This window comes from Crassostrea angulata, chromosome 3 (assembly GCF_025612915.1).
Source record: "Crassostrea angulata isolate pt1a10 chromosome 3, ASM2561291v2, whole genome shotgun sequence".
NCBI lineage: Eukaryota > Metazoa > Mollusca > Bivalvia > Ostreida > Ostreidae > Magallana > Magallana angulata.
Genome location: NC_069113.1, coordinates 52,125,189 through 52,184,232, shown reverse-complemented (window position 1 = coordinate 52,184,232; position 59,044 = coordinate 52,125,189). Strand labels below are relative to the sequence as shown.

Sequence of the window (59,044 nt, the reverse complement as noted above, 5' to 3'; positions counted from 1 at the left end):
ACAACTTTGAATCTACACTACCTGAGGATGCTTCCACACATGTTTCAGCTTTCCTGGCTGATTAGTTTCTGAGAAGAAGAATTTTAAAGATTTACTCTATATATTCCTTTGTAAAACTTCGACCCCCCCACTGTGGCCCCACCCTACCCCTGGGGGTCATGATTTTCACAACTTTGAATCTACACTACCTGAGGATGCTTCCACAAAAGTTTCAGCTTTCTTGGCTGTTTAGTTTCTGAGAAGAAGATTTTTAAAGATTTACTCTATATATTCCTATGTAAAACTTTGACCCCCCATTGTGGCCCCAACCTAACCCCAGGGGTCATGATTTTCACAACTTTGAATCTACACTACCTGAGGATGCTTCCACACAAGTTTCAGCTTTCCTGGCTGATTAGTTTCTGAGAAGAAGATTTTTAAAGATTTACTCTATATATTCCTATTTAAACCTTGATCCCCCATTGTGGCCCCACCCTACCCCCGGGGGTCATGATTTTCACAACTTTGAATCTACACTACCTGAGGATGCTTCCTCAAAAGTTTCAGCTTTCCTGGCTGTTTAGTTTCTGAGAAGAAGATTTTTAAAGATTTACTCTATATATTCCTATGTAAAACTTTGACCCCCCATTGTGGCCCCACCCTACCCCCGGGGGTCATGATTTTCACAACTTTGAATCTACACTACCTGAGGATGCTTCCACACAAGTTTCAGCTTTCCTGGCTGTTTAGTTTCTGAGAAGAAGATTTTTAAAGATTTACTCTTTATATTACTATGTTAAACTTCGACCCCCCATTGTGGCCCCACCCTACCCCCGGGGGTCATGAATTTCACAACTTTGAATCTACACTACCTGAGGATGCTTCCACACAAGTTTCAGCTTTCCTGGCTTTCTGGTTCTTGAGAAGAAGATTTTTGAAAATTTCTCGAAATTTTTCATTAATTTCTAATTATCTCCCCTTGAAAACGGGTGTGACCCTTAATGTTCACAACTTTGAATCCCCTTTGCCTAAGAATGATTTGTGCCAAGTTTGGTTGAAATTGGCCTAGTAGTTCTTGAGAAGATGTTGAAAATGTGAAAAGTTTACGGACAGACGGACGGACGGACAGACGGACGGACAGACGGACGGACAGACGGACAGACGGACGACAGACAAAATGTGATCAGAATAGCTCACTTGAGCTTTCAGCTCAGGTGAGCTAAAAATCTGAATGTTGAGTAGAACAAAAATAAACATTACATATTTTAGGAACCTCAAATTGAAATGCCTTTATACATGACTTTTTGTAATACAATACTAAGAATAATGTACAGACTGTATAAAAAAGTTTTTCATTTAATTAATCATTTGTAAACTGAGTTTTATTTAATTACCCCATTTTATGAATCAGTAAATTACGATACTGTTACATGTCTATGAGCATCTGCCAACGCCTGTCCATAAAGCATGGGTCAAACCTTGTCGCTTTTGTTTTATATGTACTAAATAAAAACAAGTACCGCTACATGCACGAGTATCAGTACATTTACTAATTCTAAATTGTAATAAAAAGTAGGAACTTCCTTATATCTGCTTTTGACAAAAAACATCCTTCGCTTTGTTTTTTTAAAAGACCAAATTTATAATTGCTCATGATTCATCATGTTTATAAGTTACCAAATTTTTTCCTTAATACCAGTAAAAATACTTCACGTATTAATAATCGGTATGTATAATTTTCCAGGTTAGGCCTTAAGGATTATTCCATAAGACTAAAAAGATTTACAACTTAGTTGTAAGTTCATTTGTTAATCACAGCCCTCATATTTACCTGGGTAATGTAATTATGAATACTGAAATGTTTTCAATACAAATGATCTAATTATTGATGATACCCGATGCAAGAACTCACAATAACTGGGAAATATAGCTTACCCTGAAATAAATACACATCCATATTATCCATATTTTAAATTTCAATAAAGTAATTCTTTGTAGTTTGAGCTTCTAACTGCCTCACAGAAATAACTTGGCACAAAACTTAACAAAACAAGATAATAGTTTGGATATCAATCTAAAGGTGTGCATCAGACACAAGGCTGCTGGCCACACTGGAGTTTCTGTTCCATCTCTGATGTCTGCTGCTTCAACTTTTGAAACCTAGCTAGCAAATCATCAGAGCTGCTTGGCTTTGTGTTGCCATCCTTGTCCTTTTCACTCACATTCTGAGTAGTTGTCTTTGCTGGGGTTGTGCCCCCTTCTACACTGAAACCCTCCTTAAAAGGTACAAATGACTCATCCAGTTCATCTGATAAATCAAAACCTTCAGTGGAATTGTCTTTGGGTTTTGGACACGGTGGTGATCGCTGAAAAGCTGAATGTTGATGGTAGGTAAAGAAATTTTCCTCCATAGCGTGCAGAATAGGAGACTTCTGACAGTCCGGGGATTTCCCCATCAAATCATCTAGAACTTCCATTGAGAGTTCCAGGTCCTCCCAGTCTCGACTGAGCTGTCTGTCCACAGTGATTCTATCAAAAGCACCAGACATATTGTTGTGGTGAACAGGGTTTCCATTTAAATCGGACACACGCTCCGACAGGTTTTTGACTCGCTCATGGATGTTATCAGACCCTGGCCCTACAGGTGGCCGCTGGCCCTGATGGACTGTGGGTGAGTTGACAATGGTCGGAATCTTGAAGACTTTATCCATAATATCCTCCCCTGAATCATTCAAACCAAACACAGGCATCTCTATGCTCTCTAAGTTTCCATCCTTCTCTGCTATACTGGAGAGTTCATCAAATATATCTGAAAGAACAGAAATAATCTACTAAATTATTTGCTTCAATAATTCACCTCTGAGAAAAAATCTGTTTGTGGGTCGCAGTCTGACGCAGCCAGAAGATAACTTATTGCATTGGAGTTTTTTTTTTTCATTACTCTAAAATCCCTGGCATTTACAACCAATCAATTTCCTGCGACATCATCAAAAGGAAATGATGAAAATTTGATGCAATTCCATCGTACACTGCATTATCTCCTGACAATAAGTGTTCTACACCCATACCATCAACTTAATCTTCAGTCTGTTTTTCACACAAAGAGAGTCCAAAGACATTGATACATCAATGAACTAATGTGCTGCAACATCTGTCTATTGAAATTCCTCAACAATTCTATACAAAACGGCAGCTTGACAGCCCAACCCTCTACAGCCTCTTCTACCCCCGCATAGCACTGATTGTCAGACAACGACATTGTGATGATTTTCATTTGGTTTCTTGTTTTACTTTGGCATGACTTAAACGGGAAATGTTAACTATGCATTGGAATGTTGGACTGAGTAATCCAACAAAAACTATAGGTTAACTGTGTAAAATCGTGATCATAAAATGAGTGTTTTTCATAAACTCCTCTTTAATGAAAATATGACAATATAATAAGCACGTGACGAGTAGGACACTAGGATGGTAGTCCCACTCAACACTTGTTGACCTTATTGTCTGCCTATACTTGCATGCACAAAAGCAATATTGTATGACATTTCCCCAGTAATATATTATTGATTTCTCTGTGCATTCTCTGTATTGTATATATCCCATCCTTGTGTGCATTTGATTTACCAGAGTGATTCAAGTTTACTGTGCTTCTTTCCCTTTTTTTCTACATGCTGTGAAACATTTCCTGTGTTGATTCCCTCCCTCCGTTTATGCCTCCCATACTTGATTCCCCTCCTTCTTAGTGATTATATAACCAAAGAGATACTGCCTATCTAAAACATTCACTGACCAAGCATGTAGATGTATATTACTTGAATGATGATGCCTAACTTATGCCCCAAGTTGTAAAGTGTATATACATGTACATGTATTACAAATTACTGCTTATCTAATGTCTTTATTAAACAAGAGTCCATAATACTTGAGCGATACTGCCTACAACATGTACAATGTAATACATGTATATTCAATGCTTTAGCTGGGACAAGTTGACACATTACCTGAGTGAGAATGTCTATCTAATGCCCTCGCTGGACTAGATTCACCCCTTCCAATGGCCTCTCTGTAAATTTTTCTGATATCTTCTGACAGGGGACTTTCATGGTGTCCAGAATCTTCTACCGAAAAAAAAAATGAAATGAACCTGTAAATTTTTAAACTGAAAATTTTACGTTAGCTTATTTCCCCCATCACCTTGATACTATCACAGAGGAGCTACTAATGACTTATAGTAGAAATATACTTAATTCTACTACAGTTATTGCCAAGATCAAAGAGATGCCGCAGACATTATTCTCCAATATACCACAAACGTCATCAGTAAATTATCAGATCAGAAATACCTATTTGTCTCGCACTGACCATGAAAGTACAACTTCAAACCGTAAAAAGTTTTAAAACTATGTCAATTTCACGTGTTAGTTCCAGTCAAAACGTTCTGTATTGCCTCAAATGATCAATGCGGCTGTTCCTAGGACCTCCCCAGCACATTTTCACTGCGTGTTTTTACATAAAATATATAACATGTAGTACTAATAATTGTATTAAATTGCCCTTAAAATATTAGGAAAATAACTCAAACATATTTTATAAATAAGTGAAGAGTGCCGGGTATTAAAAATCCAAAGAAAAATTCTGTCGTCTGCATGTAATTTCTTTGATCGATACACATGTAAACATTAATAACAAAACCGTTGGGGTTACAGGGAACAGCCGTCAAAATGACCTAGATCATCTCTCTATAGGAGAAACAATCTTTAGAAATACTGGGCTGTTAGTAGAATAGAAATAAAGTTCTTGTTTTTGTGAATGTTGCAGGATAACATCCTCGGTCTCGAAATGTTGTTTGAAATATAAAAGCCGAGGCTTTTATATTCCAAAACAACATTTCTTAACCTCGGAGAATATTCTGTAACATTCACGATAACTCATACTTTATTTCGTAAATCAAGTTATTCTTGAGCCTGTCATTCATGTTTATTATACCCTGATATTTTCAATGTTCTTTATTCCTAATAATATACATGTACACAAACTAATCTGTTGTGACTTACATACACAAACTAATTTGATCTGATTTTCATTTATAATCTGAGGCTGACTTAATCTTAAATGAAACAGCTATGAACTGGAATCAATTACTGCTAGTTAATTACCATATTGATTGCCTTCAGTATCTTATACATTTAAATAATTTTACCTTGACTTTATCTGTCAGATAATCAGAAAGACAGATTCATGGAGGTATGATTTTAAGCCTATACAGTCAATTTTTTTCATTTTTTATTCTATACAGTTACTGTAATTCAAACCCAACTAATGATCAGCTCATCGAGCAGCTAGATCTTTACAGCTGTTTCCATGAAGAAGGTTCTGATTAGGAAATCTGGGAAAAGGGAAGGCAATCAATAATTGTCTCGCAGCAAAGAACTCCTGAATCTCAAAGATTTGAAATATTAACTCTTAAAAAGAAAATGGAGGTCTAACAGTGTATCTATCCTCTCAGCACAATCAATGTTCATCCTGGCATCTAAGCTATATAAATCCAGATTACTGGTTGGGTCATACTTTATTTATTCTCTCTCTCTCTCTCTCTCTCTCTCTCTCTCTCTCTCTCTCATCAAATATATTTTATCAATGACAAACAACAAAGAAACCACACATAAATTAAATACCAAAGCACCGAATAAATTCTTCTTTATGATCCCAGGCAAATAAACAACATATTGTCAATGTCAACTCTCATTCTGTTACAAGAGCTGAAGAAAGGAATACGTATGATATGAAACAAGGTCACCATTATTTGACAGTATGGGGGACCATACGCTCATCAAATTTCAGATACACATGTACCAGTAATTTCAGACCTATCTGTTGCTAAAGTAGGTTAAAATGCAATCAAAAATTTATGATAAAAACAAATTCACTAGGTTTGTGGTTGTATATCCTCATTATTAGTTTGCCCTTTTGAGAGTTTAAACTCAACCTCATCTTGTCTATTAGCTAAAAGTACTGAAAGAGCCCTGCATCTGATGGACAAATTGAAAACAGGTGCATGTACATGATTGAACGTGATCTACATGTATAGAGTAAAAGCATCAAAATTGTCAAAAGTACATGTCTATAAATGTACTTACTTATAATAGGAATCCCTGGAGATGTGATCAGGTGAATTCCTTCATGTTGAAGGTTAAGGTCAACCTCTTCATCAGATTGTTCTGCAGAATGTGACCTTGAACTCTGTTGGTCTGACAGTAAGTTATCGGTGGTTGGCATGAGGAGAATGGGAATACTTTCTTTATCAGATGCCTCAAGTTCTTGGGATGATTTTGAACTTTCAAGATCCGAGAGGGCATCCACTTGTTTTTCTAATATCACTTGACTCCTCTCCAGGGGTTCAAATTCTAAGTGATCCAAGAACTCGGCCACAGGGGAGTGGGGGCGTTGGACCTGCCCAGGGGACAGGCTTCCCTTACTGAAGTCTCCGCTGGCCTTCATTTCCTGCAGACTCCTCTGTAAATCTTCAATAGATCTCTCCACACACACTCCCACTTTCTGTCCCTCATTTTCACTTTTTCCACCAGCTTCAGAAAAATGGCTCATATCTAAAAAGTAAAAAAAAACCAAACTATATATTATGTTGCACTAAATATACCTCTCAATTTGATGATGAACTCCTGAGATAGAACATTTTTCTTCAGTTGGAAGGCTTTGCATGTGTGAAACATATACATCAAATATTCTATTCAATTAATGTCAGTGCTGATGTCTTGTTCTCCCTAACACAATCAAGAAAGTCACCCAATGGCCAACACCTTACCTGTGGGTTCTAGAATGCACTACACACTACCAGACAGTTTGACATTGGTGTCTTTTTATCCCTCACATATTCTGACTATGGGCTCTAAATCCATTTGATGGACCAAGTCCAGTTCATACTTCATGCAAAGCTCTATCTAATCTTCTTCAATAAAACTAGAACCCCATTGGCAGATTTCTGAAATTTCTTGTCTCACAACACCTAATATTGTTACCATTCACCAAAACATCAATGAAACACATGCATAATTGTGGTTTTCTATTTTTATACTTTCTGTGTGTTGTTTGCCGTTCACTCAGTCAGATATTAATAAGTTTTTCCCATGTTAAAATCACTACCATTCTGTACAGTAGCAGCAGTGGCCTTCCCTACAGAGTATTGTATACATGTATTAATATCTTAGCATTTAATAAGAACTTGTAACATGTTTAAACCATTATCCTTGAATTCAATCATAATTAAAGAGACACAGCAAACGTCCACAAATCAATATTCTTGCAACTGACTTCCCTAAATTAGACACAAAATGTACTCTTGTTTACCTGATCTAGCCGACAGAGTATAAAAACACTGCCACATCAAAATAACCTATCCGTGGTAGGTTTGCTTGTAATGATCGTACATTAATGCACAACTGCCTACAATATATTCTAATGACACGGCCAAAATATGTATGAGCAGATTGAATTCATTTAGTGGAAGTTGTTTATTCTCTGACAATTCTATTCTTATGACAAGAAAACTTTTTAACAGAATGCATTCATGCATATCATTATTGTTATGATCATAACTTTCTATTAACCTACCATATATACTAGTAAGGCCTACCATATATAAAGAGATAAGTTAATCATTGTGTATATATAAATGCTCTCCTTGAAAGTCTTGCTAAATAGACCTAATGCACATTATTTGGTGTTTCAAAGGTGTATCCTTTATAGACAGCATAAATCAATGCCATAAAGAGACCAGTACCGGTAATGAGGAAGCTCGTCTCTTCCTCTAGATCAATATTAATTCCCTTCAGAAAGTTCAGAGTGGAAAAGGGTTTCCACAGCTCATAGGTATGAACTAGCAAAAGCACAGCTCTTCTTTGCAAGCAGAAAACTTCTCTCATTCTCCAATCATTAGACATTACCCATTAAATTTGTTATATCCTCTTGCCAAAGGAAATTTTACAGTATACAATCATTCTCTTTTAGAAGTAAAATGAAAACTTTGAGGATAAATTACAATGTGTCATTTGAAATGCTTACAGCAAAAACACTGCATTAAAAACTGCAAGGAAAATGCATGTCAGACCATGCCTTCTGATTTTGCATTAATGTTTTTCTTTTACATAGTCTAGGATAAATACACAATAGCCAGCTAATTACATCAATGTTTCCAAGCAACTGTTGCTGTCTTTACTATTAGATTGGTGCTCTTTCCTCATGCCATTGCCTGCTCACCCTTGTAACAACATGTAATTAATGGTTATACAGTGTACCGGTATATATAAATAACTCACACCATTGTGTGTGGTACATTTTTTACTGTAACAATTATATTTTACAGAACAAAGTCGGACTACTGTGATCAGAAATGAAGGCTATAACAGACCTCTGACCCAATGTTATTCAACGTGTTATTGGGCTACGTCAACGTGTTGTATTATTTAATGTCTACAGGGTGAAATAAATATGAATAATTAATTTCTTCATCAACAAATAATTACATTTACATTACTGCCAACAACAGCTGACCCAGCATCAATATTCTCCCCAATCAATTCTAAAATTATAATTATTGATATGGACAAATATGATGTTTGATTTACTTAAACACTGTATTTCATTCATATCTCATAGCTCTTCAATTCATAGGGTACCATAGCAACTGATTAATTAATGCACATCATCCTATCTGCAATACATATACAATGTAAATAAGCATTTGTATGCTTGTTCACTTTGCAATTTTAAAATTTGTGAGAAAATCACAGAACGTTGATTGCCACTGCATTCAACTCAACAGTGAACATTCCTGATACAGCTTCTATACCAACTGATGAAAATGCTTTTTTTAATAACCTGAGCACCATCTGAGTTTTTTTTTTAATATAAAGTGCATGTAGTTTGCAAATCAATTTTTTTGTTAACACTAGGAGTGTTTTTTCTCCCAAAATGAAAAAGAAAAATAATTTGTCAGTCTACTGACCAAACGATAAAAGGAAACACTAAGACGGGAAAGGAGAAACAATTATTCTATAGATCATCTTGTGAGGCCAAAACATGAATACCAATCATCCATTTTTCGCAGACAAACTGAATGCTAAAATTGCTATTAACACCAATATATATCTAGTATAGGGAGGTAATTAAGTGATGTGATAGAGAAGCTTACCTGTTTGTCTTACGAATGGAGAATTCAGCACACCTGAGGACAGCACTTCCTGTAACAGGTAATCCGAGGGGGACTTCTGCAGGCCCAGTGGTGACCCCTTTGGGGTCTCTCCAAACATCTCGTCCACTAGCAGGTCAGACGGAGATTTCTCCAGATCTCTGAACTTGTTGATGGTGCCATTATGGTTCCTGTTTCCTCCAGATTTGTCATTATTTGGAGTTTTATCACAGTCGAATGATCCTCGTTTCACATTAGAGTCATATTTTGTAGGTGTTCGGGTGCTTGAATTTCTTAAAGTTGAATCATTTAATCCAGATATGGAAAGGTCCCTTTGCACTAAAGTTGAAGGTTCATTAAGAACTCCATCACTAATATCATTCAATGAAATGTCTTGTTTCAAATCCAATGCTTTTAAGCCTATATTGCCAAAAATATAAACATCTCTAGTATAAATAAATCTGTTTCAGACCTATATTTTGATATGATTGACATGGCATTCAAACAAACTACTGATTTTCAGTCCCTTACCTTTCTGTACATGGACTTGATCTCTCTTGGGTTTCGTGGGGGTGGACTGTAACTGGCCCCTTACATCCACGACCCGGGGCTTTGTTCTGTCCACGTCTCTGGGTTTATTTCTCTGAGTTGTGGCTAGTTTTCTTGGAAGTTTTGTGGAGCTACAATGATCAGTATTATTTATTGGGTATAGCACAAAAATCCAAAAGTTTATCCAAAGTTGCTGCAGACCTTACAGCACTTATAGAGAAGTGGTTGCAAAACAAGTAATAGCAGCACCCCTTTTAATGCATATTTATGTTTTTTTATTCTTAAAAAATAAAATTATTCAATTCAATATATGAAAGTTAATTTGAGAATTCTTGTACATGTACAACTTAGGTGAATTATAGTGTTCTCTTTGGGCTAATATATTTTATTGCAAAATAAATTTTGTTTTAAATGACAAAACAAAGAAAAATTGTTTTTTGAAGAGTTCTGAATCGTAGGATTATCAACATCTACCATTTTAAATTATTGATTGTTTCTGAAGAATACAAAACTTCTTTCCTACTACCATCATGAAAGGTAAATCAATATGAAAGTAGATGCTTTCATGTTTGATAAGTAGTTCAACACAACAATGTCTAACAACTTACACAGCGGGCCTCTCAAGCTGAGAGATCCTTGGACTGTCACTGAAGAGCTGAACTCTGTTCACTCGTGCTGCGATGTCTTCGGATATCCGAGCTACAGCCTCCGGGGTGGCACCTGGGGGGGTCAATGTACATATTGATTACAATAATGCTAGAGTATTCTAATTGTACTTCATGTAGGCAGTACTATGGCTCTTACATTGGTTTTGTAGTTCTGTAGTATGTGAAAAGGCTTTATTTCCCGTTTACTTACATTCCTGCTGAGTGAGAGCTACAGATGGGGCTGTGGGTTGTCTCCCCTTGAGAGTAGATGCAGGCGAGAAAGAAACATCAGGTGTGGGCTCCACCAGGCCTAGACCAACTGCCTAAAACAGAGCTCAGTGTCAGAGATCACAAAGTAGTAACTATAACTTCTTAATTTATTCTAAAGTCACAGACAATTCATGTATAAAGATTATACATATATATAAAGATTATACATATTATAATATCATAACAGTAACCTGATCCAAAGTGTCAGATCACGTCAAGTTGGCAGGCACAGATCATCAGTTCAAACGAGATATGAACCTAACAACAAGACATAATCCGACTCCTTGGATCAAGTTATTATTGTGATCATAAATTATATACCCTTTAATTAAAAAGTTAAGATAACAACATTATCTTTGTTAGATTAATTCTACCTTTTTTTATCTTTTGAGCTAAACCAATTTGGAACGAACTCTTTATAATGCACTAAAATACAGACATTAGTTATTGTGTGCTACTTCATCAGCTTCAGAGAATGGAGATACGAATTAGAAAAACCAGATCACACTCTGTAAAATTAACAGTATCAAGAAAGGAAAATTGATGGGTACTGGTATATGATAATCTAATAAATGCTGTTAACTAAACTTTATCTTAATGATTTTTCTACCTGGTATTTCATTGTGTTCAAATTTCATTAGTCAAAAGCAAGCCGTGTTCACTGCAGGAGTATGCATATACTAATTTCCAAGATTAGTTTAAACTACATTTTATATTTGGATGTAAAAATGTTTGGATATTCATAACTTTTCAAAGGAAGAAACATGACATACTTTATTCAAAATCAATCTATGAGTACTTTTAAGCCAATCTCCAGTCTAACCTGATGTACCAAAACACCCATTTAACATGCTGCTCTTTGTGCTTACCAAGCTTTCAATGAAATACCACCCAGAACAAGTTTCACAAACATCTTGTTTTATGAGATATAGCAAACATTAATTTTTTTCTGAAAAGTTAGGGTTTTCTAAAAAATAACTTTTCTTGGTTATAATACCAAAAGCATGACTCTTATACGCAGTGGATGTATGCAAGGAAGTGAGACTGATATTGGGCATTCACTTTCAGTAATATTCTACAACAGGCAATTACGATAATTAATCAATTGGACCAAGATAAGGCACAGAAAATAGAAAATATCTGAGGAATGTATATTAGACAATTATGTGCCTATTGACAATAATATTCATTTTGAAGAAAAGTGATGATACTGAAAAGCATAAATTTAATTCTTTTTATTTCAAAGCAACTTGTAAAAATTAACAAATAAAATATAAAAAAGAATACAAGAGTTATAATGTAAACTTGCAACTTGACAGGACACAAGGCTACACTATAATTGGCACTGTATACACACGATGGTAATTACTTTTCTAACAACATACTGTGGTCCGGAGTTGAGTGGGCGTGGCTGTCATTTCTTGCTCCACCTCCCCACGTAGCCTGTCCACTGACTGCTTGAGCTCTGGCAGCACCCCCTCGATCTCCCGCTGAAGGCTCTGACTAGACAGAAGCAGGCTGTGGTTACTGTGGGCCAGGGTCGTGATTTTTTCAATGTCCTTGGTGAAATCTGGCACTCCAGCTGAAAAATAATTCAAATTCAAGTCTCAAATAAAAGTTAATTATTTGTGACGCTCAGACAAGCAATATAAACTTCCTTAGATAAACTTTTGAATTAAATTCTAAAATTCATAATGTAAATAAATTTATACATAGAAGTAAATGATGTACACAAATTCAAATATACCAGTATGAACAATCATAGATCATGATAACCAGTAAGAGTTTGGCATGTGCATGTAGTTCTTGCTATCATAATATGTATAAATGTAATTTCTATTGACTGAAAATGTGCACAATAATTAAAAAAATGTGTGATGCAGAACATTTGTAGTTACAATTTTTATGTAAAATATAAATGTATGATCAGAAAAAACATTATTTAACAGTGAGAATTTTTTTAAATCACAACTAGAGTTACTCCCCATTATCACAGCTATCAGATATAAATATACCGGTATGGTCATCAAGAAAATTATTTATATAAACAAATAACACACAAACTTTTAAGTTTACATGTATATATCCTTGTTAAGTAAGATGTAAAAATCATGTACATGCAACTGAGTAGTATATCTCGGACTACTGTCAAACAAAAGTACTGTGTAAACTAGGTATGTCATTCTCTTGGCAGGTACAGGTACATGTACTGTTACTTACTGGTCTGAAACCTGTCCTGTAGCAGATTTAGACACAGGTTCCATAGCTGTAACAGACTGACCAGATTCAACTTCCCGTGGTGAAAGGTGTTGTCCACATGCCTCTGTAAAAACAATATACACGTAGCTGATAGGACTAAGTACAGATGATTGTCAAAAGAAAAACACAAGAAAAGCTGTCAATATGACAGCAAACCAGATTTTCTTTTGTGTGAACAGTATCCTCAAACCGTTTTGTTAAGCTGAATTACTAAACAATACCTATCCAGAGAAATGGGATACCCTATATGCAATATTATGTGAAAAAATACTTTTTCAAAAATTTCATAAACTCAAAATCCAAGTAATATGCACATCTCTGATATAAAAGTATGTACAACTGATCTGCAAAACAACAACTTCCTATCTTGAAAATTGTAGGAGGAGTAAATCCGAGTTATCTGTACAACGGGGGAACCCTCTTGGCAGCTGCCTGCATGCCCACCATCCCAACAACCCAACATTTTAATAACCGGATTTTTCCTTTGGAAAACATGGTTAAAAATGTAACAAATGTAACTTTTAAGTCACAAACATGTCTAATTATAACTCATATACCCTGGTACCTATGATATCAATTTCTTGTAAAATCTTCCTATTCAATTTTTTTGTAATTTCTGTAATGAGCAATACAGGAAGAACCCCACATAAATTCATTTCAGCCTGACTGACCTTTCTGATTTCCTTTTCGCACTCTCGCAGCAAGAGATCGGGAACTTTGATTGGGATGTGAGCAGAGTCGATCCGGTACTTGGTCAGTGACCTGTCAACAATGGACTCTATCACCTCCCTCTCTGAGGCCTCGCTGACTAGAAATCCATCTAACTGTTTCCACAAACTCCTCACCTACAACATTCAGAACAGGAATTCATAATTATTCTCTAAAAAGTCTTTTTCGCAAAATTCCAATACAAACGATATCCTCAGTGTAGTCAAGTTATATATAATTTTACAAAATTGTTCATCTACTGAAGTTGAATACCAGACAAAATGGTGATATTTTCAAAACATAAAGATTGAAATCTAATTGACCTAAGGTTCATATAAGAGCATAAATTAAATATTGGACACATTTACATGTATCTGGTTCTCATTTATTTTAAACTTTACAAGTATGCATGTATAATTATGGATGTTCCATTGCCTAGTACCTCGTGGACTTTCTGTGATCTCTGAGTGGACTTTGGGTCGAAGTCTGGCTCATAAGATTTTGATCTCCTTTTCCTTGCAACAGGGCTTTAAAATAAGTTTATCAAATCTTAAATTGATGAACAAGATAAGGAATGCAAATCTACATGCATTTCTAAATACAAAACGACAACAACACCAACAAAAAATGTATATAGATATATCTCCATTTTTTTTTTGCATGTATAAATCTAAAGAGATTCTACTTAACAAATGTTTAGTATCCTGAATATCTTGAAACACAACACATGAAAGAGAATAGAAAAATTAACATATTAAGTCAGAGATTCGATCCAGTACATGTACACTGTAGATTCTAGAAGTGTTTTGTCCCTGTTCTTGATTGTTCTGCACAATGATACGATTCTTTCTGGCTTACCTCCCCCTGGCAGCACTCATTTCCGACGATTTCTGAATTTGGTCTCTTATTTTAAGCTCAGTGTCTCTTATTTCTTTGTTTAGTTTTCTGTACTCTTTCACCATCTCACTATAACAAAGAACATTTTCTCTGATTACTCAAACTCATCATATAAATTTATACAACGGACAATAAAATCTAGAGATGAATTCAAAGTCTCTGGGTTGTTCACAAGTATCCTAAAACATTTATCTAGAGCACCAAGATTTGATAAATAAACAACATTTATGATGGAATAATTCATACTTTGATTGATCTTTCCACTGCCTGTTTAGAGAGACAATTTCATTTGCTGTATAGAGAAAAGAGTTCCTTCCCCTGATAACACAGCCTATCATGGTGTCTGCCATATTGTCAGCAAGTTCTTTGTTTTCCGGAGTTAAGGTTGGATATCTGTGCTTTTCACTGTCTTTCATTCCTTCATAATGCAACAAATAATAGATATTATCCAAATTATCTTGGAATGCTTGGATCAATGGTTGTTTAAACCAAAAATATGTCAACAGTCCACAATATCATTTGACCTACCATTTTCCTTGTCGTTGACTTGTAAAATCACATAACGGGAAAAACGGTAGAGAAGCTGGTAAAACTTGGCTCCTCCTGGGGTCAAAAACAGGGAGGGGGAAATCCTTGGCAACATAGCCTCTGGCTCTTCCTGTGATACAACCAACAAATGTAATAACATTAAATAATCACTAACTAAGATATCAGAGCTATAATCTGGCACAAACATGCATCATGTATCAGAATTCCCCCTGTAGAATCGGTACCCTGTTTGTTACCTTGTTAATGTTACTGAGCCAGTTATTGCAGACTCTTCTAAACATCTGTTCCTGTTGCTTGTCACCAATTGGCCAGCAGTTTCTTTTAACATAAAGCAATACAAATGTTCATTAGTTTCACCAACAAAAAAGCACAATTGTTGAATTATGCAAGATATATGTATATAATTCACTTCTTCATCTTCACACACTTGAATGTAAAAAAAAAAGAAAGAAATCTGACAAAAAGAGGGTTCCATGAAGGAATAAATTTATCATGGAAGTGAAAAGATCGAGAGTCTTCTGGTGGTTACTGGTACTTTATCCTAGTATTGTTACATGTATATATTCATAAACATGACTTTTATTGATAAAATTATGGTGTATTTCTTTTGGAAATGAGCATGACAGTTGGACAGAGTATACATCTATATAAAATTTAAAACAGTTATAATGAAAATTATTTGGGTTTTGATGTTCTAGCAAAGGTATTTATGGATGGATGGATGGACAAACAGACAGCCAGCTAGCCAGCCAGCCAGATGCAGAGTCTATTAACATACATTAACTGGCACAGGTGGTGTATTGGGGGAGAGTCTTTAATTAATTGTAGATATCTAAACGATTCTGGATTTCTTTGCATTTTGATTCTCAGTTCTCACCTGAATTCTTCTTTACACATTACAGGGTGAAGACGACTAAACAAAAAATACAGAATTTCCTCCGCACCTCTTCTATTTGGCAAATCAAACATGTTTCTGAAAGAGTAAGCATCATATGCTTAAATTTTTACTTCAAAATTAAAGTGCCTTTTGAATAGGATAAACAATCTATCATAAATTCATTTGAACCAACAACACTGATCCCTGATTTAACAGAATTTAGGTTTATAAATATGTGTACCAGTACTGAGCACTTACTTGTTAAATGGAATTTTAACCTGAGCTTCCATTCTTTCTACATTAAACCCCAGGAGCTGGAGATTTGTGAAGAATAGCTCCTGGACATCAAGACTTTCCTCCATCATGAAATTCCACTGTAAGTGACTGTTACTAAAAACCAAACAAGTGTATATCAGAGTCATGATATACAATATAAATCTGTGTAGGCTGAAGGCCTTACCATTTTGCAATATAACTCTTCAGATTCAGTGCTTCTACTGTTGATCAAATTCAATTTAATATTACCAAAAAAATAATATGCCATCACTTTCAGAAATAATGAAATTTCATATTTTGAATACGACACACTAAACTTGACTTCATACTTTGCCAAGTGCTGTAGAGTATGACTGAAGTACATGCTTGAGAAAGTGTCGACCTTACACTACAGTATGGTATGTAAATTAGGTTATTTTTTATTTTTAGTTATTAGTTTAAAACAATGAATGCAAACTTGTTCAGTATACATACTGCAAAAAAAAAAAAAACTGGAAGCAAAGGAGACATTTACAGCAGTTTTTGGTGCAACTAAATAATTATTATATCACATTGAAAGAATAAAAATAATTTATGAATAGTTTAGTGAATACTGATGAATTATGTTCAATCAAAAATTAGAGAAAATGCTAAAAGAAAAGCAATCAAGATTTTAAGACAAGGAATGTATGTCCCTAGCAAAGGCTGTAACATGACAAACATGTACATGTCACAGAATTTTTCATTAATTTGATGGAACGAACAGAGACTTCTACAATGATTGGACTTCACAGTACACAAAAAGAAAGTGGCACAAAAGTTTACACTTGTTTATGTTATTCACTATGGTATGTTAACAGTTCACATGCCTTTTTTAAGGAACGTGGCTGCCCTACTCAAAATCTGTTTTAAAAATTTAGAGGGTATAATTACTTTAGAAAACATCATGAAGATCAATCTGTTAGCATATGGTTGGTTTATGTTGGTTGAAAACAGCAATCATATTCTGAGAATAAACCGCTCCACTAAAACTTTTCAACAGTGGAACAATTTGATTTGAATCAGTCGATTACTTGTAAATATTGCTTCAACTATGTACTTTATGTATGTTTAATTGTACAGATTTAGACCAATAATCCAAATACTGCTGATAATTCTTCCTTAATCATGTTTATTCTTTCTCATCCATCCATGTTCCTCTTTAAATGATTTTATTTCGTTTTTCCAATTTTAACTGCGATATCTCTATGCGTTTAATTCACCAACTGAGTTATAAGGTATGTCCCAGTTGTTATTATTTTCTCGGTATCCGAGAAAATTCAGATTAACGTTTTCGTGGTGCAATTTGCGTCTTACCTTATTTTGGTTTTCAAATAAATAATTTTGATATATAAATATTTGTCGATGCATCACACAACACTATTCAACAACCGTTATCATCGTTATAGTATATGAACTGTTATTTTGTTCGAAATGAAATCGCCGCCAGAGGAATTCCCCGGATGCGAAAACCTCACTCGGAACTACTCGGATGTCTCGCGCACTCGACATTAACGGAGCGAAGCGGAATCAGCCGAGGATTGCCGATTGCGAAAACCTTGTAATTATTGTTAACTCGTACATGACTTGACTTTTAAGATATATCGTAATACGAAGAAAAAAACCCAATATGATTATAATAAATGCGTTCAATTAATATATCGAGGTCAGTTTAAGTTAAATCAAGAGTCCCCTGAAAAATACAAAGTTATCAAATTCTTACTCCTCTGTTAGATAGATTTATATGTCATGTATAACTGTTCAATGCATTAATTACTGACCCCTCGATCGACCCCTTTAAAATTCCTCCCACCCCCACCCCAAGATAAATTTTTTGGACTAGTGCATTTAGTGCATACATTTATTTCAACAGAACACATTATTAAATGATGTTGTTTAATCGATTATAAAATCTGAATAAATTTTTAAACTGATGAAATCAGTAGCATTATTTCTTATTTTTAAAAAAACCCATAATCTATTAGGGTAACTCTTTGATTTTTTTTTAAAATGAATGTTAGAAGTCATGTCATCTGTAACAACTCACGAAAATCATCTGTTTCGTGTGTAACATGAATATGTGTAATTCATTGCTGTATTTCTTTTCGGTCAAAAAGTCGCGTCCTGCATGCATGATATTTTTTTTTTCTTCAAAATAGTCTGCTTCGAAAAAATTCACCAACATTTCTCACACGCAAGACAAGCATATTTTATTGTCGGTTTTATAAGTCTTCAGAGATGCATTCAATCGATGCTGGAACACTCCAATATAATCTTCATCATTCCATTCAACAAACCCAACTTTGTCATATATATATGACTAGCCCAATTTACAATAAATAGTTAGAAGTGAACACTTTACTTCACAATATTTAAAGCTTGTACGTGAATGTATACCAGAAAAATCGGTCACTATCCGGCCCAAGGACAAACCATGGTTTGACTCACCGCTTAGAAAAACCATTAGAATACGCAACCGGCTTCGAAACAAAGCATTAAAAACAAAGAATGAATCTGATTGGATAAATTTTCGTAAACACAGAAACAAAGTTAACAACATGAAAAAACATGCACTTTGTAATTATTATGATAGTATTGACTTACAATTGTCGGACGCGAGCTCGAATAATAATAACAAATTATACTGGAAGTTAATTAAAGACGCTTTTCATGCAAAACCAACGAAAGACATACCACCGATACAGTATACGTCTGATACGGGTGGATTTAATATTGCTTTTACCGATACAGAAAAAGTTGATGTATTAAACAAATATTTTTCATCTGTTTCAAACGTTGATGACTCTTTAAGCCAACTACCTCAATTGTATCACATATGTAATGACAAATTAAACAATGTAACTATTGAGGAGCAAGAATTTATTGATATAATAAAAATACTCCCTGTTAACAAAGCCATTGGTCCCGATGCAATAAGTCACAAAATGTTAAATCTACTTTACAATCTGTCGCCAAACCACTATGTTTGTTATTCAACAAATCTTTGACTGATAATGTGTATCCAAATGATTGGAAAATTGCTCATGTCTTACAATTGTTTAAAAAGGACGATCCTTCTGTAGCAACAAACTACAGACCTGTATCACTTTTGAGCTGTGTTAGCAAAATTATGGAAAGAATTATTTTCAAACATGTCTACAATTATTTTATCAAAAATAACCTATTTTATAAATATCAAGCTGGTTTTTTGCCTGGCCACTCAACTTTATATCAATTACTAGAAACATATCACAGTATTGTTAAAGCTATAGATGAAGGGAAATTTTGTTGCATGGTTTTTTTGGATTTGTCGAAAGCTTTTGACAGAGTGTGGCACAAAGGTCTACTTTTTAAATTACAAACATATGGTATATGTGGCAATATTCTTAATTGGTTTGAAAGCTACTTATGTAATCGTAAACAAAAAGTTATGTATAAGGACATATTATCCTCCTGTAGAGGTGTCATTGCTGGTGTACCACAGGGCTCAGTTCTTGGCCCACTTCTATTTTTGATTTATGTTAACGATGTGTCAGAAAATATGCTTTCACTGTGTAGACTGTTCGCTGATGATAACTCTTTACAATCTTCTTCATACAATGTTGCCAATATTGAATATGTCCTGAATCATGATCTGAAAGTTCTAGAAAACTGGTCATCCACTTGGCTGTTAAAATTTAATCCATCCAAAACAAAAGCAATATTTTTTACACTCAAAACAAATTTTTACTCTCCCAAACTCCAATTCCAAAATAGTCGATTAGAATATGTTTCATCACATAAACACTTAGGATTACTTTTTTGTCAGAACCTTTGCTGGTCAGAGTATATCGATAATATTGTTAAAAATGCATACCAAAGACTTGGCTTGTTGAAGAAGCTCAAATTTAGCATAGGAAGAAATACTTTATCAAAAATGTACATGACTTTTATTCGACCTTTAATTGAATACTGCTCTGTTGTTTGGGATGGTTGTTCGTTACAAGATGTCGAAAAATTAGAAAAAGTTCAACTCTGTGCAGCAAGAATCATCACTGGCTTACCCATATTATCTTCAAGAGAGTCCCTTTATTTAGAAACAGGTTGGACGCCTCTTTCCGAGAGACGAAAATTAACAAAATTGAGCACAATGTATAAAATTCATAATAATTTGGTACCGGATTATTTCAAAGAAATTTTCCCTTCTATCAGGACTTTAGAATCGAATTACAATACACGTAATAGAGAAGACTATACTATTCCAAAATGTAGACTAGAAATATTCAAGAAATCGTTTGTTCCTGACACGATCAATAAATGGAATAGTTTAAGTTTACTTATCAGAAACAATTCCTCCTTTACAAGTTTCAAAAGCAGTATTCAATTAAACCAAATTAAACCTCCGTCCTATTTTTGCTTCGGCAAGAGACGACTTAACATCATACACACAAAACTTAGACATAACTGTATCTTAAACTTCGACCTTTTCAGAAAAAATATTATTGAAAGCCCTAATTGCCAATGCGGATTGCCAGAAGATTCTTATCATTTGTTTTTTGGTTGTAAAAATTATATCAATGCACGAAATGAATTGTTTTCAAACCTTTTGAACTTAAATCAAATTAATATTATTAATTGTCATTTACTTTTGTGGGGAGACGAATCTCTGAGTGTCAATTTAAACCAACATATTTTTTTAGCTGTTCAAAGATTTATAAGAGATTGTGGCAGATTCGTGTAACTTCAATTTTACTGCCTAAACCAAATTCAACAGAACTTTTTATACATGTACGTTTGTTCAATAACTTAACTTTATTAGTAATATCCATTTCTATGTACTTTCCATTCTAAACTACTATACAGTTGTAAATTGTTATACTTGGTAAGAACCTCGTAAGTTGTAAGAACTTGTGTTCGAACCATTTGTATATGTTTATACAATAAAATATGTTCAAACCAGTGGTGCTGTGGCGAATCATGGACCTATGACACTCAGTATTTATTTAACTAGGACATCTGAATCAACATTAATTAAATTATCATACTATCAGTCAGGTTTTGATACAATTAACTCGTTACGACATGTGCAAGTAATTGGGGGGGGGGGGGGGGGGGGGGGTTTAAAGGGAATTTTAATGGGGCAATTTAGTTCTAATTTAAGTGTCGCCAGTAAAATATGAAACTGAAATGGAACCGCGCCGCTTCCAGATTTCATCAACTGCATGAAATGCTTCAAACCTTGCATTTCACATATGAAATCATGCACATAAAATACTGGACATTTTCACATGCACAACACATATGCATATTCCTTTTGTTGTAAAATTTTCATCGCTCTAGCTGCTTGACTGAATAACGTCACTTGCCAATTAAATTTTTGAGACAGCCTCGTATAGCAGAGCATGATAAGAAAATCTTTTTACATCATGTACATGTAGCATATTCTGAAAGCCCAACACATTCACATTGTACTGAAAGAACAGTCGATACAGTGCTTTAACCATTCAAAGACAAATATAAATATATAGATGTAGCTTTAAAGTCCATCTGAAAGCTTCAACAAATATCAGTATTCCACATTGCCCTTTATTTGATTTCACTTGTATTTCCAATGTTGGTGTGTACTCTTGCATATACATACCGTTATCCTGATTTTAATGCCAGTGCTTTAACAGTCCGCATATTGTGTGCTCTTTGAAAATGAAAAGGATATCCATTATACAAAGAAACGGTATGTGTTTTTTAACTTTACTGTCTCATGAAAATAATTTACCCTACACGTAATTTAATTGATAAATCAGACAGTCTCGTAGCAATTATAGATCAAAAGTAATGATTTTTTTTTTCATGATAATTTATACAGAATACCCCGGTTGTACATGCATGTGCGGATCCAGAATTTTTTCCTGCAAGGGGGAGGGGGTTGTCAGGAAGAAAACTGTGTTTGCAGGTTGAAGGGGCATATTTCGGTAAATTTTACAATGTAAATTTAAGAATTTTGTGATTTCCAGGTATGGAGTTTAGGTTTCTTGATTTTTTCAAGAGGGACCGAATTCTTTTGAGTACGACTTAATAAATTATTTGTTTACAATCGCAACGACATGTGGGGTTGAGAATAGAATGGAAGGTATGCTTATTTATCCAACAAGAGACGGTATTAATGGTATAATTTAAGATTTTTAAATGAACAAAGCATTAAAGAATGCATCACATATAATTTTAGATGGAAAAATTACGAAAGCGTTGCTGAAAACCAGAAGTGGAGAATTTGATATTGAGAGTATCCACACCTTGAATTTAAGAGACTGTGGTAAATATATAAGCTTGTTAATAAAGTTAGATATAAACAGCTAGCCGTTAAAAAATTCTCAATTGTTTTACTTGCATATTAGGCACGAAACAGTAGAATAAAAAAAATCTTGACAAATGTAATAGCTTAATTTAGTCTTGACGAATCTCAAAATTAGGTTTGAACCATGCAGGGGCCTTTCATTTATAATTATTACTGACGCCAGTATAGTCTGTAGGCAAGGCACTTTATGTATAATCTATGCATTGTCTTCATGTGTTGGTAAAGTATTGAACTTAATTAGTCCATAAAGCTCACTTGACTAGTTTTGTGTGAAAATTATAACACTTCACCCCTTATGTAGTAAGCTAGTTTACTTTGAATCAAAATTGGAAGTTGTTGCTCAGATGAGCAAGATGGCCCATGATTTGTATTTGAAATAGTATATGAAATTGTAATGCTAGTTGGCTTGATGTGTCAAAGTTAAATCAGAGTTAGATATTGTTGCAATGGGTCCTGCATTTTAAAAAATAATAAAACTATACAGCTTTGTTAGTATATGAACATTAATTGTCATTTAATTTCACTGCCAGGACTGAGTGACTTGGGATGTATCAGTGAATGCACCCAGCTAGAGCGACTGAACCTCTCCAGAAATGACCTGACCAAACTGAACAAGTTGGCTGGACTTGGTAACCTGAGCAGTTTAAACCTCTCAGGAAACCGCATCACAAATCCTGGTAAATATCTTTGGTAGTATCCAATCATGGACTTATATTATTATAATATCCAAATCATGGATACTAGTATTTCAAAGTAAACATTTAAACACTTACTTTATGATTTTTACTACATAATGTATGTTAAGAAAATTACAACTATATGTTAATTTTGAAAGATATGTTTTGAAATCATCATTCAATTAATTAATCATTATTACAAAATTAGAAATTTTTATAGACCAAAAATTCTACTACAACTACAGAGTGTAATGAGTATGGTACTACATAATGAATATGATATTAGTATTTAATCAGTTTGTTGAACTTTCATATTGACTATGGATCATCAAAAATGTTCTTTAACTTCCTTTTACAGAGGGTCTTCAGGCACTGGAAAGTCTACAGTCTGTAAATCTAGCTGGAAACTTGATCGGCAGGTAATATAATTGTTTTAAGTCTTACACTTCTAACCAATTCTGCTGAAAAAACCCCAACATGTAAGTTGGTATGAAATGAACAAGAAACAGGGCCTTAATGTGGTAATTTAAAGCAAAATTGACCTTGAACTTCATATTGTAAGTTGTTTTGCTTTATTCTTAGCCACTATAATGTCATCAAGTTTTAAAGCTATAGACAGAATGTTAAGATATGAGACATATACATATATGGGACAGAATGACAAAAAATAAAGACAGACCATAGGCCTCTCATTGCGATTGATTGTGTATACCTTTATATTCTGTACAACATTAATATTTTTTAATTTGTTTTTTGAATTGATAAATGGTTCAAATTTGTTCTATGCAAAAACTCTCATTTAATTTCAGCTGTCTTCCACTGTTTGCTATGATTTAGTGTGATGTGTGGTATAAATGGTCTATTTGATATTGAACAGTGTAAATAGCCTGAGGTGCCTGACTGCCCTAGATAAGTTAGAGGACCTTCGCCTCCATGACCCTGTGAGGGACCTCAGCAACCCACTCTGTCACAGCAACACCTACCGCAAAGATGTCCTTGACATGCTGCCTAACCTCAAGGTCCTTGACGGTTAGTCTTTGATGAATTATATTACTGCACAAATCCATGGCAGTAAGTCCTTCTGTTAAGATAATTAAGTCCTTGATGACTTGTACTCCTGTAACAGTCCTTGATTACTTGAATACTCCTGTAGAAGTCCTTTAGGAATACTTCTGGAAAAGTCCTTGATGAATTGAATACCGGTACTCATGTAGAAGTCATTAATGACTCAGATTTGTTGAAACCATGTTAGGCCACTGTACCAAGGAGAGATTTCAAGTTCCACATATGGAAAAATAATCAAACATTTTTTTCAAGATCTACTATGCTACAATTTCATGATAATAAATATGCAAACATCCTGATACACTATGAATAGGCATCAAAAAAAGGGGTGGGGTCATAGTCCCCCCCCCCCCCCCCCTTATTTTTATAAAGCCAGATATACCTGGTAATCAGAATGAGAATGAGCCATTTAAATTTAACCACTAAATATGTTAATGTAGAAAAATAAATTAATCTGAGCAGGAGCATTCTGAAACTACTTTGTGTTCCCCCCCCCCTCCCCAATTTCTACAATTTACCATCGTATCAGTATTTCTTGGTGTATTTTCATCAAATCCCAATGAATTTTTGGGCAGGTGAAAGAATTTTGGGACTTGGCAGTGATGTGTTCTCTATGTGTCGGGAAATAGAAGAGTCTTTGGAGAGTGAGTACATGTACTTGTGTTTTCTGCTACATTCAGAAACATGGCAGTTTTTAGGACAATGTATATACTGGGGAGTGTGTACAACTTCTTGTTCTATATAAAGAAAGTATTAAAACTTTTAATGGTGGGACAATAACTGTTATGCTTGACAGGGAGACAAGATGTCAACAGTCAGCAGTCATCCAACCCCTCCCCCTGGGTTTCAAATGATTATTTTGAGCCTACAACAAAATTTGAAGAATCTCGATTGGGAGATGCAAAAGAACAACTGGAAGGTTTGTGTACTATATATCACAGAGTTGCTTCTGTTTATCATGATCAACAAGACAGCAAGCAATATCAATTCATATTGTCTTTTTTTTTTTTTACAGCATTGCTGTCCTCCTGCAAAATGGCTGTTAAAAAATCAGAGGATGTATTTGTGAAGCTGAAAAAATCAACTAAATAACTTAGAGCATTGTTTCATAAACTTCATACACAATTTATATTTCAAATTTCTCATAAACCATTTTATTGAATAAATTATTTCATGTTGAATTGAAAGTATTTTAATTTTATCTGATGACCGCTCAATAGATGACCTTTTGATGTTGAACAGTCATTCATGTATTTTATAAGACGTGCATGACTAGTGTGTAAGGTAAAGGATTCAGGATTTACTACTGAGGTTATATTCTAATTCACAATATTTTGCAAGAGATATATAATTCCACAGAGATATATTCCTCTCTTCAGGTGTGATATTGTTTTTCACATATTTTAATCAAAATTAAAGTAAAACTACAATTACTAATCAAGTTTTTAATCATTGTATTTATATGTAAAATTGTTACAAAATCAAAATGCACCAGGAAAACAGCATAATTCTCAAAGTTAAGAATAAGATACCAATGTAAAACACATTCCACTTCTCCCCTCATATGAACAAGTTCATCAAATTGTACACAGTGTTCAACGTTAACACATTGATGATACAGATCTAGATTGGGAACACACTGATCCCACTGTTGTCACGTTCCCATGGCCTCGGTGTCACTCTTGAATTTCCAGTCCTGTCGACACATTGGACACAGCTGGTTGACCTGTTGGGAGTTCAGCCATTTAACAATACAGTGGATGTGGAAACAATGCGAACATTCTCCCCAAACTGAAAAAGATGTTCAACATGAAGATTTACGGACTTACAACACAAGTGAATGTCCATGTAGTAGAAAAGGAGGAATACAATAAAAATACATGTATATTGCTGGACCAGATATTGAACCTGGGACCCCTGTACCTCTAGTCAGTTATATCACTGAGCTACCCAGGCTGATATCATGGTCCATATAGCCCCAACTACTGCATTCACTGAACAAACAATGAGAAAGAAGGTGGAAGGATGATACTATTATACTATCTAGCTGTCAGCTAGTCATTCAATGCCTTGAACATAATATACATTATGAATCTTTTTTCCATTTTCTCAACATCATTGATCAAAATAGATCAATAAAAAGGGAAGATTATGGACCAGGATCGCATCATTGTGTTCTGTTGTGTAATATCATATATACCAATAGACTTAGTTTAAACTCTAACATACATACAGTTGTATATTATCTATTGATTAATCAAGGATGTATATTGATGTAATGTTCCTAAATGAATTACCTAATGGACAATCATCTCCAGGTAATTTACAATCTGGACAGCATCCATCAAAAGCCATCCTACAAATTCCACAGTTTTCATCGTTGGCTACCCATCTCCAGGTGGCAACACCAGTCCAACTACAAAACCATAATCATGAGAATGCTTACAGTGTACAATCAGAGTATTTATGTCTCTAGTACAATGTCTACATGTTTTTGTTCTTTTTTGAAAAATTCATGTATAAAAATTCAGATTTGTTTCAAATTTACTTGTTGAACAGTGTTGTTAACTTTTCTTTATTGCATTTAAACTAACTACTTACCCTGTGTTGTGAAGAAAATCAACATGAAAAAGAAAATATCAAACATGATTTTACCATCGATCTACGTCAGAGACATAAATAACACCTATAAAAACTTAAACTAAACTAACTTATATCTGAAACTTTCGTGTTTTATAAACGTTAAGGTTATTAATTTGGGTTTTAATAAGGAGAGAAAAAAGTAAACTTACTCTTTATTTTTACTTTCATTTTCAAGAATAGGGTTATTTCGTACTTGGTTTATTCGGTTGAATTATTTTAAAAAGATTAACTTTGTTTTGTCAGCTTTATGCAAATTATATAGTTTTCCCTTTTGAGAACATATAATTTTTAACAAATTTCAATTGATTATAGTAGTCTTTTTTTTTTTATCCAAATTATTTATGTCGGTATGGTTTTCTTTTTACTTTCCTTACAACAATATCCGGTAACAATCCCATGTCCATGCAATATATTTATATTATTTCTAGTTCTCGTCCCTTTTACTTTCAGCATGTTAATGCTTTTAGATATAGACGACATGTGTTTTAGCAGTTTGATGATGTGTTTTTAAACTGAGCATTATTTTAACCGTCATGGATATTTTCCCTGCAAAATGTTTTCCATTCAGATATCATAAAGAAAATGCACTAATGCATTATTTTGGGGGATTAGGCAGTATCAGAAATATTGAAGTAGCTGATTCGTATGTGCAGGAAAGAAAGCTATCACCTCAGCATGTTCCATTTGAATCAGAATGGTATTGTGCTACAAGACCAGCTCTGCCTGTCGGTAACTGCCCAGCGAAAGGTATACTATTTCATATGTACATGATGTATAGTAGCTTCCTATCATATCGCGGGTATTATGGCATCGCGGTATTTCTGTTTACGAATAGTAGCATGCGCTGAAATTGAAATTTGAGGTCGGGATATTTTAAAACATAGTAAACAAAGGCACGCTGAACACCACTGAGGTATATGAAAGAGGAATCCCCCAAATAACATTAGTTTTTGGAAATATTTCAGTATTGATAGATTTTTCCACAAAATGATTTAACTACCGCGATATCATAAGACGGGCTCATACTAAACATACTGTTATATCGTTTATTTATAGAAAATATACACTTTTCCACCTTGGCCAATATAGACCTAAAATAATTCCCTTACCCACAACTGACAAGTAAAAAATTTGGGGTACGTAATCAAATTTATTAAACACCCCTTTAGACATGTACCAGCAAATCTTTGTTGTAATTGTGGTAGAGTCAGGTTTATGGCATTCAATCGGTAGAGTGCTGGACTGGCATGCCTTTCAGTTAATCATTGGTTATTATGACAATGAATTTGGTATGCATCATCTAAGTTTGACGTCAAATGATTACGTCAACGTCAACTTGGTATACAAACAGCTGGTGCAAATTGACAGGAAAGTTTATAAGAGACAAGAATATAGACACCAAGAGATTTGTTGACAATCATCATCACGTCAAGATGTTTTTGATTGTTTCTTTGATATTTTTCTATTACTATATGATATTAAAATCATGGACATTGCATTTTTTTTTACATCAAATCCCATATTAGCTCGAGGTCACTGTATATCAGCCCAATAGCGGTCATTTTTTTATATTGGGCTAATTATCTTTTCATGCTATGGTCCAGAGTCTGTATAGCTATCTTCTACCTAAGCTGAAAAGTTAGAGTTCAGATAAGTTAAATAATATTTTCGAATGTACAGTATGTGATATTGTTTTTAATCTGTTTGAATGATGAACTCAACATGCTTAAACTGTGTAATGAGATGGGAGAAATAATTACAAAACAGACTGGGATTTGAACCAGGACACCCTGAATCTCTAGTCAGGTGCTCTACCGCCTGAGCTTTCTGCCGCAGGTATTCGACCGATTCTGACTGACTGTCTGACTGACTGTTACAAATAGGAGAAGATTGTATTACATATTGGCTGTGGTTTGCCATGATCATATCTAACTAAAAAGAATGAAATTAATTTTAACACTAACATATCTTATTTGAGTAAATAATGAGTGTAAGAAAACACCTACAAAGATTGAACAAATATATTTTTGATGAACCATAACCATATTTTTCAGTTCCATACCCATTTGAAGACAGGGTGTTTCACAAAACTGAATTGCAGAGCCATAAAGTTGAAGCATTTTGTAACAAATTGAAAGTTATGAAAGCAAACTTAAAGAAGGTATGTAATGGATATAACACAGTTCTAAGTTTTAATAAATCAAAGCACATATATTTCTCCTTAACAATTTTTCTTCTTGTTTTACTTTTGTTTTTAACATTAATGTTACTACAAATTTTAGCCTAGGAATACAACCATGCAGACACAATTTGAAAATGTATTAAAAGGACTAGAGGCTCTAAACTGCACACAAGCAGAGAATCCAGAGTTTGAAGGTATTGATGTTCCTCCATGGCTTGGAGAACTGGTGAAACAGTACGGAAAAGTCAAGGACATTCCTGGTGTTCTGGTGGGTAACATAGAATGATGTGTAATGATGTGTAATGTCAACTCACTTTAGAGATCTCTTGAGTGTTGTGAAAGAGTTTGTAATTCAAAATTATATTAAAATGTATCTGTTGTGTGTTATAGAGATACAACTCCAGGTACACAGGAGGGTGCATAACAAAAGTGGGTACCAAGACAACAAATGGAACACAAATGCTCATATCTCCCGCAGATCACAATTTTAACTCATTGGGTAGGTACAATACTTAAATTTAAGATGTTTTGCTCCATATGTAGCTAAATATTTTTTTTTTACCAAGTATTATGTGTTGTTACAAATATTATTTAATTAACTTTTTATTAAGATTTTCACTACATGTATTTGCAGCTTTCCTTGAACTTAGCACAACTCCTGAAGTAAACGTAGCTAAGAAGTCGACCATTGAGCTTGGTTATGAAATATACCAGCTTAGGTCTGCACAATGTAGAAATCAAGGTAAAATATTAAAGTGTGATTTTCATGTGCATGAATATAATTTTCTATTTTTTGCCAAGTGTACCACAGTATGCTTTTTTTCTCCTCAAAAATCAGGTACCTTTCACATTTGCTTACATTGGCCTCAACTTTCACCAAATTGTATATTGAGTTGTTTTGGCAAATTCGTCTACTAAATGTAAAAATGTGGCACTTTTTTGGGAATTTTTTTTTCATCTGCCACTTGATATACAATATTTATGAGGAAAACATATTGATATAAACAGAACATTCTCTCCCTCTGTAAAATTTTGTTTTTATCACCAGATTACTGTGTGGCAAGAGGAGAGAATGTCTGTGAAGTGTTTACAAATCAGGAAACCTCAGATGGATTTTCCTACTCTCTGAACTCTATCGGAAAAGAATACTTCCCTGATGAACACTTAACATCTGTCGATTTGAGGTAAGTCCATGTACTATTTCTTAAAATATGAACTAGCACTCCAAAATGGTAGTACATGTAAAATGTACATATAATAGACCCTGAAAGAAATACATCTTATCAAGTTATAAAATTGCATTTATGATAAAATCTATTAATATTTTTTTCTGATTTTGTGTATGATTATTGTTGGTACTAAGGACAATTTAGACTGGTATCTACAAAGTGTTTGATTTTCTTCTCCAGTGTGTATATTCCATCTGAGTGTTTGGTTGCCTCTAATCAGGGAAACATTTACCTGTGGTCTCCAGGGATGAGGTAAAGTCAACAGAAGGTCGTTACATGAATACAACATGTACTCCGTGACACACTTAAAAAAGAATAAAATTTTTATAAAGTCAATCTTGAAGAGAGGTTTATTTAATGATCCTTTAAGAATTATTTCACATATGCAGACATTACCAAATGTCAACATAGGTATTCAGAATTTAAATTCTATTGCATTTGTACTTTAAAGGGACTTGGACACGATTTGACATAAAATTTTCAAATGTTATTTTTCCATTTTCAATGTTTATACTGATAAATGTGGAAGTTTATTATGCTATGTCAAAATTTGAAAGTCAAACATCAAGTTATAAGCAAGTTACAGAGTTCATAATTCTTTGTTTTGTAAACAAAGCTCGAATATTGTCATTTTTACATATGTGTTGTATTGGTGTAAGTTTCAATCAAATGTATCTTTCTTTTGTTGATAATAGTATTTATGAAGATACTGAATTAGTTTAAATTGTTTTTACATGTCATTTTGTCTAAGAAATGGTAATTCTCTACATTACATTTTTGTAAACAACTATAAGACTTGAGCTTTGTTTACATAACAACCAATTCTTACCTCTGTATCTCGCTAGTAACTTGACTTTAACATTCAATATTTTGGTCAATCATTTAAAATGCACCAGTTACCCATTTTATACATAAAAAATAAAAATAAAATTTTTGATCTCAAATCGTGTCCAAGTCCCTTTAATGTTGGTCCACTATTTTGAGGTGTTTGTAAACTTTGATTTAGTTGATGATATATGCACTTGTATATTCTGATGGACTAGATTCAGTTTTCCTTTACTTCCAGTAAATCTCCTGTCCAGAAGAATATGGAGACCCGATTTCTTTCCCACGAGTCTTGGCGACAGGCTCTATTTGGCTCTCACCCTCGTCACGTCATCATAGCAGATTCCACAGCAGTGCAGATCACTGATACGAGGGTACATACACACCTCATTATTATATATACATGTACATCTAAAGGAAATTGCATGAAATTCATACAGATCACTTTTACCTGTGAACTTATCTATGAATCATTCCTTGGTATTAAATGAGAGTGGAACAATGTAATGTCACGGTAATCTCATTTTTTTTTTTTTTTAATCAGATGCGGTCTTCTACTTGTGTTGACCTTTTTGCAATTCCCAGTAAACTCTTCCACACTAAGGAGAGGCTTTGTTTGGTGGAGAAACACCCATCTTCCCATCATGCCTACCTGATTGCTTCTGATACCACCTTGTTACTGATGGATGACCGATTCCCAGGATGTCCAGTAAGTATAGCTCTACTGCTTGTAGAGCCAATAAATGAAGCTGTCATACATAAACTGACTGATTAATTGTGAACAAGTATCTTTTTTCTACATCTCTAACATATGCAACTGTATTTAATAAGAAAATGGTCTTTTCTTTCTTTTCTTTTATTTATAACATATGCAGCCATATGTGTCTAAATTTATACATAAACTAAGCACAATGGCATAGAAATAAAATTACACGTACTTCTTTCTCTCAGCTTCCAGTGTTGGTCATATGAATTGCTACTGTCAAGGTTAGATATGGTAATATACGAAAAAATATGCATGTGTAACTTTACCGGTAAATGAATTTTGATAGATGCTTGAGTGGAAACACATGCTCAGGAAACCCCCACAGGTTGCCTCCTCAGTTGTCATGGATACAGATAGTATTTTGGTTGCTATGGGAAGCCTGTATCCTGCAGATGTTTTTGCGTTCCAATATAGATACGGTCACCCAGGGCTTCCCCAGTCTCTTGGCTCTCCTTGGAGGTTCTCTCATTTTGGGTAAGAACATATATATTCATCATTGTTTTGTTTGTCGTTTTGTATCAGTGCTAGTTATAAGAAATTCAACATTAACATGGTTTCATTCATAGTGTCTTTTTCATACTAGAACCATTATGACGTCACAATTGATTATTACTTAGTATAAAATCTTTTTCCTATACTCTACAGCTTTAAAGGAGTATTTTGAAAATGAAACAGTTTCTTGACATTCTATATTAAGTCATGTGAAAAGTAATCCCGATACCTATATTCAATTTGACAATATTTTAAAGTGAAGGTCAAGAGCTTGTTTGAAGCTATTTTTGAAGAGACTTTAGGCATTCTAGATACATTTCATTCGTCGAAAATGGACAAAATTCCGAGATTTGTCACTTATTTCCTTCTTATTACATAGAAATTAACAGTTAAAAACATGATATTTCATTGTGTTTAACAAAACATTAAGCCTGGTACACCCTTTCCAACAAAGCTATTGTTATGAAGCATCATTGAAAAAATTTATATTTTGAATTTCATAAACCTGTAAGCATTTTTTATTTTCTAGATCTTGACCTTAATTCAGGGTTAAGAGTTTTGAAAATTACAGTTTCTGTTTTCTCCTGCCCCTTGTTATCGCATGATTTGGATTGATTTTGCAGAGACTTCACAGAATTACCAGGGCTGTGTAATCCCCTCCATAAGTTTGCCTCTGACATGAGATTTGACGTTTCTCTAGCAGGAATCTCACTCATAGACACACCCTCTGGCTTCATCTTGGTGCAGGTGAATATAAAGAGAGAAGTTCAAGATTCAATTCACTGATTTGTATTAGAAAATTTGTCTTTATAAATAAGCAGAATTTTAAAAATGTTTCCCCTAAAATCACAAAATATAAAAACATGTATGAAACACTGATGATCAACAGGTTTATGATATATTAAGAAAAATTTAGATGCAATTTTCATTTTTCTGTACTTTAGATGGACAGTTTAGGAGAACTGTACTTTCAAGAATTTGAAAAGTCAACTGAATCCAGGGAAGTAGGATTTTCTTCAGGCCCCTCATCCAGAGAGGAGACTTTGGATAAGTTCACAGTGGAGCGAGCAAAGAAATGGACAGAGGAACTTCATGATTATATCAACAGCTGTAAAAAGTCAATGAAGGAGGTCAACGTCACCGATATATTCTCTGGTATTACTATATTAATGCAGACATCTACAAAGTTCATTTGCAAGTACTAGATAATCTGCACAACTGTATATGGTTTTATTGATTGATGCTTCATAAATGATTTTATTGAATGAATACTGTAAATTCCTTATACATGTATTACGGGAGTACTTAATTCCGCGATCCCGCTGGTTTGTATCAAATCGCGAGAATATAAAATCGCGAACGCTGGACTTTCTCCTTATTTCTTTTAGTTTTCAACTCTCAAAAAATAATGGTGAGATTTTAAAATCCGCAAAGGATGCTTCTCAAGATTTTATGCGGATATTAATTCCTCGCTTTTAATTAGGAATTTACAGTACTGACAACAATATACACTGTACTATAATATATAATAACAATATAGCTGGCAATCATAATGTCATATGGTTTGAAAAAAATAAAGAGTATATGGCTAAAGTAAGATTGTCTGCTCTGCAACAAACTTGAATAACTACTTGCATTTTAACAATAATTTTAAGTTTATATCATAAAGTTTGATTTTTTCATAGAAAATAGCAGATTTGATTAATTTAAATAAAGCATAAATCTACGGAATTAAGGGAAGAAGGGTTGACTCCAGTCCATTATTCTAAATGTTACCACTAATATCCTTTTTCCTTATACGTGGTTTTTTCTAAAATACCGGTACAACCCAGTTTTACAAAAATGTTATAAATGCCTGTATACCATTATTACCAAAGTAATATTTCTTTTGATTTTAATTCATACACAGTTTGAGGAGCAGACAACACTTTAGATAAATCACAATACTGTGGCATTGTCAGGCTGAGAATCAGATGACCTCAAGCAGGTTTTAACGTTAATACTGTCATCATCCTTTTCTTTGTCAGAAATCTCCTTGAACTGCCCCGGTCACGTATCCTGTTCCCTCTGTATGCTGGACACGTGTGATCTACAGATGACAGATTCGACACAGGCCCTGTGTTATTCATGTCTACATCTCATCTCAGAAGCTAGGGAAATCGCAGACGCTAAGATGAATGTGAGTAAACTGGATGTCATTTTAATACCCCCTTTTTGAGGGATGGAGTGTGTTTAGGAGTCAGATCAAGTCTGAGTTTTGTGTGGATTGACCTATTACCTGTCTATTTTAAATCTCCATCAGTCTAATTTTTTTCATCACTTGTATCTCTATACTTTAGAACATTGTGCAGAGTGCTGACTTCATGGAGTCTGACAGAACAGAGGATGATGGGAAGGCTGAAGAAGAAACATGTTCTCTGGGGGAGATCCTGGTCCTCCAGTGGAACGATGACTCTGATGAGGACACAGAGGAATATGAGGAGAAGTTCAGGGAACTCCTATTAAAAAGGGTAAACACTAACACCATGTTTATTCTGTAAAAGCCAGCCATGTTTTGTATGTCTGTAAAAGTCAGCCATGTTTTGTATGTCTGTAAAAGACAGCCATGTTTTGTATGTCTGTAAAAGACAGCTATGTTTTATCTGTCTGTAAACGACCACCAAGTTTTGTTTGACTGTTAACAATCCCCATGCCTTGTCTATCTTAAGTGAAAGTGTTAATACAACCACAATGTTTGATCTATCAGTGAATGGTAGTTTGAGACAAAGGAATAAAAAAATACAAATGACCTTGATGCATCAAAATAATTCTAGATTTTACACATATTTCAAATAGATTCTCTACATGTTCATATAGTCACTATAGATGTATTTTTAGCAATAAAAAATAACAAAAATTTATACATGTATTTCAGATGAATCTTAATCATTATGCAAGAATATCTGCAAACTTTAATATTCTTTTTTCATGCAAGAAAATATTAAATTGTCTATCAATAAATGACTTGGAGAAGATTACTTTAATTTAATTCTTGAATGGGTCAAAATATTTTGTGAATATACATGACACTGTACAATGTTTTCATGATTTTTAGAATGAAGTGGTTAAAGAAAGAAGGAGATCAATGAAGAAAATACCGTCTAAGACTCTACAGCGTGAGGTATCAACACTGGTGGAGGGTCACATTTCTCCACCCTTGTCTCCCCTTGATGAAGCTGATCATGTACCTGATGACAAAGAGTTGCAGGATTTAATAACAAAGTACACAGGAGTGACTGAATTCAATACAGACAGACCTTTGCAAGCAGATGGTGCTTCTCAGTCTGCTACTGCAGAAGACGGGGAACAGAATCCCAGTGAAATAAGTAATCAAGAACGAGACACAGTGTCAAAGAGAGCAGATACAACAGAAGCTCTCTCAGATTGGGAAGGAAAGAGGACAAACTTAACAAATGAGCAGGAAAGTGATAAGTCTAATACTTTCATTAGTCAGGTCGAGCGAGATTATCCATTTATGAAAAATTCGCCAAGGAAGAGAAAGATCAATTCACAAATATCTGATCGGATGTCCAATCTGAGTTCAATATCCCTATGGTCTGACGGTTTTCTGTCCACTCCACAGAGGATGTTATCTCTTCATTCTCCTGCAAAAAACAAAATCCACGGAGGCGAAACAAGTGAAAAAGACACTCAAGATAGCAGGGAAGTTCAAACACAAGACATGAGTGGTTCATTTATACTTCCAATTGTTCCTTTAACGTCAAGAACTAGACCTTCTTCTGCCTCAAGTGTGTGTAGCAGACGGTCAGTAAACTCTCACACCTCTGTTCAGTCGGAGGGATTTAGATCCACCCCCTCCCGCATGCACATTCTCCACTCTCCTGCCAAGTTGTCTAGAGTTCTCCCTCCTGAACCGAGTAGTGCTAGGTCAAGTTTGTCAGACTTGTTTGACTCCAGTATTAAGGCATTTGACCTTCTACGCAGCCCAATGACGGAGAGTCCTGGCTCTCATCCCACCAACAGTCAGACAGACAATCAGGGCCGGAAAAAGGTCAAGAAACAGCTCCTGTCTGGTTTCTGACTCTCCCTACATTTTTTTCAGCAATTTTGTCTTATTTAATATGGTTACTTTTTACAAGTACTATTTTATACTGATCTTACTGATAACAACATTTTAATAAAGAATATTTACAATATTTAAGTTTATGATGGTAATACTTGTAGAGGTTTTTAACTCAGCAACCAGGTGTGGTTAACAGAGTGTGCTCTATTATGTTGGAAGATATCAGCTGATTGAATATTTGTTTTTATCATGATGTTTAAAGTTGGTGGTACAATTGCAATATTCAATGAATAGAAATGTGAAATCTCACAAACTAGGTACAAAATACTAGTCTTGGGCCACACCAATATAATTTCTTGTTTGTCATACCCCGTGCTCGTATATTAATAAAACTGTACAAATAATATAATTATTAATTTCCTGCATCTAATATTTTCTGTGCTGTTTCCTGTTCTATTTCCACTCTATTTTTTGTATTTCAAATAGTCTGAATTTAGAAATCAGAAACAAATAGAAAAAATATAACCGTCCACACAAATTTATTTATGTACTGTCTAAAAATTTTGCCTTAGTACAATAAAAAATAATTTTATTATTGAATTATTCGCCCGCTCGAACTTTTTTTCATTGGATGTCTGACAAACAAGATATTATATTGGTGTGGCCTTGACATGTCTTATTCAACATGGTGGTCTCCCCAACACTTATATCACAAATATCAGCAGTAAGTGTATTGCTAAGTAATACAAGATGATTTCAACCATCTTTAAATATTGAATAACCTATGCATGTTATATTTGAATGTTTATTGATATTGCAAATTTTTTTGTATTGCAATTTTAATTTTATCTCAAGAAATGATATTTTATTTTATTTTTAAATTAAAAATTTTATATTAGTGAATATTGAAAGTGAAGAGAAAATTTGTTAAATTCACTTTCAATTAGGTTTGTTTTCACAATGCATGGACAACATCATAAAATCATTTTCAATAATCACTTGGCATTCTGTACTATGATTTATGTCAGTGGATCAGGGTAGGCATAAAATAAAACAATTCTTGAACGAAGTGCCCATTTAAAATAAATAAAAGTACACCACAATAAGAAAATGACCTTTTTTTTATAACTGGCATGAGGATCTTTGCATCAAAAAGGCTTCATATACAAAACGAATTTTTAATAACAAGCAACAGGTCTGTGATATGTTATGCCTGGTTTATGAATAATGAGCAACTATTGTGTTTTCTAAAGTAAAAGACAAAGTACTTAGCTCTAAGTAATATTCGACTTTAATAAGTTTTGTACAAAGAGATACCAGCATTTTATCATTTCAGAAATAACATTTTTTAATAGAAAACAATAATTGTTATATGGTGTCATATGATACATTTGATGATGTTTTTTACAGTTTATTTTTGCTTGATATTCATGTGCATATTCTTGTTAATGATTAACATTAAAATTAATTTCAACGAAATGCATCCATTTTCACGTATGTTTTTTCTTCGTATTTTTAATATTTTTAGAAGTAGAATACATCTAGATATATTTTTAAATCAGATTTTGTAAACTGTAGTGCAGGGCTTTTCATTTTGAATTCTAATCGTCGTCGTCAAAATTAATGTCGGCCATAAACTTAGATGTTTCTTTTAAACTTTTTCGATTTTCTTCATCTGTTTGGTTATATTCCTTTTGTTTGTTGGTTTTCGCTTTAAATGCTGCCACTATACGATAAATCACTGCAAATATAACACTGGCTACGATACAAGTTACCCCGTAAAGTAGCGGAAACAAGGAAATCTCGGCGAACACTTCCCGTGAAAAAGACAACGAAAGTAGAGTCATGCAGAGCGGAAAATTTTGAATTCCTGTCTCTAATGCCACTGTTCTTCGTCGGAATGGCTCCATCCTGCACACAGATGCTACAAAATAGCCGAATATAAAGCCAACAAAGGGTAGGAGTATCGCTCCTATGTAGATTTTCCAGGTAGCTTTGTACATGAACGGATACAGCAGACTCATGAGAGTAAGCGTAAGGACTACTGCTAGGGCACCTGCTATACTACCTATCTAAAAGAATTCAAATAAAAAAAAAATACTCCAGATATTACTGTGTTGCTGTATAGAATGTACGTATATGTACCGAAAAAATCAATATGATTTTATTTTTATTATACACATACCTTGACAAAAACATTTGCAATCTTGGGATATTTCCAGCGTAGTAAAATCCCTAGAGCAACGGGAGTAATTGTCATCGCAAACGAGATGAGTATGTTGATGTACGGTATAACAAGATTCTCGTCGGTCCAGCTCCCACTGTATATTAGTAAATTCAGAGGCATCAGCCCAAAGGCGAGGACGGTTGACACTGTGGTCATCGATATACTACAACAAGCAGAAAGTGGTCTGTATTGTTTGTTATTTCAAGAACTTCGGTGCAAGCAATGGAATGGTTTATTTTTCACAGAACAAGAACAAGGGCTGAAACGTTATGAATACGGGTATATGTTAGCGGGAAAGACTTACTAAAAAGTGCAAATAGTATTAATTTTACTTTCAATTTACTTTCAATTGGGCAATATGAGATAATACAGAGTATTAGACTATAGAAATACGACAGAGTTACCTGAGGGGGACGTCTCCCTCCACCCAGTACGTGAACACATTTGATGTTGATCCACTGGGACAGCAACCCATCACCAACATCCCTAATGCTGCAACATTTGGCAACATCAGCGCATGCGCCAAACCAAATGTAACCAAAGGCAAAACAATAAACTGTGACGTCATTCCTATGAGTATTCCAATTGGTCGTTTGATGTGCTTCAAAAGGGGGTCTAATTCAGTTACGCTTCCCATGCCAAGCATGATAATGATTAGCGTCACCTTGATGACGACATCAAACACCATCTTGAGCGTTGACGGTCCGCTCTGACCTATCATGCTAGTCACGTTTCCCAGCAAAGTCAAATTCTCCGATTCCTCCATGGCTGGTATGGTTTTCATTTCCCCTGTCCTAGAATGGAAAACCTTTTCGATTATTTTTACATGAAAATCATCAAACCATGGTGTAACGCGGTTGAAATTTCATCAAATATGTAGTACCAATAATTAGAATCAAACTTACCTTATTCGTTGAATTTTAAGTTTCGAAACATGTAAACTAAAGCACTTTGCAATGTTTATTTTCTTATTCTGAAATTTATGATAAGAAGTGCGTTGATTATCAGTAGCCGAGTAGAGATGTCTTATCTAACATTTGTAAGCGGGGGATAACAGATTATTATGACGTAGGATTATATAATTGTTATCAGAGTCCAGTATAGTAAGTGTGCGGTGACCGGTCACTCAGACACAAATCAACCAGACAGGACTCCCACCTGACCACAACTTAGGTTTTGATTGACAGCAAAGTTCACGTAGTTAGACTATTTCTTCTTCTGGGGATATCAGTAACTAGTCATAAGATGACAAGTTAATTTTATCCCCACCCCTGTGCTTTCCAATTTTTTCAATTAAATTTTTTCGTGCATTTGATCAATAGGACAATGTTTATGGGCTTCTCCCACTCATACCGATATAAATTTTCAAATACTTAGCATCATCCGACGTACTTGCTCAACTCCAATAAAAGGGCGCCAATAAACACTGAATCATGCATTAAATGTTTATGTTGGATCATTAAATAATTAGTATGCTGCCATTCCATTGATCTTGGGTTTTGAATGCGAGTATTTTGCTATGAAAGACTTTCTTTTGCTCGATCAAAGGATTTTGGAATTATTGTACCAGGTGTCCTTTACGACCAGGACCTTTCGTGAAAATCAAGGGTATATATTGACATGTAATTATTTATATAGTATTTAGAAGGACTGGATTTTAAATATTTTCAGTACACGTGTTCTTTTTCTTGGGTGGCAAGAAATACTCACCAGTATATTTGACTTTACGATTTCATTAATTTAATTCAAATAAACAGATAATTATACAGATTATATTTCAAGGCTATACTGAACATAGATTGCAATTATTACACAATACACTTCAAGTATTACAAAATTCCTCTTTTCCCTCATTGTCTGTTACACGGACCTCAAGGAACGCTTCAGTCATTTGAGTATCTTTTATTTCCCTTTGCAATCTCGCTTCATTTGGAGTATATGTTTTTATCGGTTCTGGTCCGTATTTCTTCAATATTTGGTAAAAGCCAACAAACACAATGCCTGCTATCAGAACATTGACTCCATACAAAAGAGGAAATATAGACATTACACTGAATTTCTCTGCCGAGAACGAGGATTCTAAAATGGCGAAACACACTGCATAGTTTTGCATACCGGTCTCTAAGGCGACGGTTCGCCGTTGAAAGTTGTCCATTCTGAATAGCGTGGAGACGACGTACCCAAACATGAAACTGATGTAGGGGTACGATACGGCGGCCACATAGATCTTCCACGAAGCCGAATACATGAATGGATATAGCAAGCTCAGCAAAATTAACGACAGTGCAACAAGGATGATTCCAGCAATGCTACCAATCTTTAAAAAACGTAAAAAGAACAATAGAAATTAGTTGATTAAAAATTGCGAATGAATATGAACTAATCACATAAAAATGAAGTACACTTTGATACAGTTATGGCGATTGTTTTGTGTTTTTTACCTTTAAAATAATTGACGCAGCTTTGGAGAACTTCCATCGGATCCCGACCCCCAGAACTAGAGGTGTGATGGTTATTCCGACCACTATCAGGATACTCCTGTATGGAATAACGAACTCCTCGTCTGTCCAACTACCACTGTAGATAAGAAGGTTTAGGGGGATGGTGCCAAAAGCCAAGAGAGTGGATAGAGTGGAAATCGTGAAACTGGAAACAAAATCAAAACTATTCATCACATCAAATTCACGTTTAAAAGCTTTTGGAAAATTCCAGAAATTTTCACTTTTTAAAGCTATAGGACAGAGTTATTAAGTGCTAGCCATAAGGCAAACTACTGAATATGACTGTTTGTCCCTTGTAATACTAAGTAGTATATGTAGCTGATTCCGAAGTTTATTTATAGTTTATTACGATGTTGAGTCCATGTCGCATATCTGTATTTCATGGGTTTACATGCGTTATATAACTACAATTACACTGTCTCGTCAATGAATAGTAAATTGAAATTTCAAAACAAGAAATAGTAAGACGTTGACTAAATATTCAATATATCATAGAAATATGGCCAAATTCAGACCTCTATTAAAGCAGTTTATGTGTACTAAGTGAATATGCGAGCTTCTATGTATTCTTGTAACAAAAAAGTCTGTCCCAAGATATTTATGCTGCACAACTGGAAAAATTTTGATTAAAAAAAAGAAGTGCAGTTGAAATCGATGAAAGGGAAAATTTCCAAGATAACTTCATTCACACATTATCATTTTTCCCTCGTAAGATTTCCTACGGAGATTCAAAATGGGGAATGTTGACATCTTTTTTCCATTCGGAAGTCACTCGGAATACATCGCACAATTTTTCAACGTTATCATCCGGGTTTAATTATGTCTGATGCAATGCAAAATCCCCGTAGACTTTCTATTTTTAGCCGTGTATTGAAACCTGACAAACTAGAAGGGGCCGTGTTTCAAAAGGGAAATCTTGCGACTTTTTCATACTATTGAATGAACATCGTCTGAATCAAGAGGTATTTATAAATATCGAATAAATAAAAGGGACTTGGACACGATTTGAGATCAAAAATTTTATTTTTATTTTTATGTATAAAATGGTTAACTGGTGCATTTTAAATCATTGACCAAAATATTTGATGTTAAAGTCAAGTTACAAGCGAGTTACAGAGGTAAGAATTGGTTGTTATGTAAACAAAGCTTGAGTCTTATAGTTGTTTACAAAAATGTAATGTAGAGAATTACCAATTCTTAGACAGAATGACATGTAAAAAACAATTTAAACTAATTCAATATCCTCATAAATACTATTATCGACAAAAGAAAATTACATTTGATTGAAACTTACACCAATACAACACATATGTAAAACATGATAATATTTTAGTTTTGTTTACAAAACAAAGAATTATGAACTCTGTATCTTGCTTATAACTTGATATTTGACTTTCAAATTTTGACATTGCATTATAAACTTCTATATTTATCAGATTAAACATTGAAAATGGAAAAATAAAATTCGAAAATTTTAAGTCAAATCGTGTCCAAAATGTGGCAAAAATTTTTGGGACTGACATAATTTTCTTTGCAAAACGTTTGCAGCGATGTTAGAAGCAAACCTAAGGCAAAAATGCTTATTTAAACAATAAAATGCTTTCTTTGTACAACAGAGCTACGAATTGCAATCAATTTCCGTAAGAAGTAGAGGGAATCAAACTTGGTTGATGTAAATATAATGATACACCATCAGGTTCTATTTAGCTCACCTGAGCGGCACATCGCCGTCCACCCAATAGGAGAAAACACTCGACATCATCCCACACGGGGACACCGCCATTACCAGCATCCCCACGGCAGGGATCGTCTCAAAACCCAAAGAATGGGCCAGAGCGAAAGATAGAAAGGGGAGTATGATAATCTGGGATAGCAGACCAATGGCGATCCCCGTAGGTCGCTTAAAGTGGATTTTGATGAGATCCGGGGTGACTCCACAGCCCATGCCGAGAATAATGACGACCAGTGTACACGTGATTGTGATGTCATAAGTCAGTCTCAGACTATAGGATTCTTGCAGTCCTGCAGATGAATTTACAGAGACATTGGATTCTGTGTGGGACACGTTTCCGCGACCAAATAAAGGTACCGGTAATTGTTGTAGATTCATCTCTGATACTTCCGGTCCGACCAGGGCCGTGTTCATGCTTCTCTCATAGAATAAGAGCTCCAACTTGGCATTGTAATAAATTTACCTGTTTTATACAGATGAAAACAATACTCATTTACCTTAGAGGCATATCATTATGATTGTCAGGCATAACACATTCTTATTAATCAAAAACCACAAAAATCTGGCAGATTTATACTCATTTTTAGAAGAATCTAACTTTACAACGTATACGAACAAACGTTTAAACTTACTTTTTTAAATTTCCAGATAACGTAAATGTTGTTCTATATATCACTTAAAGCAAATACATTGTACAAGCGAGAACCTGTTGTGTTGCTTTATACACAAAGCTGTAGTGACACAGAGAGAAAAACGAATTCGAAGTTTGTTTACGTTGACAAGACACACCGCATACAGAGTGCGATTAAAATTAATTACAAGATGTGTATATTAATTAACTTAACGCCTACGGCAAAATAAAACTTACGAAGAACTATTTTTCATTTTGATAGCGTACGCCTTTTTATATACTTTATTTAATAATTGTAGACCGTTTGGTCTCTGCTGAGAGAGAGAGAGAGAGAGAGAGAGAGAGAGAGAGAGAGAGAGAGAGAGACGTACCTGATTTTTCATTGTTATTTTAACCTTTCGCTATCAGTTTGTTTGTGCCAATTGTCACTTTCCTTTTTTATTCAGAATTTTTAAAGATCTTCGGGTCGGTCTTATCATTACTTTCAATGAACTTATCAAACTCTTTAAAAATCGGAATCTGGTAAACCTGATATTCGTGAAAAACAAATTCAAGTTGCTGTCATTGAACTTTAAATGGACGTCATGTTCCTTCATGCATATCCCCAGAACGCAATATTTGTACTTGTTGCATGGTCACGATTTAGGTCAAAATTTATTTTTCTGTTTTTAATGTTTACAATAGTAAGGCATTCCTCATAGTCAACCAAAATTCGAGCGGCATTCGTCGAGTTATTAGTGAGGTAGAATTCTGTTATGTAAACAAAGTGTAAGTCATGCTTTTGTTTTCATTTTGAGTTTTCAAGGCTTAGACCTAAAATGAATGTGCCAAATGCTAGAAACTGTATATTGATCTTCAAAACTAATCAGCAGATAGAAAAATCAGCTTGAAAAAAGAACTTTTTACGGTATATATTTAAACAATAAAATGCTTTTTTTGGTGATTCATTCGGGATATGAAGGTAGCGACATTGCAGGAAAATATATATTTTTTTACTATTTAATTACATATGTAATTTTTTTCTGCAATGATCGCTACCTTCATAACCCGCATGAATCATCAAAGAAAGCATTTTATTATTTATATTAACATCTTTCTTTTAACTAATTAATAAACTGATTATGAAAAGTTAGCCAAATTCACTAAATTACTGTTAATGTACATAAGTACGTTAGCTAAAAGAAACAGCCAAATCGACTCCTGTGAGACTTTGAGTCTGATATCATCATGATTATTTTGTGCAGTCTGTGATTTTTCTTAGGTTGCCAGTTTCAGCCGTTGTAGATTTCGACCAATCGATACACGGGGCGTGTAGATTTCAGTCTGGCTGTTTCTATAGAGCTATGAATAAACTATATGTTTTCTTAAGAAATAGAGAAAATAATACTTAGTAGATGTAAATAATTAAACAATAAAATGCTTTCTATGGTGATTCATTCGGGATATGAAGGTAGCGACATTGCAGAAAAAATACATAACCCGCGTTAGCGGGTTATGTAAATTTTTTCTGCAATGATCGATACCTTCATTACCCGAATGAATCATTAAAGAAAGCATTTTATCGTTTATATAAACATCTTTCTTTTAGCCAATTGTTAAATTGATTATGAAAAGTAAGTAAAATTCACTAAATTACTGTTAATGTACGTAAGTACGTTAACTAAAAGAAACAGCCAAATCGTCTCCTGTGAGACTTTGAGTCTGATGTCGTCATGATTATTTCGTGCAGTCCGTGATTTTTCCTAAGTAGTTGAAGGTCTCGACCAATCGATAAACTGGGCGTGTCAAGTTTGGCCCTGTCACTTTCTTGTCAGTTTCAGCCGTTGTAGATTTCGACCAATCAATAAACGGGGCGTGTAGATTTCAATCTGGCTGTTTCTATAGAGCTATGAATTAACTATAAGTTTCCGTAAGAAATATAGGGAATAATACTTGGTAGATGTAATTATAATATATTGAACCAATGTAAACTAAAACATATCACGGGCCTTGTTTACACAGGACCGTCAATCTCTTTGATTTGGCTTCGATAAACGGACCCTTCCCAATTTGGAAAACCCCCTAAAATTCCAATTTTACTCATATACCATTCCCAATCATATTACAAATTTTACATTTGGTACCGGTATATGAAAAATTGTGATCAAGTGAAATCTGAGCTATAAAGCTTCACAGTTAAGAAGTTAACCAAAACATTATGTTATGATTTTGATAATATGAGCATCTTAAATTTTTCCTAATTTGACAAAAATGTCCATAATTTTCATAATTGAGGGACCCGGTCCTTTTACCCCAAAATTACTGTGACAGCCCTGTTACAAAACAAAGAATTGCGAGATATGTATCTCACTTATAACCGAGATATGTATCTCACTTATAACCGAACGACTGACGCTCAAAGTTTGGTTGGCTATTAGAAATGCCATACTGAAGCATAGAAACATTAAAATCGGAAAAAAATAATTTTGATCAAAATCATGACCATGCTCGTTATACAGTTAAGTAATGGCTTGAAGAACAAAACATATTTGCATTCCCCAGTCTCTTTGTCTGTGATAACACTACAAATCGGTTTTGTGGTGTACTGTCCAATACATTTCATCAATGACTATTTTAATATCTAATCGTACAATTGCTGAAATTAATACAAATATAAGTATTGAATATTATGACGGCATCAAATACGGTCGGGTGTAATAAAATCTCTGTTAAAGCCCCATGGACTTTATTGGATTTGACCACCCTGACCGTATTGATCACCTCATAATTCCCACAGAATGATTCCTTTTTCCTTTAATATGTTACTTTTTTGTAATTTATTATATATATTCCAGTGATAAGTATTAAATGTGAATTTAATACGTTACTTGTTCTCTGGTCAAATTAAACATTTAAGTATTGGCGTAGAAATGTACTATTTTAATGGTAAGGTATCTGACAACAAAAACAATTCATATTTTTAGACTGAGGAACTAAGTAAAGACGTAGCGTTGAAGTCACAAAATTTCCGGAATCATTTTTTTTAATCACGCGGAGAATGTTTCATCATTAAAAGCAGACAACAACGGCACACAAAAAAGTTAAAATGATCACTTGGTTCACAAATAATGGAATCAAAAATATTCCTCTGCATCGGCCAGCGATATAAATGTGTACAAAACGTCTCTTTCTCTTGGTGGCACACGGACAACAATAAGACACTTGGGCCTTTAGTGGAGTCTATAAATGGTTGGCTCTCTGAAGATTCGTTGCATCAACAGCAAATGGATGATCCAAAAATCAACAGGAAAGGTTGAATACCCCTATGAATGATCAAAAACATCATTGGAAACACTGGATACATTAATGGATAATCAAAACATTCATATGAATGGTTGAATACTCCAATGAATGATTCAAAATCTCATTGAAAACGATGGATACATCAATGGAAAATCAATACATTCATATGAATGGCTGAATACTCCAATGAATGATCCAAGATTCCGCTGAAAAAAGTTGAATACACCAATAATCCTTAAATTCACAGAAAGTGTTTAACAATCCAAAATCTCACTGGAAAAGTTGAATATTCCAATAGATTATCCATCAATGCACAGAAAAAGTAAGATTTACATTGGATTATCAATAATCCACAGGAAAGGGTGAAAACTCCAATGAATAATCAATGATTTCAAAGAGGAAACGTTGGATACAGCAACAATTTACCAGTTCCCTTAAACCGAAAGAAATTTTTAAACTATGTAATCTGTTCCATTTCATTATCGACATGTATTTTGCTATCTATTATAATACATTTGGTTTATAGGGTTGGTTAATTTTTAGATATGGTTTACAGTCTTTGTAAAAACAGCACGTCCAGCATGCCTGAGAATATGTGTATAGTGACCCGGATGACAATGAATGATCACTAGCCAAGCGATAGGAATGGTCTTTGGCAAGTAAAGCAATTGTTTGGCAGTGGAAAACGGCTCTGGGTTCTTGATCGAAAATGTCTATGCGCGCGATTCCGTCACTATTTCGTCTGACTTTAACTTCACTAGATGCTTGGCCTGCTCTTTGCTTTCCCTTTCCGCCTTATGTTTTTCTTTTTCTTTTCTTCGTCTCATACCGGGACTCTGGCGTAATTTAATGACGATGTCCCTTTCCCTCCTGGGGTCTTTCATGTCCTCGAAGTATTTGTATTTTGGTTTTACATCTTCTTCTTCCGTTTCCGCTTTCGTACATCCATATATGATGCAATCGGTCACAGTTTTGTCGGTCATAAGCGGGGGTTCACTGACTGTAGAAAACACGAAAAGTAAGGTCATATAACACATTTTGAGAAAAATTAGTAGGATGTAGACTGTAAAAAAAAAAAGAAAGAAAAATATTAACCTTTGAATGAAACTTTGGAGAATTCGAGATGAGGGTCAGGTACCGTGGCAATGATGATTGGTACAGCTGCGTAAAGGACAGCCTCGGCAAAACTAGCCTCCACCTGTGTACAATATAAATATACATCGTAAATTAAAACATTAAATTATATGCAGGTACATATCTTATCCTTAAGAATGTACTAGTCGAGAACTCCCAACAGGTTTTTAAAATTTTTAGTTTAAATTCATTTGAACGTACTTCGTTACAAAGACATTGTGAAGATTCGTTAAAAAATACCGATATTAATATCCAACAAAAACAAAAGTAAATCACACAAGGATTATCAAGTTCGGCTACATGTAACTTCCTGCAATACAATAGCGGACATCTAGCACCTTACACATATGGAGGGGGAGGGGCACTTACCGCAATACAATAGCAGACATCTAGCACCTTACATATGTGGAGGGGGAGGGGCACTTACCGCAATACAATAGCGGACATCTAGCACCTTACACATGTGGAGGCGGGAGGGGCACATGGAGGGGACCCTGAGGCTGTAGTCCCGCCAGGTCTTGTGCTGCCCCGGGCGGAGACTCTCGCAGATTTTCTGGTCCTTCAGAAGCAAGGTCCGTGTGTGTACCCCTCCGTATGATATGATCTGAACAACAGACAAGAAGATGCTTTGAACTTGATCCTTAAAGTTATGTGTGAAGGTACATACAATTACACATCAAAATGTTTTAAAAAACTCTCAATACCTCAAATCAAGTGAAATCAAGATTATATTTCTTTAACAACTCAATCTATCACCTTTGACAAAAATCTTTGTCATCGAAATGTTATAATTATATTTTCTATTTTTATTACTAATTTTAATGTCTGTCATTTTAAGTTAATCGCAGTTCCGTGCCTTTATCATTTTCATCTATATATATACAGACTAAAGAAAAGCGATACAATCAACAAAAGAGCCCGAAATAGAGAACATTATTATGTTTAATACATTAGACCTTGTTCCGGAACATTGATTTAATTATCACCTGTTTTAGTTGAAGACTAACGGCACCAGACTTCCGTATCGACATGTTGTGTACAACAACCTCCGTCCGAAGATTCTCTCCGGAAACATAAGCGCGCTTGGGCAGAGTAATAGAACAAGACACGTGACCTGGTCTACAACAGACAGTGTGGACAGCTTTCTCAGCATGGTCTTCTAATGGATGTGGTGTCTTAAAGAAATGACAATATAAATGCAGTTGATTGGGACAGTGCTCTATTTCCACCAACATAATTGTTTTTAAATCATAATTTGAGATTTTCTTTGTAATAAATTGCGTTTACATTATTGACTCTAAGTTCTATAGATTGGTGTTAATAATTTAAATACAAGGGTGTTAACACTGCGAGGTTTATACCGAATTGGCAGAAGAATCCCCGGGTTCCCGGCTTGGATCGAACTCCCTGAGTACATTAATTGTCCGCTGTGTACTGATACATTCCCCGTTATATCGAATTATGATCCCCTGAACTGTGTACCGCACATGCGCATCTGGTCCTTCAAACGAGCATGGTACTCCTTCCGGAACTTTGTACTGAAACGGAAACATGTGGCGCCCTCGTTGGAGTACTTCCCTGCCCTCCCACCGGCTTTGTTCATTCACTGAAAGTATACAATTGTTTGGAATCACAGCCACGCAATATCAGGTTGGGGGTATGGGTTGGGGCTGTGGGGCAGGAGCAGGGGGCATGTCACAACATACTTTTCTTTTATAAAGAGAAACGTATTTTGAGGGAGTTGACCCCCATTTTTATGTGAGCACGTATGAGCTATCCAACAAGATTAACACTAAATTAGAGTTTAGGTAATACGCATTTTAAGGTGATACTACGCACACCCCTAAAATGCGTTCATTTTTACATTAGAAGAGTATAAACACAAAATAACTGAAATTGAACCCTGGAATTAGAGAAAGGACAAATATTACTTACCTTTACCCCACAAACAAAATCTGTCATCAAAATATATCTCCTCTTTCTCGTGTTCAATGTCTGTTTTATAGGTTTCTCGTTGGACTGTTTCGCTCCATTTGGCTCGAGCAGCACCGCGGAATCGTACTTCGACCCCTACAAAAATTAGCAACTTGATTTATAGTAAATTATTAAACATTATACATTTCTCTATATAGCATCCAGAAAATTAAAAACATCTGTTACCACAATGGCTTGATATTTTCAATTTTTAAATAAAAGTAGAATACCTAAAAGGGAAATGATGAATTGTTTATTACAGAAGTAGCGACACCGACAATCACATTGAGCCTTCCGATTATGTTTGTGTGGATTCGCAGGTTATTTCGACAGAGACGCTGACGGACGATGACATTGTTAATAAAATTCGGGGTGAAATTGAAGACGAAGACGGGGCAGAAACCGATAAAGGTGGGGAAGAGATCGATGCGTCGGCAGATACTCAAGAAACACCAGAAATTTCAGCACAAGATGCGTTAAACGCGATTACAACGTTACAAACTTTCTTTATGCAAAAAACTAACACCTCCGATTCAACATTTACACGTAGAATGTTACAAAAACTAAATGAACTTATTGAAACTTATAAAAAAATAATAACAAAAACAATTGTCCATCACACAGTTTTTGTCTGTAGCTAAATGACCATTTACATAGACATCCTTTGTGTTAATTTTGAACAGTTTCGATAAATAATTTCTTTTTTATTATCACTTGTTTATAAACGTTATTTGAAATATAGAAAAGTGTCACCATGGGAAATACCAACATCGGATATAACGAGTAGCAGTAAATTATGACGAGAAATAAAATGATGTCCCCAGCATCTCGTTATACCCGAAAGCCACTGTATATGCTTACTATAATTATATTTGACCATTGCTAATTTTGTTGGTTGATAAAATAAGAAATATTCACAGCAAAATAAGGTATTATTGTTAAAATACACCCAATACGTTGTCGGATTGTAAATAACTCTATGACAAGAAAAGAAAGTTGCCTTATGATAATTGGGTACAGAAACCAAACTGTCAAAACGAGTTCTTGTCTTACATTATTTAACCTTGGCATTATTTAAATGAACTTTCTTGACCCCCCCCCCCCTTCCCCCGGGAATGGGACTACAAAAGTAAATTTAATCATGGTTATTGGAGCCTTAATGCAAGCTTATATTTGATACCTTCCAAGTCGATGGTTTCTGGAAGGTCTGAAAATGCAAATGGGCCGTCTTACAGTTATATTTTCATCTAATTTAGGGAGCATTTTCAACAATTAATAATTTTAATCATGGTATTACCGAATAGCAATCACTAGAATTCTTCAAGGAACTGTTAACGGATTCATTTACGAAATGAGTACAAAGACCTGTACTTCTTCATGTAAATTCTCAGCGACTTAGTGCATAGATGAGCCGAAATGATAAATACTGGTTGGATCGGAAGTTTATCATTATGTTTGAATTATGATTCAAGATACTTTCTTATGGAGATAAAATCCATCACCATTTCACCATAATATATACATCGCCATTGTATTAGAGATTGAGAAAACAATAAAACTGAAATTTTACAAGCAGATATTACTGCTATCCATGAAACATCGATTCTCTGTCGGTGCAATCAGACACAGAATCCATAGCTCATGTCTTAATTTGATTTGTTCTGATTTTCTGGGAGATTAGAAATATTCATCAGTGCAAATTTAACTGTTAACATGAGATGAACATTTGCATCACCAATATTCTAGTACAGGGCCAAAAAAAACCCTGGAGGGATTCTCGTACGATGAAGAGTGTACCATTACACCTTAGAGGATAGAACACGTACTTAAAAATCTATTTAATGGTCGTAAATGATTGTCAAAATAGCACATAGGGGACCAGCTACTATATCCTTGTGTGTTCGATTTCCCGAGCTAGTAACGAAACAAGTTGATGTAATTGATCTTTGACATAATTTTTTTTATGCTTTTAGTGCCGAGAGACATATATCGAAGAAAAAGTCGAGTCCGACGAGACTCTTGTGAATTTCCAGCACGACATCAATTCATCTGCAACAACCGCTGTCAGCGACTGCATGATTATATTAACCATACTTGTCACGATAAAAATCAATCAATTCCCCATACAAGCCGACATCTTTTGTTGCCTTCAGATATGAATTATAAAGAATTTCACGATGTACCCTCGACCACACCCAAGAATGGCTGGGAAAGCCGCCAAGGTGTGGAGAAGGCAGACGACCGAGGCTTACCTGCGATGATGATGGGTACCCCGATGTGGACCACCAGGGCTCCCTTTACCCTGTGTCCCGAGAAATAAACCGGGCTTGTGCCCTCCAGATGTAATTCTATCGACGTCACAGCCATGGTCCAGTTGAGGTTGGCGGGTCAGTGTCTACATCAGTCATTTTTGTCGTGATCCGACTCCGAGCTGGTAGAAAAATGGTGAAACATCTTCATCCACGGCTTATCGATCCAGCTGGGTGCCTGTTTGTAAAAATGTCATCAGTGCTTGGCGTTCATTTTCCTCTGCACATGCGATAAATTCGGAAAAAAAACTATGTCCATAATATCCTCTGCAGCAGTCTTTGTAAAAAGGACATTTTTCAGCACAGTTCGATTTTTGTTCGCTCTGATGCTACGAGCAGACACCGAGCGCCATATTGGAAATGATCGATCAATACTTCTGCCCTTTGATGAAATGTTAAACTTCTGTTAATGGGATTAGACTCTCTTATAAAGGTTTATGGTCTTGTTAACAGCGACTAAATTATCCAATGCATATGCTGGTCTCTCCCTCTTCAAGAGCAGAACTAGACAGTTCTCTCTACTATAGAAGCAATGATTGGGGAGTAAATGAATGAACCTCAATTGTTATTTTATTGATTTATTCTATCGGATACGCGTGTCCTCCCGAGTCGTGACATAAGTTCATTGGGAACAACTGAAAACACAGTAATACATGCACGCGTTAGAACAAAGCGTAAATGAAAACGCGAATCTCCGTCGGCTAGATGAAATACTGTTTTCTCACGAAAGGTATACACATTGGTGGGTTATCGGTAATCAATGCATTATCCAGATTTAACCTATTTATGACTCTACACTGTCGTACACTAAGCTTTGATAATGTTCATCTGAATATACCTCTGGATTTTCTTCACTGTATTATGACGAGTGACTATTTTCATATCTGTTGATAAATAAGCACACTAAAAACCAAACGTTCGATTGGTCTTTTTTCGAGAGTCTGACTTTCTGAATTTTAATATTAGTATATAGCAGAAATTGATAGCAACAAGTTGAAATACATCAGATGACAATCAAATTAGAGATAGCCATTCGAAAATTGCAGCTTGCAATGAACGATACTCGTAACCGTACGTAAATACAAAAGCGAATGTTATAAGTCCCCTTCCAGTAAAACCCGGAGGATGTAATAGCCTTTATCGCAATTTATTTGTCATTCTGACCACTAGCTCTTCGTTTACCAGACTTTTTTCCTTAAATAGTTTGGCCAATTGATTTTATACTTCCCGTGTCGCTTCATGATGCTGATGCCCTACATATAAAGTATCAATATTTTTACTTTTAGTCAACAAATATTTACGTAATTATTTTTGAAATGTTACTTTTTCTTACGATCGGGTAAGATTAGTGTTCAAATTATGAAGGGGGAAAACTCCATCCAAAATAGCAATTATCACTCATCGATTGGACTTCCGTAACTTTTAATCCACTTGCTATAGAAATCTTTGAAACTCTTTCATAATCATGATCCAAAAGCACCCAAATTGATCCAAAATGAAGACATGTCCTTTTAAATCGAATTTTCTTTAGACGTATTTAGCACGTAAAAATGTTTCAAAATTAGGGGTTGGGGTGTCGGTAGTGGACGTGTGTTGCTATGACATACTCTCAGAATGTTTGTTAATAATTAACAAGACAGGCCTTTACGTTCACTTGCGTATCATAGTCCGTAGATGAACCTGTCCGGGAGTCTCATGTTTGCATTATGGGCTTAATTTTGGACTCTGCGTCCTATTCCGAGACTCTTCTGACTATTATCCCCGCATTTATTTAAGGAATAAAGGATCACTGTTTAAGTATTATGAGGTGATCAAATACGGTCGGTAGTGATCAAATCTAATAAAGTCTGAATGGCTTTATGATAGATTTGATAACGTCCGACCGTATTGATCACCTTAAAATATTCAACGAATCATTACTTATATTTTTTATGATTTTCAGATTTTCAGCAATTGTACGATTATATGAAAAAAGTCATTGATGACAATAATTGAACTATACATAACAAATTCGATTCGTAGTTTTATCTCAGGAAAATGTTTGAACGAAAAGTACTTAAAAATAGATACAGGTACCTGTCGCAAGATGATTTTCGAAAACTAGCGTTTACAGCCGTAGCGCACTTCGTTTGCAGTTGAGGTAAAACGTACATGTTTTGCAATATAAGATTATATACTTCGTTTTGAATGAGAAATTACGAAGAGTAATTCTAGCGGAAAACAATAGATAACCCCGAATTTCCTCTGTTTAGCTAAAAGTCAATTTTTGCTTGAGCCTAATTCCATAATAAAGTAAAAATATCGAATGTATTGTCAATAATAATTCATTTCATAAAAAAATCTCTGTTTAGAACAATTTTTACTCAGTATATTGAACTTTATAACAATCCGAATTTGAGAACTCAAACCCTGAGTAAACAACACCCTTAATGCGGGTTTAAAGGTAGATAACACTTTGCAGAGAAAATCCTTTTTCTTTGATATAAAATATCTTGCTCTGTTCTTTAGAAAACAGATTTGTCAATTTGGAAGCCTTTTAGGAAACACCTTTAAAGGTATGGGGAAGGTAGCAGCCTGGCGGTTTAAGGTCAGACGACACGTTCCTCGAGCATCTTTTTGTATCTCCTCGTAATAAAGAGTTCCAATGAAAATTACTTTTAAAATTTACTATGCCTAGATTGCCGAGTGGTTAGACCCGTGGCCGCTCACTGTCAGGAGCGTTGGTTCTAGAGGCCGTGAGTTCGAAGTCTGGATCCGGCCGAGATAGATTTCCAGTATAGTGAATTGCGCAGTGCTGTATATTCATTTATTTTTATATCAGCAATTCAAGTGTATTTTCAAGAAGTGCATACTCTAGTATTTTGCAGAAATGCCTGGTAAGATATCCTAATTTTTTTGCAATAAAGTTTGTCAAAGTAGTAGTAAATCAAATTCCTGAAATAAGTTATATAAATCGTGTCGTCGACCTTAAGGTAGATTCGGTGGGTTTAATATGGATCAAGATTGAAACTTATGTTGTCATCTTCAAATCTTTGTATATATTTTCTGTACTTTAATTTTTTTCATAACTGTTATTTTGGCAAGTTCAGACCCTGGGGCCATAAAAGTTAAACAAGCGCACTTTTGAGCTCAGTCTCACTATCACAAAAGGAATACTAATATAAACCGGTATTGGAAAAGTGAGAGCGAGATCAAAAGTGAGCTTGTCTAACTTTTATTGCTTCGGGGCCCGGTGTTTCTCTTAACTCTGCCATAAAAAAGACTGTTAATTAAAAAAAAAAATATGATTGTCGTTTTAGATGTGAGGCATTTGCTTCCTCTGCGCTACGGCCGTGATAGGCTATATAGGTACTGTTTTTATTATAGTGTCTGTAACCACTGATTTGTAATCAATCAGGAAACCTGCATTGAACAATGAATATACAGAACTCTGAATATTTCTATTTAGTGTATATTTTCCCTCATATTTGCATTGTAAATCTGCAACGTTCCTGTAAAAACACTTTAAGTTAGTATTTTCACGGCGCATGAACACAAATAGAAACGTTATCACGCGTTTTGCAGACATGTATTATTGTAAGATTATATAATGAAGCGGTCAAACTTACAAAACCAATTTGTTATGTACAAATGAAAAATAAACGTATAATCGTATCTATTTGTTAATAAAAAAGATTTTTCTCGACAAAATTTTTAGCACTATATTTTTAGCAGCGGAAGCGAGCTAAATAACATGTTAATAGGGCTGTTGCAGGTCCTTGACTAAGAGCGTATATAATGACCTATAACGCGCAGTATTCAATTTTCTTGCACAACCTTGGTGTGTTATAGGACCGACAAAATCCAAAAAAAACCTTTCAATGCTTAAGCCAAACAGTTGTAATCTTTAAACGAGACAATCACAGTTTTAAATATTTCATAACCATTCAGCCCTTTTCCATCCTGAGCTTTTCCGAAAATAAGACACTTTAAAGCATAAAATGCCCGAACTTACTGAATCTTTTTAGTAATCAAAATTGAAAAAATTGTGGACATGCATCAGCGCAGGCCAGAGAACCTCTCCTGTCCATAAGTGACCCGTAAACATGACATTATTTTACAAAACACTGAAAGAGCGTTCAGCAGAAGCTGTGGAAACGTGGATTGTAATGGGGATGAGCAAAACTTTATAGATGATAGGTTTGGTATGTTCGTGGATGGTTAAAATGATATCAGGCTTAACATCACTCATCTGCCATCCGATTTTTCAACTTTTGATTTCTTTATCCAGTTGGTTAAAGTGCGGAAGATAACACCGTAATTTTGAGCAATATCAGTTTGTTTTTTGTTTGTGACTTCTTGAAGTCTAGAAAGGATCAGCGCCTGTGCATGAAATTTATTCTTGGCCCAAGAAGGCGATCAGTGATTTCCACAACCAAGTGGTCAAGGAAAGGATAAAATACAGCTCGTTTATAGTACTAGAGAACATTATCTGCCGGAACATTAACCCTGAATCGGTGCCTTTGGGCATTACGTGGATTATGAATAACTAACTCATCCCATACGGTATCATCAGGATTGAAGGAGCCCTATAACACCAGTAGCCTCTTTAACTGCTACCAATAAATCAAAGGATTTCATTTGCAACAACTTCGACAATTGTGTTGTGCTCTGGATGAGGTGTTCTGCCGTAACCAGACAAATGATGAAATAAAACGAAAGTATGTTGTTCAAGTGGGATTGGGTTTTCGTGTATCCTTCGTCGATGAGATTGGATAAAGAATCTACAATCACGTCAAAGCTATTCAGGAACGTAAAAAGAGCATCGCCGCTAGCTGACCAGCGAGTCTCACATAGCTCCCTCAACTTTGATCGCTTCTCAAGCTCATGAGGTGTTGCCTCTAAGGTACGTGTACTTCGGCATTGGTGTGTATGTTTTGCAGAATACGAAAATGCAAAGTTAATTTCTTGCATCGTGTCCATCATGCTTCTTATCATTATTTCATTCGATGCATGTATAATTGCCAAGTTTAAGCAATGGGCATGGCTTCAGTGAACATAAATTGCCTCTGGATGTATGCAGGGAAATCGTGTTCAAAAATCCAGACATGTATACTTGTTAACCCGAATACGTAATCGTGTTGGTGTGTGAGTCTGGGTATGAGTATGTGTAATTCTGATCGTGTAACCTATAAAACTCAGGGATAAACACATGTAAGATTTGACTCAGTTCCTTCGCATGATGCACAATTTGCAGCTTTATTGCTTTCATTAGTTAATTAAACCTTAATTAAAACCTTAATTAAACCTTCAACATTGCACACTTTCAATCCGTAGTATCAGCATTTTTATCTTCAGGCTCGGCAATAGCACATCTGACATAATACAGATTGACAAATGTAAAGTCTTCAAATTTGTCAAATTTTGACACGACCTTATATGCCAACTGCCTTGCATGCCGTAATCGCCGGAATGGATGAAAAATAAACAAAATATTCAGCTTAACTGTTGCATTAAGCTTTTAATGAACGACACTTTTTCTATCGAAATTACCGGTATTATCTTTAGAAAAAATTTGGAGGTATGATTGAAACTGGACCAAACAGGAAGAGGGTCATGCATATAAAAATAGTCGCCATTGTGACGAAAAAGTGGTGGAAGCAAAACTCGGGACAGAGTATAGAACTGTTATAAAAGAGATTTCTGACAGTAAGGAACGGGGTTGGTCAGATGAACTTGATCGTATATGAACTGGTAGAGTTTAAATCATAAAATAGTTTAAAATATATACTGTATATACGATGATTTTACAAAATTAAGTAGTTGCTTTATGGTAAACAGTACATGTTCACAAGTGGCTGTTAAGCTGTATTATAATAGCTCTCCGGAAATTTTTTTATCAACTAATTTCACAAAATGAGTCTGTATTGAACCGACATTCAGGACGTCATGCTCATACCCCATAATAATTGCTGTGAATTTAAAAAAAAATGTCAATTTATACAAGCTTGATAAGCTTTTTTCCCTATAAATTGCCGACAATGCAAAATGAAAATTTTTTAAAAATAATTTATACACATTTCAATTTCACGGCAGTTAACCTTATCTTTGGAATTTTTATTTAGTTATTTTTAAAGGGGTGTCCTTTCTCATGTCTCTTATTAATCAAAATGTCAAAACCAATGTCTTTTAATTCTTTGTTTTTCTTATCGATAACTTTCCAAAAAATAATACTTTCTAAGAAAAGTTGTTATCTAGAGATAATATGATTATAGACCTACCTAATATATTTTTTATATTTATTCCGTCGAATACGGCATGCCTTTACCTGCAGCTAGCCTTTTTCTATCGGTGACGTCACTGTTTCCATATATATTCGACAAACTTGTAGACTTTACATTTGTTGATTTGCAACATGTCAGCCGTGATATTTCAGAAAACGGAAGTACAAATGCAGAGACTACAGATGGAAAGTTTGTATTATAGTAGCAGGTTACATGTAAATAACAAACAGCATTTTACAGCTGCAGTGGGCATCTGTAGGAAAAATTAGATCGAAGGCTTTCGGGGTCAACTCCAAAGTGTTTATCCCCGAGTTTTATAGGTTACACGATCAGAATTACACATATTCATACTCAGACTCACACACCAACACGATTACATACTCGGATTTACAAGTTTACATGTCTGGATTTTTCAACATGATGACCCTCCATATCGATGTAGTTCTTCAATCCTAGCTTGAACTCCTTGGCGATAGCCTCTAATGTT

General features: G+C 34.7%; 6 protein-coding genes and 1 long non-coding RNA gene across 12 annotated transcripts; 2 read left to right on the top strand and 5 right to left on the bottom strand.

Annotated features, from left to right (window-relative positions):
• Window positions 1–798: 798 nt before the first annotated feature.
• On the bottom strand, window positions 799–17,698 carry LOC128177116 (uncharacterized). Its single transcript, XM_052843676.1, has 18 exons — window positions 17,549–17,698; window positions 16,196–16,327; window positions 15,938–16,033; window positions 15,297–15,378; window positions 15,040–15,169; window positions 14,758–14,929; window positions 14,473–14,580; window positions 14,057–14,141; window positions 13,578–13,751; window positions 12,868–12,970; window positions 12,033–12,229; window positions 10,589–10,700; window positions 10,339–10,450; window positions 9,713–9,861; window positions 9,185–9,601; window positions 6,117–6,584; window positions 3,981–4,097; window positions 799–2,788 (listed from the first exon to the last, which is right to left on the bottom strand). The coding sequence occupies exons 2-18, from the start codon at window positions 16,300–16,302 to the stop codon at window positions 2,067–2,069; spliced, it is 3,351 nt and encodes a 1,116-aa protein (XP_052699636.1). The 5' UTR covers window positions 16,303–16,327; window positions 17,549–17,698; the 3' UTR covers window positions 799–2,066.
• Window positions 17,699–22,249: 4,551 nt separating this feature from the next.
• LOC128176958 (leucine-rich repeat-containing protein 61-like) lies at window positions 22,250–25,485 on the top strand (the record flags this gene model as incomplete). The annotated part of the gene is made up of 8 exons (XM_052843468.1): window positions 22,250–22,337; window positions 22,434–22,520; window positions 23,093–23,239; window positions 23,598–23,658; window positions 24,117–24,268; window positions 24,880–24,948; window positions 25,101–25,223; window positions 25,320–25,485. Coding segments are annotated over 8 exons (804 nt in total), but the record flags the coding sequence as incomplete, so codon positions are not given.
• Window positions 25,486–25,741: 256 nt separating this feature from the next.
• LOC128176178 (uncharacterized) lies at window positions 25,742–27,125 on the bottom strand. 2 transcript variants are annotated; one of them, XR_008242752.1, is made up of 4 exons: window positions 27,097–27,125; window positions 26,853–26,906; window positions 26,602–26,720; window positions 25,742–26,095 (listed from the first exon to the last, which is right to left on the bottom strand). It is a non-coding gene; the product is annotated as an uncharacterized LOC128176178 (long non-coding RNA). The 2 variants fall into 2 exon arrangements; XR_008242751.1 differs by lacking the exon at window positions 27,097–27,125 and having other exon boundaries at window positions 26,906–27,065.
• A 212-nt stretch (window positions 27,126–27,337) lies between these two features.
• LOC128176174 (uncharacterized) lies at window positions 27,338–37,073 on the top strand. Its single transcript, XM_052842289.1, has 15 exons — window positions 27,338–27,694; window positions 29,002–29,108; window positions 29,230–29,397; window positions 29,520–29,628; window positions 29,764–29,871; window positions 30,178–30,313; window positions 30,539–30,610; window positions 31,425–31,557; window positions 31,728–31,892; window positions 32,236–32,423; window positions 33,065–33,188; window positions 33,386–33,596; window positions 34,469–34,620; window positions 34,781–34,951; window positions 35,536–37,073. The coding sequence occupies exons 1-15, from the start codon at window positions 27,481–27,483 to the stop codon at window positions 36,520–36,522; spliced, it is 3,045 nt and encodes a 1,014-aa protein (XP_052698249.1). The 5' UTR covers window positions 27,338–27,480; the 3' UTR covers window positions 36,523–37,073.
• Window positions 37,074–37,607: 534 nt separating this feature from the next.
• LOC128176177 (ileal sodium/bile acid cotransporter-like) lies at window positions 37,608–39,777 on the bottom strand. Of its 4 annotated transcripts, none has more exons than XM_052842294.1 (4): window positions 39,637–39,777; window positions 39,136–39,525; window positions 38,690–38,894; window positions 37,608–38,576 (listed from the first exon to the last, which is right to left on the bottom strand). In XM_052842294.1, the coding sequence occupies exons 2-4, from the start codon at window positions 39,513–39,515 to the stop codon at window positions 38,106–38,108; spliced, it is 1,056 nt and encodes a 351-aa protein (XP_052698254.1). In that variant the 5' UTR covers window positions 39,516–39,525; window positions 39,637–39,777; the 3' UTR covers window positions 37,608–38,105. The 4 variants fall into 4 exon arrangements, with proteins under 4 accessions (XP_052698254.1, XP_052698257.1, XP_052698255.1 ...); XM_052842297.1 differs by having other exon boundaries at window positions 38,690–38,825; XM_052842295.1 differs by having other exon boundaries at window positions 39,136–39,520; window positions 39,637–39,773.
• Window positions 39,778–40,448: 671 nt separating this feature from the next.
• On the bottom strand, window positions 40,449–44,100 carry LOC128176176 (ileal sodium/bile acid cotransporter-like). 2 transcript variants are annotated; one of them, XM_052842292.1, is made up of 4 exons: window positions 43,967–44,100; window positions 42,945–43,427; window positions 41,173–41,377; window positions 40,449–41,048 (listed from the first exon to the last, which is right to left on the bottom strand). In XM_052842292.1, exons 2-4 carry the CDS (start codon window positions 43,376–43,378, stop codon window positions 40,554–40,556), a joined length of 1,134 nt encoding a protein of 377 aa, XP_052698252.1. In that variant the 5' UTR covers window positions 43,379–43,427; window positions 43,967–44,100; the 3' UTR covers window positions 40,449–40,553. The 2 variants fall into 2 exon arrangements, with proteins under 2 accessions (XP_052698252.1, XP_052698253.1); XM_052842293.1 differs by lacking the exon at window positions 43,967–44,100 and adding an exon at window positions 43,597–43,696.
• Window positions 44,101–46,501: 2,401 nt separating this feature from the next.
• Window positions 46,502–53,079, bottom strand: LOC128176175 (arrestin domain-containing protein 17-like). Its single transcript, XM_052842290.1, has 7 exons — window positions 52,238–53,079; window positions 49,947–50,081; window positions 49,373–49,617; window positions 48,998–49,186; window positions 48,439–48,615; window positions 47,973–48,075; window positions 46,502–47,877 (listed from the first exon to the last, which is right to left on the bottom strand). Exons 1-7 carry the CDS (start codon window positions 52,350–52,352, stop codon window positions 47,591–47,593), a joined length of 1,251 nt encoding a protein of 416 aa, XP_052698250.1. The 5' UTR covers window positions 52,353–53,079; the 3' UTR covers window positions 46,502–47,590.
• Window positions 53,080–59,044: the final 5,965 nt, after the last annotated feature.

Excerpts from the sequence above, each read along its gene's own strand:
- LOC128177116 (XM_052843676.1), bottom strand. The coding sequence starts at position 16,302 with ATGATGGAGGAAAGTCTTGATGTCCAGGAGCTATTCTTCACAAATCTC. Across the intron at positions 12,971-13,577 it reads GCGAAAAGGAAATCAGAAAG|AGGCATGTGGACAACACCTT; the intron begins GTCAGTCAGGCT and ends TTGTTTTTACAG. Across the intron at positions 12,230-12,867 it reads ACAGGACAGGTTTCAGACCA|CTGGAGTGCCAGATTTCACC; the intron begins GTAAGTAACAGT and ends ATTATTTTTCAG.
- LOC128176174 (XM_052842289.1), top strand. The coding sequence starts at position 27,481 with ATGGATATTTTCCCTGCAAAATGTTTTCCATTCAGATATCATAAAGAA. Across the intron at positions 30,611-31,424 it reads CTGTGGTCTCCAGGGATGAG|TAAATCTCCTGTCCAGAAGA; the intron begins GTAAAGTCAACA and ends CTTTACTTCCAG. Across the intron at positions 33,597-34,468 it reads CGTCACCGATATATTCTCTG|AAATCTCCTTGAACTGCCCC; the intron begins GTATTACTATAT and ends TTTCTTTGTCAG.
- LOC128176177 (XM_052842294.1), bottom strand. The coding sequence starts at position 39,515 with ATGAAAACCATACCAGCCATGGAGGAATCGGAGAATTTGACTTTGCTG. Across the intron at positions 38,895-39,135 it reads GAGGGAGACGTCCCCCTCAG|TATATCGATGACCACAGTGT; the intron begins GTAACTCTGTCG and ends TGCTTGTTGTAG. Across the intron at positions 38,577-38,689 it reads TTGCAAATGTTTTTGTCAAG|ATAGGTAGTATAGCAGGTGC; the intron begins GTATGTGTATAA and ends GAATTCTTTTAG.
- LOC128176176 (XM_052842292.1), bottom strand. The coding sequence starts at position 43,378 with ATGAACACGGCCCTGGTCGGACCGGAAGTATCAGAGATGAATCTACAA. Across the intron at positions 41,378-42,944 it reads GACGGCGATGTGCCGCTCAG|TTTCACGATTTCCACTCTAT; the intron begins GTGAGCTAAATA and ends TTTTGTTTCCAG. Across the intron at positions 41,049-41,172 it reads CTGCGTCAATTATTTTAAAG|ATTGGTAGCATTGCTGGAAT; the intron begins GTAAAAAACACA and ends CGTTTTTTAAAG.
- LOC128176175 (XM_052842290.1), bottom strand. The coding sequence starts at position 52,352 with ATGGCTGTGACGTCGATAGAATTACATCTGGAGGGCACAAGCCCGGTT. Across the intron at positions 49,618-49,946 it reads ATTTTGTTTGTGGGGTAAAG|TGAATGAACAAAGCCGGTGG; the intron begins GTAAGTAATATT and ends GTATACTTTCAG. Across the intron at positions 48,616-48,997 it reads TTAGTCTTCAACTAAAACAG|ATCATATCATACGGAGGGGT; the intron begins GTGATAATTAAA and ends TCTGTTGTTCAG.